This window comes from Myxocyprinus asiaticus, chromosome 42 (assembly GCF_019703515.2).
Source record: "Myxocyprinus asiaticus isolate MX2 ecotype Aquarium Trade chromosome 42, UBuf_Myxa_2, whole genome shotgun sequence".
NCBI classification, from domain to species: Eukaryota; Metazoa; Chordata; class Actinopteri; order Cypriniformes; family Catostomidae; genus Myxocyprinus; species Myxocyprinus asiaticus.
The window spans coordinates 930,214-1,002,302 of record NC_059385.1 but is presented as its reverse complement, the minus strand read 5'-3'; positions in this window follow the sequence as shown (position 1 = coordinate 1,002,302).

Below are 72,089 nucleotides of genomic sequence, written 5' to 3'. Positions count from 1 at the left end.
TACTCTGCCTCTTAGAATTCAATGACATTTTTCTTTCCCCAAATCCGTCACTCAGCATTTCTTAACGATGAAAGACTGTCAGTCATTCCTGTGACAGCTCTTCTCCTCTGTTAACAAAGGCATTAACAGTCTGTGTGAATGATGGGCGTCCTTGAAAAAAAACTCCATCAATCTTCAGTCTGGTGTTATGAAGTGAAACAGAAGTCAGGGAAACCTTCTTTGACACACTGTGGTAAAATCACATTTAAATTGGAAATTTATTCTGCCCATAAACCTTGACGCAATCCCTTTTTAGAGCGCCCACCTCCCCGGTCTCTGTGAGATTACGGCTGTGGAATATGCAGAACAGCAGGGGTTAAATCCGGCATGGGCACAACAGAGGAAGCGACAAAATAAAAGGGCGTTTTTCATGGCCACAGGCCGACTTTAGTGCCGTTCTTGATATCGGCGTTAAAAGTGATTTGTGGCACCGTATGTGGCAAAGAATCAAAACTTCATTTAGGCAGATAAAGATGCCATTTCACAACGAGATAAACTGCTGCATCACGGGCGGATGGTTTTCGGGCCTCCACACACGGATCTTCACGGACAGCCAGTCAGATTTACAGGCCTGTTTTTTCTGCCCCATAAACGGCGAGTCTCCTTGCCAGGCGACACAGAGAAATGTTAATGGATTCATTTGTCAAAAAGCCCTTCCACTTATTTACAGTCCACCTCCATTACCGCCATTTTTCCTGTAAGACAAAACTCCACCGGCGAAAGTCAAAATATCGATTTACCTGCTCATCACGGCAGTGACACATCCCATGAAAAACGGACAAAGCACAGAAGCATTAGTGCGAAAAATACACTTGCTGTCTCACCTCGCCATTACCGTAATCATGATAAGTAATCTTCGTGTCATTTACATACTGTAATTGGAGCATTTTAAAGTGGCTAAATAACTCAGCAGAGGCGTGTTTGGAGAGAACAGCAGTGGGGAACTAGGACAAAATGAGACGCGCAGAAGATTCTTTACAATAGATAAAACATTCCTTCATATTCCTTCTTTATGTTTTGTTCTAATGGCAGAATGTTTTCCTTATTTAGACTAAATGTAGTGAGGTTTACGCTTTAAACAAAGTGAGAAAAAATGTGAGACTGAACACACTTATATTTAAGATTTAAATAGAAAGAATGCTCATAGGTATAAATATAATTTCTCCATCTGGCCAAACAAAATGGCAAAGGACTAGTTTGACAAAAGGTTTTCCGAGGTGCTAAAAATTAGAAATATTTTTAAAATCTAGTTTAAAGCACATGTCAAGTGTGTAGAAATGTAATCTTTATGTACATGTTCATTCCACAATTTTTTGAAAAACATAACATTTTCCAAAAAAATAAATAAAAAAATCTACAAATAAAACTTTAAAAATGTCATGTGTTGTAATCAAGTAAATGGTATTTTAGTTTTCTCCAATGTCCTTTTGTGGCAGGGAGGAGGGCTAATCAAGCCCTGGAGAGGTATAAAGGCAGTTCGAGAGAGAGAGAGAGAGAGAGAGAGAGAGAGAGAGTGTTAAGGGCAGCTGCCCTGCATGTGTTTATGTTTGTGTCTTTTTGTTTTATTAAAAGATTATTTATATAGTCAAGCCGGTTCTCGCCGCCTCCTTTCCACTGAACTTTGTTACACTGGTGCTGAAATCCGGGAAGGAGGAGGGATGCGCCATAGTAGAGTCCTCGCCACTACCATCCACCCCAATGGAGCAGCCGCGGCCATCTGCCGGGGGACGGAGTAGCCTGGCCGCCTGAGAGCGGAGGAACGGCCGCTGACCACGAGGAGAGGAGGGCTCCTAGCCGACTGCCTAGGGCGGTCAGGGCCACTGCCAGGGGTGGAGGAGACCCCTACCGGCCGCTAAAACATGGCGGGGTCAAGAGAGGACTACCGACCGCAAGCAGGGAGGGGCTTCTGGCCGACCGCCTGGAGTGGGTGAACTGCTGCCAGGGGCGGGGGAGACCCCTACTGTCCACCGAAAATGCGGCAGGGCATTCCATCCGCCAGGGGCTGGAGGACTGCCTCCAATCCGCCTGGGGAGGCACAGCTGTTGTCCACTAGAGGGTGGAGGAGTGGCCGAGGACCAGGCTACAGTGTATCGGAGAACCGGCGAGTATGTTTTTTTTTTTCTCTCTCTCTCCTCTCTCTCTCCCACTGTCGCTCTGTGTTGGCCTTTCCCTCTCGTTTTTTTTTGTTGTTGTTGTTGTTTTTTCCCTCCCCTTGTCACCCTCCCAGGTCCGAAGAGGCAGGGATGACCTGCCAGCAGGCGGGGCCTGAAGGAAAGGAGGGAGGAGTGTGGCAGGGAGGAGGGCGGGGCCAGGTCGTGATGCTGCACACCTGGCACCTAATCAGGCTAATCAAGCCCTCGAGAGGGATAAAGGCGACCGGAGGCGGCAGTTCGAGAGAGAGAGAGAGTTACAGGCAGCTGCCCAGCATGTGTTTATGTTTGTGTCTTTTTGTTTTATTAAAAGATTATTTATATTGTCAAGCCGGTTCTCGCCGCCTCCTTTCCATTGAACTTTGTTACACCTTTCTTTGCACATTGAATACTTAAGTGTACACAACTTTATCATAAATTTAAAAAATAAATAAATAAAGGTTTTAAAACACATTTCTCAAGGTAAAAAGTCAAGAATATCACAGAGTTTTCTCAGGGTTACTCCAAAATGTACCTTTTCATATGTCAGAATATTGCGATTTAATGGCAAAAAATATTTCTTATATAACAAAATATATTTTTTTTAAACTTCACACAATCATGAGGGTCTAAAGGGTCCTCTCTGTAGTGTTTCTAATTGATTGTTTTTGTCACATGACAACAAGATGGGTACCTTCTACCTAGCACACATGTTGGTTATACCACATGACTTTGATTTGGTGAACGAGAGTTTTTCAGATATTAATGATATTTTAAAACATTTTCCACGCACAACTCACCACGCACCCCACTGAGAGCGAGAACCACTAATCGCGACCACAAGGAGGTTACCCCATGTGACTCTACCCTCCCTAGCAACCGGGCCAATTTGGTTGCTTAGGAGACCTGGCTGGAGTCACTAAGCACACCCTGGATTCAAGCTCGTGACTCCAGGGGTGGCGGCCAGCGCCAATACTCACTAAGATACCCAGGCACCTGACTTTGAACTTTTGAATCGTAGAAGTCGTCATTGTTTTTCGTGAATTATATTTAGATTTTTTTTGTTTTGAATACTTTAATAGATCTGGATTAAAATACACCACTGGTCTGCCATTGGTTGGATGAACAAGTAGATTGTTGTCATGTTTCAGTCAGGCTGCTCAAAACAATTGATTACATTTCTGTATGGTGCTGCTAACAGAGCAAAAATTACTCACTTCATCTTTAAGTCTTTATTATTACATGGCTGTCTGAAATTCTCGAATCAAAATGTCACATTAAATTGTTGTTATTTGTTGTTCTATAGAATCAATGTTCTGTCAGGTCTGTATTCTAAGAAGCACTCTGCAGTCCTTTTTTCCAACAAGGTAATTGAAAAATTCATCTACACTGACATACGGTACAAAAATCCATTTAAAGGCCATGTATGAGATCTGTATGTGAGCACTCATACTCTTTGCAGAGCAATTGTGCAGGGGGATCAAAGTTGTGGCGCACCTGTAAAAATGCTCGTAAAAAGGCCAGTCCTTGTGGAAAAACCAAACACGCTATTGAAGGCATGTTTTCACTTAGGATTAGTTTTCATTGGTTTCATGAAGAAACAGATTGCTGGTAGATAAAAGCATGTTTTGACCCCAAAATGCAAGTGATAAATGCAACAAATCCACATACTATACAATATATGTATTACTGATATTCAGTATCACATTAGTGCCACTACATGACCAGGCCCACTCTCAACACATTTAACCATGTTTCTCCACTGGTTTTCCTTCAGAACAAAATTTTCATTGGACGTATTTAATGTAGTCTGGACCGTGTTTTCTTCAACCTTGCATCATTTTGTTCATGGCTTTCGAGATTGATGGCACATCACAAAACCTGTTTGTTAACTAACGTCAATGTAATGTCTAACTGCAAAGTACTGAGTTTGATTGGAGGTGGTTCTGGAGCATTCAGAATTTTCAGCATTTGACTTTTTGGAAGATAATCAATACTCATGCCAAGCAAGCGCCCACCACAGCCAACACTCAAAACTAAACCCCTCCCCTCTTCCTTCTAAATGATGTCATCAATCATCCTCGTCCTTTCTGCCATTTCCAGGTCACTTGTATGGGCCTGCACACCTGTGGGACACCCGTGAGGTCAAGTGAGGACACGTCTACATCTACAGCTAGTGTGCAATACAGAGAGCAAGGACACACACCAATACTAACCACAGCAGGAGTATTCAGCATTACGCATGTTTGCACGGTTTTGTGTAATAGAAACCTTTTATTACAACAGTAAAATACAGCAAAGTAATCATTTTTGCTATTCCGTTTAGTGATGTGCAGGATATATATACCCTTCACCTTTAACATTTTCCTTATGATGGTAATAGGTGGATGTCCAACATGATCATGTGAGAAATCGTCATGTTGCTACCGAATGTATCCTGAAATCGACACCATTCTGCCGAGATACTGACGAGCCTCCTCCCCCATCAGACATCTTTGCATCAAATCAAATGTGTTTACCTTATCCCGTGGTGCTCCTGAATGCACTTTGTGTGAGCGATCTCTGCGACACGGATTCTGGAAAAACCAGCAAGTAATCCCGTTCACATAATCAGTGATGCGCACGATTCGCCACTGATGGTTAGGTTCGGGGTTTGGGCATATAGTTAATAAAATGTGCATTCCTGTTGGCTGTATTACAATAACAGTCATGTTTCTAGCCAAGTTACAAATTTTGTGTAATTTGTGTAAAATCGGAGTATCGTAAATTTATTTCTATCCCATGTGTTTAAAAGAACCAAACCGGCACTTCTAAGGCAATCGCCGCAACATAGAAATGAAAATGGAAGTCGAAGCCTCTCTGGCTCTTTTAATAAATGTAATGGATTACTTTTGCTTTGGCGCGTGCAGACAAACGCTCTGACGAACTTCATGTTTGTTCGCGTTCAACGGCAGATGTCTGATGTCTGGGAGCAAAAGTGTGTCACAGTTCTGGGAGCTAATAAACAATCATGATAGACTTTGGCATTTCAGAATAATCAGGTATGGTTATGTAAGCGCAGCGTAGTTCTAGCGGGAAGACTAGCAGCTGTACATCATCGCACCATTAGCAAGGTAACTCCTAGCCAATCATATGTAAGTCATTGCTTTATAAGTCTGCTCAACCTATCACATTGCTGTTTCAGTGTGTTAACACGGCAACCTCCACCACCCCACCACCACCAGTTGAGTCCCGTCCTGCACGGGGGTAGGCTCCTCGCCCCTGCCTCCTATCTCCGGCAGGATCTGACGGTTCCGAGTACAACTTCTTTGGACCGCCAGATGGGGCTTACGCCAAAGAGAGACATTACATTCCTGTTTTATATTCATCAAATAAATGTCATCTTAAAATTTCACTCAAGTCTGCGAGTCTTCCTGATAGAAATGATATTCTCTGAGCGAATTATGTATTCACATGGCTGGTGAGGCAAAGTCACGAGACTTTTCTGGTGTGCATCTGTATTTCTATATGTACACTCTAAAGGACTATATTTGGTAAATGTGCTTCCATCAGTTTATAAGCATGTCTTCTTATTGAAAAAAAAAAAAATGTATCCAACTCAAGCAAGCATATAAAGTTTGTGCATTTTGGAGATTTTATTGAGGTTGCCATCCAGAACACTTAACATTAATTCTGTAATAAAAGTACAGATTTTCCTACCATAGGAGCAATTCATGCTTTCTCACAGGACGTGTTCTTGACAGCTGGATGAAGCACAACAGAATTCAGGGATCTCACGATTTTCAAAGTTTCAGCTACTTTTAACCTGACACAGCATCCTAAAAACGCAGTGTTTATGACGCTCAAAACCAGTTAGATGCTTAAAAAGACGTCAATCTGATGTAAAAATAGCACAGTAAGAATACTTCCTTTGAGGACAGATTGATAAACTTAGTTGCAGAATTTAAAGGAATAGTTCATCCAAAAATGTAAATTCTCTCATCATTTATTCACCCTCATGTCATCCCAGATGTGTCTGACTTTCTTTCTTCTGCAGAACACAAATAAAGATTTTTAGAAGAATATTTCAGCTCTGTCCAAAACCTTGAAGCTCCAAACAGCACATAAAGGCAGCATAAAAGTAGTCCATAATCCATGTCTTCTGAAGTGATCTAATCTGTTTTGGGTGAGAACAGACCAAAATGTATCTCCTTTTTCACTGTACATCTTGCAATTGCAGTCTACTGGAACGATCATGATTTCAAGCTCGATTACACATTCTAGTAGAGCTCGCAGAGTGCTAGATGACACTGGGAAATATAATCGAGCCTGAAATCATGATCACCAAGGAGACTGCTGATGTCAAGTTTTACAGTAAAAAAGGACTTAAATATTGATCTGTTTCTCACCCACACCGTTCATATCACTTCAGAAGTCATGGATTAAACCACTGGAGTTTTATGGATTACTTTTATGCTGCCTTTATGTGCTTTTTTGAGCTTCACAGTTCTGGTCACCATTCACTTGCATTGTATGGACCTACAGAGCTGAGATATTCTTCTAAAAATCTTCATTTGTGTTCTGCAGAAGAGAGAAAGTCAAACACATCTAGGATGGCATGAGGGTGAATAAATAATGAGAGAATTTACATTTTTGGGTGAACTATCCCTTCAGTTGTTTACACACCAAAGATTAGTTTAGTAATGATTTATAATCATTTAAAGAAATGCATGTGTTTGAGTTTTGTTTATTTGTGTGTACTAATGATCCTGTGTTTTCTAGACAATCATCCACTACAACACAGAAATAACCGAGCTGCCACATGTCCGTAATGATGATCAGCAGTGGGTTTGTCATTGTAAAATAAGCATATGAAGATGCCAAACAAAATCGCGAAGATGCAAAGTGTTTTCTGAATCGAGAGGTTTTGAACAATGACCTCCTGTGGCCGTGAACACAACAGACGCTCATCTCAGCTCATCAGCTGCAGTCTGTGAAACAAACAGATGAGTCAATATCAAAGAATCTGATTGTGACCTTTTAAGAACATGAAGGCGTTTTGTTTGTTTCTCTATAACCGATGCCCACCTGCACTCACGAGCAACAGTGCTGGCACAGAAGCCCTGCGCAACGCTCACACCCCCTCAATACTGTCAGAATACTTCCCTGTACAGCACACGATCAAACACCCACAACAACACAAACCCACAGATATACACACATGCACACACCTGCCTACAAATGTACTAACCTGAGAGTCAGAGGAAGGGCAAAACACCAATCTCTAGACATCTTAAAACCAGGGGAAAAAATCAAAAACATGATAAAAGAAAGTTTGCTGTATGGACAAAGGCCTCAGGAAACACAAACCGCAAATGACATCTCTTTAACAGTTTAGTTGTTTCTCCAGGACGGCATTGAGATTACATGGAGAGCAAATGCAAAGTCTTGTGTTTCTCCTGAGAAAAAGACTCCAGTGATCTCACACGTGTCTCCTCAAGAGTTTCACAAGACACCTCAACAATGTCTTAAACTGCATGTCTGCAATCAAAATATCTTAATATTCTAGATTCAAACATTTCTCATCACATTCTTCCAAGAGCAAATTATTAAACTGTTATAGGTATGAACTGTATTTTAGGTTGTTGCTATATGTCAACAAATGTTTCATCTGCAACAAAGCTGATATCTCAGTGGCTATGTTTCCATCCAAGTTGCAATTTAATTTATGCGAAAAAGATTGTCAGGACACCGCTATTTTAGAATGACCAGAGCAACAGATGACATGATTGGTCCACTGGTGCGTCCAGTTATAAACGAGTTATCCAGTCACATGACTGTTTTGATGTGCATCTTGTATTCCTAATAAATTCAATAGGAGTTTATTCGGCACATTTCTTCTTATCGAATAAAAGATTTATCTCCCCCTAGCGAGCGATTTTGGAGATTTTATTCGCATCTTAGTGTTTCCATCCAGCTGTTTGGAATATTTAGTGATATCCCTAGATGTGCATAAAAATACGAGGATGGAAACCCAGCTAGTGTCAAACAGCTGAGACATCAATTAAGTCTGCAAAGTCAGAGATTTCAACGTGAACATTTCTCATCACATTCCTCCACAGCCAAATGATCGAATTATTATAGCTCTACATTTTTACTGTATGGTCTCATTTGTTTCCATTTCATCCCTCTTAAGGAGAAACATTTGAAATTAAGTGGATATTTATATAAAACATTACTGAGAATTCAAGTATGCAATAAAAATACCACACCTGGAGTCACGGGTTCGGATCCAGGGCGTGCTGAGTGACTCCAGCCAAGTCTCCTAAGCAACCAAAATGACCCGGTTGCTAGGGAGGGTAGAGTCACATGGGGTAACCTCCTCGTGGTCGTGATTAGTGGTTCTCGCTCTCAATGGGGCGTGTGGTGAGTTGTGCGTGGATCGTGGAGAGTAGTAGATAAAGTGTGTATTTAACTCTTAAATGCATACTTCTTTAGTTACCCAAGACCTCAAATGCCCAAATTGCAAAAACTATATTTTTTCGAACTGCCTTACTACCAAAAGTGTACAGTGTCGTTAGCGAGACATGTTATAGTGTCCCAATTTATATTGGCGCTTTCATACTTTTTTTTATAATTATTTTATATCCATACAAGTTTTCTATAACAAGATATCTATTTCTTTGATGAATACAAGACAAATGAGTAATAGTTTCTTACAAATCACTACTCTATCATGTCTGTGTAACAGTGATGAATAATTAGTATCCCATATGCGAGTACACATACATGCGTTTCTATTATTGTCCAAATGTGCTGAAAATACTTGAACATTTGTACACTCTCTGTGCATTTGGTAGATGTTGATGTTATTGTAGAGTTTCGAGATCTTGGTGAAGTCTTCGTCCTTTAACCTAAAGTGTGGCAGGTTGAAGCTCTGAGTAATTGCACTTTACTTGCACATAATTTCTCCCCTCCTCACACTGAAATGGTTTGACCTGCTGCAGTAAACATGCATTAATCACAGCCGAATGGGGAGTTATCAGGGGGTGAGCTCAAGGCGTTCGAGGGGGACTGAGAGACGCTGGGGCACAAAGATGGATGCAGTCGGGGCGCTGGGCTTTAGTGTCCTCAGGGAGGTGATGGCACCAGCTGATGGGGTCACTGTGTCCACCTTGCAGAAGTGTGTCAAGGACAGTGTGCAGGGTACAGCAGTAGGTGTGAATTTATCATACTGACTTGAAAATGCAACAACGAGTAATGATCACAGCCTGCTTTCGCTGTATAGATGTTCTGTAGCCAACATAAGAGGCAAACACAACAACTGATGACCCACAGGACTGTTGCGTTGTTCAGAGGTTGCACTTTCATAGATCACAAGACTTAATGGAGTTCTCAATTGTGTTTGAACACCTTAGCAGAAATAATATTCATATTGAGATTTCTGACTTTTGATTATAGGCTAGAGTTTGAGAGTTTGTTGAGATCTTTTATAAAACTCTAGAGGAGTTCACATCAGAGAAGCGAGACACTCAATCGACAGCATTTGTGGCATAATATTGATTAGCATAACATTATACAGTCAATGGGGTCAATCTGTAAACATTAAAAAGTATAGATACAAGACATAAACAATATGTGTGTTAACATGATTTTACTGTCATAAAATCACTTACTAACCACATCTGGGTGAAGTTATAGACAATTTTACAACTTCATTGATGTGACAATGTTACACCGTAAATCCTAAATGACTATAAAATTATGATTTAAACAACTTTACAGCTCAATTAATCCATGAGTTTTAACAGAATTAATGTAAGTGCTTTTATCAACTTATAAGCTTCACATTTCTGCCTTTAAACCCTCCAAAAATTTTGCCTCACTGTAGCCCAGATTTTTGATTAAAAAAAAGGAGGAACGAGTCAAAAGATATTTTTGTGGTAATCAACATTATGCCACAAATGCTGTTGATTGAGCTTCACTTGTATTGAACCCGGAATATTATATATATATATATATATATAAAAAATGTGTATCCTTTTTTCTCCCAATTTGGAATGCCCAATTCCCACTACTTAGTAGGTCCTCGTGGTGGCGCGGTTACTCACCTCAATCTGGGTGGTGGAGGACAAGTTTCAGTTGCCTCCGCTTCTGAGACCGTCAATCCGCACATCTTATCACGTGACTCGTTGTGCATGACACCGGAGACTCGCAGCGTGTGGAGGCTCATGCTACTCTCCACGATCCACGCACAACTTACCACACGCCCCATTGAGAGCGAGAACCACTAATCGCGACCACGAGGATTTTACCCCATGTGACTCTACCCTCCCTAGCAACCGGGCCAATTTGGTTGCTTAGGAGACCTGGCTGGAGTCACTCAGCACACCCTGGGATTCGAACTCGCGACTCCAGGGGTGATAGTCAGCGTCTTTAGTCGCTGAGATACCCAGACCCCTCAGAATACTCTTTTAAGCAAAAGTTTGCTCTCCATGTAATCTCATTTGTGTCTAGGAGAATCATCTGATATATTAAGGAGATTCAGTTTGTGATTTTTGCTTTCTGGACTTTCTGGATATAGGGTCATTCCATGCCAACTCAACCAGAGGTCCCAGCTCAAAATTGTGTTACCGCTGAGAGATATACATAAATGATTATTAAAGCCTATATATTAAATGCCATGGATCAATATTTAATGAATAATTCATTATTTTGTAGAAGAGGGTCAAAATGATTTTTGGTGTTAGCGTAATTATTTTATTTTTACACAGAGATAGGTAGATCTATTACTAAAATCGATGACTTAAGCACCTCTTGATGCATTATAAGTCAATGGAGTCTAAAAAAACCCAAAACAAAAATGTTGTTTTGCTGAAGTTTAAGTGCCTATAACTCCAGAAGTACTAAAAATATCTTAATATCCCTTTAGATTCTGCTTCAGAACAAACTTTCCTTTTGATATTCTAATTTTAAGACTCTATATAGTTAAATCCCACACCCCGTTTTCAATGGTCGAAAACCAAATGTGGGTCACATGGTCTGAAGCTTGTATCTCTTGTCCAACGAAACAAAGGTCTGAAGTGCAAATAATGTTGAAACTAAAAATGTACCTTTATCTGTATGAATCTTTACAGAGGTCCAAACACAAGAGCACTTGACACTCTACTGTATTTGCACTGTTTTTCTTATTATGCTGAAAGAAACAAAGAAAGAAAGAGTCAGGTGTGTAATACACAAAGTGTTTGTTTGGTCACAGATAGCGTCTGGCTTCAGTGTCATTACAAGTGTCACAGAACAAAAGCCACCTTCTGTCATCCAGATGTCCGTCTGCATTTAAACACAAGAGGTCACACGTGTCCTTAACCTTCCTGCAGCTCTAAAAGGTACTGATGCTTTAAAAGGTGATCAATATGGACAAGGCTGTCCCTACAGTCACATACAGCTTTTAAAGAACACACTGTAGTGTTATAAGACAGATCACGAGGTATAACAGCATGCTACGGGAACGGAAGCATTTAAGGCCTTTGTTTAAGCTCGGCAGATTACACTGCTGGAGAAGAAGCCGTGTTGATTGCAATCAGGCAAAGATCTGAATAAAAGGTGATTACTTATTTCTTTCTGTGTGTACCGGAGTGCAAAAGCAATTTTTGGAATAGTGCACCATGTCCGAAATATTCATTTCTCCGCTCTGGACAGCAAATGGAATGATCCATAACTGGATGAAAACTATAATTGTTTTTTGTTTTTTCATCTCAGTGACACATGTGTGATGTTTTATTTGAATGGAGAAGAAAATAACACGCATGCGCCGACACGTTAGTCCCGCACAGCTCAAAACAAAAGCAGCATTTGGAGCTTCGTCATGACTGATGAACTAATCGTGTACAAATTGTTCCATTTGTTAATTGTTAATTGTACATGCCTAATTCAGAACTATTTGTGGACGTGATGACCTCACAGTTACTCTGCATCAAATCAAAGGAAGAAATTAAAGAATGAATTCATCGCTAGGACAAAAAGGAACTCTGAGACTCTTAATCATAGAACACTTTCAGCAAAATCAAAGTTCTTAGTCACAAAGTCAAACTTTTAAGTTTTGCAATAAATCCGGTCTAAAATGCAGCTTAGAACTGCCAGAGAGACAGTTCTGCTCATAGATAGTTTACTCTAGTTTACTTGCTAATAAATGCCACAAAACAAAACTGGAATTTATTTAATAATACCAAGGTTCTTTACAATGCAAAAATCATTTTCTTAATCAGTTTTATTTTTATTTTTGTCTTGTTTTCCTATTAAAAATATTAAAACATTCCTACAAGCAGATAAATGCAGTTTACAAGTTACAATTAATTAAGACTTGTTTTTTAGAAAATATATATTTGGTTTATTTTTTGTTACCACACTGACAACTGCTTTTTTGTCGTTGTTAGCAGAGAAATCTAACAACATTCAGTGAGTTTTGTGCTTAAAACAAGAACCAAAAAAATCAACATAAATTCTCTGAAAACAAGTCTCTTTATCTTAAGCTTTGTAATTGATCTTGTTTAAACAGAAAAACCTGAAATACCTGATATATAAATATCAGGTATTTAATTGTGATTTTTTTATATAGATGAATAAAAGTTCATATAATGCCAATATATATATATATATATAATTTTTTTTCCATTACTTTCGTTACTAACTTGCCGTTAGCCAGCACAGTGCAAAAAAAATCATTTTGACTCCATTATTTTTACTGGAAAACAAGACAAAAATACTAAACATGCTAAGCAATATATATTTACTTGACAGGAAAAATTACATTAGATGTTGAAGGGATAGTTCACCCAAAAATATACATTCTCTCATCATATCCTCACCGCAGATGTGAAAGCTTTTCTTTATTCTGCTGAAGACAACATTTTTAGTAGAATATCTCAGCTCTGTTGGTCCATACAATGCAAGTGAATGGCGACCAGAAGTTTCCAAAAATCACATAAAGCCAGCTTAAAAGTAATCTGGGTGAAACAGATCAATATTTAAGTCTTTTTTAAATATAAATCTCCACCTTTATCCAGCCCCAACCAGTAGGTGGCTATATGCACAAAGAATGTGAATCACCAAAAACAAAAGAGTAATGTAAAAGTGAAAGTGCTTTTGCTTTAATTACTGCCTCAATTCGGCGTGGCATGGAGGTGATCAGTTTGTGGCACTGCTGAGGTGGTATGGAAGCCCAGGTTTCTTTGACAGTGGCCTTCAGCTCATCTGCATTTTTTGGTCTCTTGTTTCTCATTTTCCTCTTGACAATACCCCATAGATTCTCTATGGGGTTCAGGTCTGGTGAGTTTGCTGGCCAGTCAAGCACACCAACACCATGGTCATTTAACCACCTTTTGGTGCTTTTGGCAGTGTGGGCAGGTGCCAAATCCTGCAGGAAAATGAAATCAGCATCTTTAAAAAGCTGGTCAGCAGAAGGAAGCATGAAGTGCTCCAAACTTTCTTGGTAAACGGGTGCAGTGACTTTGGTTTTCAAAAAACACAATGGACCAACACCAGCAGATGACATTGCACCCCAAATCATCACAGACTGTGGAAACTTAACACTGGACTTCAAGCAACTTGGGCTATGAGCTTCTCCACCCTTCCTCCAGACTCTAGGACCTTGGTTTCCAAATGAAATACAAAACTTGCTCTCATCTGAAAAGAGGACTTTGGACCACTGGGCAACAGTCCAGTTCTTCTTCTCCTTAGCCCAGGTAAGATGCCTCTGACGTTGTCTGTGGTTCAGGAGTGGCTTAACAAGAGGAATACGACAACTGTAGCCAAATTCCTTGACATGTCTGTGTGTGGTGGCTGTTGATGCCTTGACCCCAGCCTCAGTCCATTCCTTGTGAAGTTCACCCAAATTCTTGAATCGATTTTGCTTGACAATCCTCATAAGGGTGCGGTTCTCTCGGTTGGTTGTGCATCTTTTTCTTCCACACTTTTTCCTTCCACTCAACTGTTAACATGCTTGGATACAGCACTCTGTGAACAGCCAGCTTCTTTGGCAATGAATGTTTGTGGCTTACCCTCCTTGTGAAGGGTGTCAATGATTGTCTTCTGGACAACTGTCAGATCAGCAGTCTTCCCCATGATTGTGTAGCCTAGTGAACCAAACTGAGAGACCATTTTGAAGGCTCAGGAAACCTTTGCAGGTGTTTTGAGTAGATTAGCTGATTGGCATGTCACCATATTCTAATTTGTTGAGATAGTGAATTGGTGGGTTTTTGTTAAATGTGAGCCAAAATCATCACAATTAAAAGAACCAAAGACTTAAACTACTTCAGTCTGTGTGCATTGAATTTATTTAATACACGAGTTTCACAATTTGAGTTGAATTACTGAAATAAATGAACTTTTCCATGACATTCTAATTTATTGAGATGCACCTGTATATATATATATATATACATATATATATATATATATATATATATATATACTGAATAAGGTGAATACATCTTTCTTTCTTTTTTTTTGTTCTTTTTTTTTTTTTTGCACTGTGACTGCAAATAATATCCTGATTGTAAAAGAAAGGCATCCTGGGATACAGCTTTATGGAGCTGGAATTTCTTTAGTCCTACGGGCTTCATATTGCCGGTTCTGCAGGTACTAACACAAACACAGCAGCACAAGGCAGAAAGCAGACACCAACACACTCTTAACAATCAATAAGCAGAGCTTCTAGACACATCTCACTGTTTCCCAGTGTTCCCTCTGTGATCACGTTCTGTTCCTGAAGTAAAGGCAGGATTATTTTCACGTAACTGTAGACATCAGCCGAGATCTGATAAACCGGCCCATTTCACAGGGAGCGTCTCGCATGAGGGGAACTGACCTGAGGGCAGAGGGGGCAAGTGTGCAGACTGATGCATTTCAACACACCCCATCATCAGCATATCTGCCATGCGATCTGCTTCACATACATGCGCATGCAGACGAGGCAACAGCAAGTGTCTAGAAGCTCTTGACTACTAAAATCAAAGAGCTTTTACTGCTTGAAGTGAGCACCACTACTGTGTGTTATTTGCAAAGTAAGCATAAGTATTGGAAGAGTGGCCGAGTGAAATCAATATGATTTACAGCACTGCCTGATGTGAACTGTTTGAAAGAAGATGACCATATATTGTGTTTATGAGAGAAAGTCATGTAAATGTGCACAAATAAGAATTGATGAATTATACTGAAATATGCCCAGGTGAAATATAACCCCAAATATTTTTCATAAAGAAAATGTAGCCTATATTAAGACCATAAATATTGTATTGCTTTGTAACATTATTTTCAAGGCAATAGTATTCTCTAAATTAACTTCATGAGGTGCTTCATCATTAGAGGCTTTTTAAACTTGGAGTTCACATGTGAGCTGGACATGTGTTCACTGCTTTTCCTTATACACTACAACTCACCCATTAAAAAAACAGTGAAATGGGGTCCTGGGTATCTCAGCGAGTATTGACGGTGACTATCACACCTGGAGTCGCGAGTTTGAATCCAGGGTGTGCTGAGTGACTCCAGCCAGGTCTCCTAAGCAACCAAATTAGCCCGGTTGCTAGGGAGGGTAGAGTCACATGGGGTAACCTCCTCATGGTCGCTATTACTGGTTCTCGCTCTCAATGGGGCGTGTGGTGAGTTGTGTGTGGATCGTGGAGAATAGCATGAGCCTCCACATGCTGTGAGTCTCCGCGGTGTCATACACAACAAGTCATGTGATAAGATGCGTGGATTGACGGTCTCAGAAGCGGAGGCAACTGAGACTTGTCCTCCACCACCCGGATTGAGGTGAGTAACCGCACCACCACGAGAATCGGGCATTCCAATTTGGGAGAAAAAGGGATAACATTTTAAAAAATTTGTTTTGTAAATAAATTAATATATAGGCACAACTTATAGTTCTATATCAAAATAATTTCAAGCATTTGAGCATAAGCCTTTTTATATTTAAATAATATACAATATCATTAATTTAATATAAACAAAATATTACCAACTATATTATAAATATTATTACAATGAAATATACATGTGTATATAATTGATTACATGTATGATCATATTAAATAGATAAATATATAATAAAGAGATAGATACAGTACATAACATATATACTGTAAATAAAATATATAAATAAAATAATTACCAAAAAATCTTAACGGTCCTGAAATAGGTTTAATTTTCACATACAGTATTTATTTCTTTAATTTTAGGGTGAAAGATGATGCACAAAGGTTTTTGTGAGATTCACTTGATGAGCTCCTCCCACACCAGTAATGACCAGTTTACCTCATTAACAGATTTGAGCTACAGGGCAAGAAAATGCAAAGCATGCAGGAAAATGTTTAAATCAGAACTACTCTGCCCTTTTAACTGTCTCGAGAGAGTCTTATATCCTCCAGATATCAGTCAATGTGACAACAGCAGGACATTAACAAGCAATATGTGCTTCTGTATGTTAATAACTGGAACATACAAACAAATGTGTAGAAATACTTTGAATGAAGGCTGAATGTCTGGCCTTGAGAAAAGCAAGCAATTTAAACCGCATGTAAACAAGAAAAACAACAAGAGAGAAAAATGGTCCCGTACTGGAAACCTATTTTCACAAAACCGAAAGCACAATGATGCAGATAAAGTACTGCAGTAACTATCTGATCAAATCCACCCAGAGAAGTGCTAATGTAGATTACTGGATGTGTTTTTCACCAACACAAAACACAAGAAATCAATGTGTGACAGTCGCCCAAGGAACTCACACCAGACACAAACGAGACCTTCTCCACAAGAGAAACAAAAGAGTGCTTTTAATTCCACTTTTGTTCTTGGTAAATCCAGACTCTCATGATCACCTCCTGCTGAGAGCGTGTGGGTTCGAGTCGCTCCTCAGACCCGGCGTGGGGTGGGAGATATCAGGGACCCCTGCGCTGTTTCTGCCCGGGGTAACAGCAGTGCTAGCGGGGGTTTCTTAAGTACCCACAGAAACCCTTTCACCCCAGAATGAACTCTATGTTAAAGGCCAACTGCAAATGGCAAATAACATTGTAAAAATCTTGGTAATGTGCTCATTAGAGTTTACATATAAATGTGTCTAAACACACAACTGCTGATGGGGCGCCATTAGTAACACTTATACTAACAAACAACTCACCATTAAAATGTAAGAACTTAAGACCTCATGAAATCTAAATGGGAGTTTTGTGAGTTTTAGTTCAGCCTGATCTCATGAAAAATGCACAACCGTTTTGATTTATTTATTTTTTTCAAAATGATGGTGGTTCATTACATGCATCGCGGCAGTTCCGAGATGAAATGTCCACTGTGTGGCGCTAAAAGCGAGTTCAATGTTCTCCCAAACAAAACCAACCTTCCTACCCTAAACTAACCCAAACCAAGGGGGCCTGTGTAGCTCAGTGGTAAAATACGCTGGCTACCACTCCTGGAGTTCGCTAGTTCGAATCCCAGGGCGTGCTGAGTGACTCCAGCCAGGTCACCTAAGCAACCAAATTGGCCCGGTTGCTAGGGAGGGTATAGTCACATGGGGTAACCTCCTCGTGGTCGCTATAATGTGGTTTGTTCTCAGTGGGGCGCATGGTGAATTGAGCGTGGTTGCCGCGGTGGATGGCGTGAAGCCTCCACACGCGCCATGTCTCCGTGGCGACGCGCTCAACAAGCCACGTGATAAGATGCGGAGGCAACTGGGATTCGTCCTCCGCCACCCGGACTGAGGCGAATCACTACGCGACCACGAGGACTTAGAACGCATTGGGAATTGGGCATTCAAATTGGGAGAAAAAGGGGAAAAATCCCCCCCCCCCCCAAAAAAAAAAAAAAAACTAACCCAAACCAATAGTGTCAGAAAAAGCACATGTGAGATGAAAAACACAACCACGTCATTCTGTGGTGCATCTATGACACTTTCGGCACACGTGTAGACTCGCGTGCTCTTCAGGACTCTGGTCCTTAAACATCACAAGTGCAACGCTCTATCAGTTCAGCGAGTGTTTTGAATACTTTGACCAGAAAGATTTGTTCAGATGTCACCAAATGACCGTCTTTTACGTTTGAATGAGTAAAATGCATTAACTCAATAGCACAGTCATTCACGATCGGAACAAGTCTAATTATCATTTATTAAAATTTGCATGTCAACAATTCTACTAAGAGACTTCAGCACTGTAGAGTGTTTAAGCGTCATAATCGTTTCTCCTCAAATGACAACACAGCATATCTATTGTATTGTGAACTGCTTAGCATGACTTTTTAACAAGCTATACAAAGGTAATCAAAACTAGCATTAAAATATTTATGAGTTTCCATAATGTCTGTATGTCAATGTAATGTGTGGTCATCACTCACTCACTCACTTACATTCATAATTCGAATGAGATTGACGAACTGAATAAACGGCATGATGCAGCTTCACCTCCTCTCGTTCAGTCGTCATCCTGATGATTCATCCTCATTCACGAATGACACTCAGTTCGTTCGTGAACGAGATGACCGACAGGTTCAGTGGGTCCAACCAATGATATGCTCCTTCGCAGCCCACTCTCGAATGCTATTGGCTCACGGCAACTTTCAAAATACAGATTAAACTGTTTCGTAATTCATGTCATTTTAACTGTATGGTCATTTTTACGCATTTATTAATTGGGGATTATGTTTTGTGCATACCTATAAACTTTGTGCATTTCACCCTTTTCTCTCCTTGTTGAACGCGACTGACTCGCCTCCTCTCGTTCACTCAGTCAGTAGATCTTCGTTCATAAATGAGTGTACCATTATATTCAGTTCGTTCATGAACGAGACGTCTCATCTCGTTCAGACTCAAATGACCGACTTGATTGGTTCAGTGAAGAGGCGTATTCGTTCAGCTGGTCAAACCAGTGATATCCTCATTCACAGCCTGCACTCGAAAAGTATTGGCTTGTGCTATAATCAGTCTTTACAGGCATGAAAAGCCACCAAAGCAAAGCAGTCTCGCACTTCAAACTAGAGCTCACTGACTCATATTTCTAGTTCACTGACGTCTTTCCTGTTTGAAGCCAGAGATGAATGATTTGTTCACTTAAAAGATTCATTCAAAAAGACTGATTCGTTCACGAACAAAACATCATTATTATGTAATGCAAAGGTTAAAATAAGTGTTTGGATAGTGCGAAAAGTTAGTTTTTATGAGCTAATAATCTGCCGTTTTACTCGTGATTTGTGTAAAAGTGAATAAAAGTCATTGTTGTTGTAGCACCACATGAAACGCAATACGTGCACCATAAAAACTATTTTGCAAAAATGAAGGTACTGTATACTGTAGTAACTTGATTCTGTGGCAACAGGTTGTTAAGTTTGCTGCTTATAAGTAATGACAAAATAAACCTTTAGCAGATATGCACATTTACAATTTACAGTCTTATTCTTCCTGAGAAATAGACCAAAGACAGTGATGTCATCATCTTGCACTCAGGGGCGTATCTGCTCTCCCATTTCACATGACAGATGATAAAATAAGAAATCCCATAGACTTACACTGAAGGAGGGACCCGAGTCATATCTAGTGCAGAATATCATAGAAACTAAAGGTTGGACCAGTATGCAACTAAATAGCAACCATCCAGAACATATTTGCAACCACATAGCAATGCCCTGGCAACAACACCATAGCGTTGTTCTGGCGAGTTTTTTGCATGGGCACATTTCCTTTAAAAAATGAATAAATCTAGTTTCAGTGCACAGTGTAGTGTGTAGTATGCAGTGTGTAGTGTGCTGTGTGTAATGTGAAGTGTGCAGTGTGCAGTGTGTAGTGTGCAGTGTTTAGTTTGTAGTGTGCTGAGTGAAGTGTGCTGTGTGTAGTGTGTAGTGTGCAGTGTGCTGTGTGTAGTGTGCAGTGTACTGTGTGTAATGTGCAGTGTGTAGTGTGTAGTTTGTAGTGTGCAGTGTGCTGTGTGTAGTGTGCTGTGTGTAGTGTGCAGTGTGCAGTGTGTAGTGTGCAGTGTGCAGTGTGCAGTGTGCAGGCCACTTTCAGCTGTGTGTTTGTCACACTCGTGACTCGTGCCTTGCGGTGAGGTTTGTAATTCCTGCAGATTCACCTAACAACTATGTGAGTTTGTGTATGATTTTAACTGAAAATTTGTGGTAGAATGCAAAATGAAGGAAGACAATGTCTCTAATCTGTGCATACTTACACCAGCAGATGAAAAATGTTGCTCTGATACCTTCAGTTGTGTGCTGTGAAACAGCTAGGTTTCAAAAAACTAGTGAGCTGCCTTGCTGTCTACATAGGTAGCTACCTTCTAATGCAGCATCCTAACTACAAGGAACCTCACAAGTCACTGATCTGGAAAACTCAACCACAAAAAAATAGCACCCTTCACAAACGCATGATTAAATGTTAAGTATTCAGAGGTCACATGACGCCATGCAAGAAGCAGATGTATGAGCAACAAGCTCTGCGCACTTTGCTAAATTTTTTATTATTTTCTGTTATAATCTGGTGAAATTTGATACACCCAGTTACACATTTGCTCTTTGAGGCAAAACATGGCAAAGAAATCAAAATCCTCAGGCTCTGGAGACATTAAAAGACACTTATGTGTTCAGGATGAAAGCCCTGACAGGCCTACAGACCGGAGACTCGATTTGGATGGCGTGGCAGGAGAGGGGATCCAGTGTCAGCTGTCCAACATGTCGGTGATGCTGACGAAGGTTCTTGCTGACTTGAAGGATCTCGCTGTAATACGTCGATCGATTATGGCGATGGAAATAAAATTCTCTGAGTTAGTTACAAGAGTGACTGATGTTGAGAGACGAATCGATTGTGTGGAGTTTTCGGAGAGGGAATTAATCGCTAATCCGCCCATGACCAAAGTTGATTTGGAACATCTCCTTGAAAAGCTTGAGAATAGAAGCCGCAGGAATAACGTTCGAATTGTTGGAATTCCTGAGCTTGAGGAGGGCAGAGATATGGTGAAATTCCTAGACGAGCTTTTCCTGAGTCTGCTCGACATAACAGGCCATAAACTGGAAATCGAGCGAGCTCACAGAGTCCCAGCTCACAGATTTGCTGAGGGAGATAGGCCCCGATCGATTCTGGCCAGATTTCTGAGATCATCCGATAAAGATCTTGTGTTGCGCCAGGCGAGGAGCAAAGGGAAGCTTTCTTGGAAGAATTACAATATTTTCTTGTTCCCGGACTTTGCGAGGTTGACGAGAGAAACTTGATCGGTTCAAGGAATGTAAGAAACATCAGTGAAAGATCACTTTTGCTCTGATGTTTCCGGCTAAACTGAGAATAGAAACGAAGGACAGTCACAAAGTATTTACATGTCCCAATCAGGCAATGTCTTTTATAGAATCAATGAGTGAGTAAACCATTGGGTGTTTCTTATGTGAGTGGGTCGACTCGCTGTACTTACTCTGGCTTTTGAGGAAGCTGGGCATCATTTTGGTTTCTTTTTGCGTAGGCTCCGCCGAGCGGCTGGAGTTTGTTTTGTGAATAACACTTTTCCTTAAAGAAACTTTTTGCATTGATGAAAGATTACTTTTGCATTGAAGTTCCCGGCCAGTTTGAGAGTGGACACTACGGATGACCGCAAAATATCTACATGCTCACACAAAGGATGTCTTTTATAAAGCTGACAGATTGAGTAAGTCATAGTATATACTTTTATGCGGCCTCCGAGTGAATTGACTCGACCATCCGGGGAACCGGGATGCCGGTTTTGTTTATTTTTGTATTTGGTTCCGCCTAGCGGCTGGAGCTTGTTCTATTGAATAACACTCCTTTGGAACAGCTGTGGATTAATCTGTTCATTCTTCGTGCTTATTCCTCCTGCTGGCTGGAGTTTGTTTTGTTGAGTATTTTTACGGAACATTGAAATTATTACGTCATCTGCTGAACTCATAACAGCTGGCTCACTGAACATTCGTTTGTCTGTCCGAGGAATCTGAACGGTTTTATATCAGCTGGAATTTGTCTTGTGGAAGATCACACCTTTGAGACAGTTCTGTGAATTAATCTACACGTTCTTTGTGTCCATTCTTCCTATTGGTTGGGGTTTATTTTACAAAGTATTTCTGTTATGTAATTTTGCCTCACAAATTTGTGAGGCAAAATTGAGCAATCCGATGGCAAATTTGTAGGGGCTCGTGGGCGTTCACGGACCTTTTGAGTTTAAAGTGATTGTCGCCGGTTGGCGCTTTCGTGCACGGGGTTAATGCACACGTTTTTCTTTTTTCTGTTTGTTTTGTTCGGGGGGGAGTTCGGGGTTTGATTGTTTCACTAATGGGGAATGTGGTCTGTATAATTTTGTTTTGACACACAATTAATTTTTTCTACTATATCAAAATGTCAAATGTTAATAATGTTAATATCTCTCACCACATGGAATGTAAATGGTTTGGGGCACCCCATAAAAAGAAGGTAAGTTATTTCTTTTCTTAAGCGTAAGAAATATGATATAGTCTTTCTTCAAGAAACTCATCTTTCCCCGCAGGAAGCTGAAAAATTTAGGAAGATATGGGGTGGACATGTTTTTTTTAGTGCTGGCTCAAGTAAGAGTAGGGGGGTCATTATACTGATAAATAAACATCTACAATTCAAATGTCTCAAACAGATTAAAGATAAAATAGGAAGAGTCATTATTGTTTTAGCAGACATTCAGGGGCAAAGATTGATTTTGGCTAATATTTATGTACCTAACGCTGATGATCAGGGCTTTTTTATAGATCTTGATGGGATGTTGCAAGCCACTGGCACCCCTCATGATATAATATTGGGAGGAGACTTTAATCTATTGATGGATTCAGTCCTTGATAATAGTGAAGCAAAAGTGTGTAAGCCACCTAGAGCAACAGAGACACTTCACAGGATGTGTAAAAATCTTGGTGACTTTTGAACCCATCTGGGAGGGACTATACATTTGTTTCATCAGTTCATAAGATTTATTCTAGAATAGATTTTTATTAAATATCTAAATCCCTCATTTCATCTGTTGTTGACTGCTCTATTGGAAACATCTTAGTCTCAGATCACGCCCTGGTGAATTTAGAGGTGTTGCCACACACAGAGAAAAATAAATCATATAGTTGGCGCTTTAATGTATCCCTTTTGCAAAATCCTGATTTCCAACAAATGTTAAAGACTGAAATCGATATTTTTATGGAGACCAACTGGTCCTCAGTATCCTCTGTGGGCGTGGATTGGGAGGCACTTAAGGCGGTTCTTAGGGGTCGGATCATACAGTATGCCTCATTCATCAAAAAATCTAAAGCACGAGAACTTGTGGAGTTAGAAGGGAATATTAAAAATGCTGAGGCAGAGCTGAAGCGCCGTATGTTATCTGATGGCCTCAGAGAATTGACCCGATTGAAATACAAATATAATACTATTTTGTCGCAGAAAGTGGAGTTTTGGTTATTCAGGGCAAGACAGTCATACTTTGAGTCAGGGGACAAAGCAGGGAAGCTTTTGGCTAGATATATAAAGCAGAGAGAGTCTTTTTCTACCATTGTGAAATTTTTACCTCAGCCATTGATATTAATAATGCTTTTAAAGAAATCTGTATTGATCTTTATAGCTGGGTCTACTCGTCTACTAATGAAGATATAAGAAAATTTGTGGAACCATTAGAACTTCCTAAATTGACGACTGAGCAAAAAAATTATCTTGATTCTGAGATAACCTTGGAGGAGCTTGACGAGGTTATTAAGTCCTTACTTACAGGCAAGGCTCCCAGGCCAGACGGCATTTTTGCAGCTGAATTTTTTAGATCTTATGCTACAGAATTGGCTCCACTTTTGTTAGAAGTTTATACAGAATCATTAAAGAATGGAAAATTTCCCCCAACCATGACGCAAGCCCGGATCAGTCTAATTCTTAAAAAGGACAAAGATCCAAGCAAGTGTAAAGGTTACTGTCCAATTTCCCTGATCCAGCTAGATGTTAAAATTTTGGCAAAAATTCTGGCTAGCCGATTAAGTAAAGTTATGACATCTCTTATACATATAAATCAGGTGGGGTTTATTCGGGGCCACAGCACTTCTGATAACATTAGGCGTCTCATTAATATCATATGGTCAGTGGCGAATGATCAATCTCACTTGACGCCGAAAAAGCGTTTGATATGGTAGAATGGGATTATCTTTTTAAGATTTTGGAAATGTATGGGTTCGGAAATACTTTTATTGGATGGATTAAGTTTCTTTATAGACACCCTGTAGCAGCGGTACAAACAAATGGATTAATTTCAGATTATTTTACTCTGGATAGGGGCACTCGGCAGGGTTGCCCTCTTTCCCCATTATTGTATTGCCCTGGAACCATTAGCAGCCACGATAAGAAGGGAAGATGATTTTCCAGGGGTGGTGGCGGGAGGTATGGCGCATAAGCTTTTACTTTACGCAGATGGTATTTTATTATTCGTCTCCGACCCCACTAGATCCATGCCTTGCCTCCACAGAATTATCAGTTCCTTTTCTAAATTTTCAGTATACAGAGTCAATTGGTCTAAATCCGAAGCTTTAGTTCTAACAGCGTATTGCCCAGTAATGGCTTTCCAGCCGGGCATCTTCCAGTGGCCCAAACAGGGCATTAAGTATTTGGGCATTTTATTTCCAGCAAATTTGTCTGATTTAGTTAGAGTTAATTTTGACCCCTTAATAAAAAGGTTTTTGGGTGATGTGGGCAGGTGGGCTTCATTACATTTATCTATGATTGGGAAGGTTAATCTTATTAAAATGAATTTTATTCCAAAATTCAACTACCTACTACAGTCTCTCCCCATTGAAGTTCCCCTCTTTTATTTTAAACAATTTGGCAGTATTGTTAAATCCTTTATTTGGAATGGTAAACGTCCTCGGATGCATTTTAACAAGTTACACAGACCAGTTGACAAAGGTGGGTTAGGTCTCTCCAAGATTTTGTATTACTATTATGCTTTTGGTCTCAGACATTTGGCACATTGGTCACTTCCACCTGAGAGAGCTCCTCCCTGGCTCTTTTTTTTTTTTCACCCAATTTGGAATGCCCAATTCCCAGTGCGCTTTTAAGTTCTCGTGGTCGCGTAGTAATTTGCCTCAATCCGGGTGGCGGAGGATGAATCCCAGCTGCCTCCGCATCTGAGACCATCAACCCACACATCTTATCACGTGGCTTGTTGAGCGCATTGCCACGGAGACATAGTGTGTGTGGAGGCTTCACGCCACCCCACCGCGGCATCCACGCTCAACTCACCACGCGCCCCACCGAGAACGAACCACATTATAGTGACCACCAAGGGTTACCCCTTGTGGCTCTACCCTCCCTAGCAACCGGGCCAATTTGGTTGCTTAGGAGACCTGGCTCGAGTCACTCAGCACGCCCTGGGATTCGAACTAGCGAACTTCAGGGGTGGTAGCCAGTGTCTTTTACCACTGAGCTACCCAGCACCCCCCTGGCTCTTTATTGAACAGGAGTTCCTTGCCCCTATCTTGCCATTGCAAAGTCTTTCCACCAAGCTGTCCAGAGAAGTAAAGACAAATCTCGTCATCTCCAACATGCATTTAGTGTGGACAAAAGTTGCTCACGTGTTCAGCTCTGACATTTATCTGAATGTTGCCCCAAGTATTTGGTTAAACCAGAAATTGTGCATTAACAAGTCCCCTTTCTGCTGGACAGAATGGATTGAGAAGGGTGTTACTACACTGGGTGACCTGTATGAAAATGGAGCATTGAGATCCTTTGAAAATATTATACAGCAGTTTGGGATTCCCAGATCTAAATTTCTTTAGGTATTTACAGCTGCGCCATCTACTCTGTACCACCTTTGGGTGTAGTACGCAGCCGCCTAAAGAGGCAGACACTCTTGAGATGGTGCTTGCTGCTTTTAGAAAAGGTCATGAAGCTTCAGCGTACTATTCCTGCCTAATTCAGTCTAGGGGATGGAGTTCTAACATCTCTTAAGAAGTTATGGGAGTGTCACCTGCGTGATGATCGGCAGGCAGGTGATACTCAGGGGATGGACGTTGCCGGGTGCACCCTCATTTCATGAGTGGTGCACCAAGTTGGGCAGAGTGGTGGCTTTTGAAGAGTTATCATATAGACTACTGGGCAGGTTGGGTGATTATGGCAGGAAGTACTTGGCAGGAAGGCACTTATTTGGCCTTCCTAGGGGGCTGAGGTGGAGGAGTAGTGGAGAGGGACAATTGGGTAATTTCTGTAATTAATGTGGAATCTTTGTTCTTTATTTATTTATTTATTTATTTATTTATTTATTTTGGTTGGTTGGTTAATTTCTTTATGTCTTTTTATATCATAGAGTATTTTCTATGAACTGCATGTTTATATGTGTGTCTGTTGCTATTTAATGTCTGACCACTGGGATGCATGTTGGGTGATGGGGGGGGGATATATGGTTAAAAGTTGATTCCGAGTTTTCATGTGTTGAATGTGTTAATTAAAATTTTGGAATTTTGTTAATGGCAACAAAAAAAATTAAGTATTCAGATTTCACTCAGCAGTGATTGTGTTGTGTAGTGGTGAAGAAGTTCAGCAGTGAGATGCTTTCACTGCATGTTGAGTGTAAAAGTTTGGTTTGACTTGTTCCTTGTAATGTGTTTCCAAAGATGAGATCCACACAATCCATATGTCATTAAATACATTTTTTAATACCCTTTCTGTTCTTTACAGCCATTAAAGAAACAACAATAACAAAAAAAGGGACATTTAATTCCATACGAGAGCCATTCGTCTCCACTCTCATTAATATGCGCTCACCAAAACACTTCTGCAAGACACTCACTGAACTGACACTATTCTTAAAGAGACAGAACCGTTTTTGCATGTGATTTACATATCAATATAAATACTTGAAAATAGTATGAATCATGCATATAACTACACTTTACAACTATAAACAACAAACATTTAACAAAATATTTAAATCTGTAAATGGGCAATAATGCATAAGGACATATTTTAACTTCAACAAACACAATAAATATTGAAGAATTTAACAAATAGGCTCCAACAGCATCTTTGCAGGGTTTGGTGTAACTTGCTTCTTTAATCTAATGTTCTGTTATGTTTTGTACATGGTACTTTTAACATAGAAGCACTTTAAATGTTAAATGTGGAATTCACATTTCATTTTCTGGCTCTAACCTTGTGAATATTTTGTTAAAAATGTGTAGTGGACATGAAATTTCAAACAGTGACAGCTGTTATTATTGATGCAATTTAATAACATCAAATTAACTGGTAAAATTTTATATAAAAATGTTCAATTTTTTAACACCTGTAAATGCATTAGGTATCATGAACCAATTAAAAATCTATTTTTAAAGCATTTATTAATTCCATGAAGGATACATGAGGTGCTGCCTTATTATATGATACCTTGTTTAGGCTAAATTCCAAGACAACAAAACGTTGCCGCCTACTGTTCGGAACAGTGTTCATGTTGAGAGCGCGCCGATGATGCCTGAAAATCCGCTCTCTCTTTCTCATTTTCAGTGATGTGTATTGTGAGTAAGCTTTTTAATGTTTTTCTGTGACTGTAGAACAAAGACCTTTGCTAAGCCTGAAAAAGGCAAATCTACTTGAGCGATTGAATGTGGGTGCAAAAGAACAGCGGGTTGATTATGTCTTGAAAAATTTATTTCACCCATGCATCATTAAATGCGACCACAAACAACACAGTGAATTTTATCCATAACTCAGATGGAAACAACCGGATACAGTAGTATAAAGTACGATGGTGGTCTCTGTCAATAAACACACACAGACTGGCACCCCTGCTGTTCTGAGACCATAATTATTACTCTGTTGAGATGGAAAAAAAAAAAAATGTACAAAAGATGTTTTCCTGTATAACTACACAGTGACCCAGTTTCCACCAAAATGAGAAATTCTCAAAGTAAACCCAGGAAGTAAGCTCTGACGAAGAGCATTCCACAATATATATTTGGAAGAAACTAATTTTTTAGCACAATGCAATTAAAAATGAAGCTTCACAGCTTTAATGGGAAGCACCTCAATCTGGTAATGTTTAACACACACGGAAGAGAGGTCGAGCAACTCGATACCTTCCCACACCTCTCTGTGACAAGCAGCAGAAGTCATCGTGTAACTACAATGCAAATATTGTTCATCTCAGTTTCAGTGACATTGTTGGTGCACTTAAGAGCTGACACTTGATCCCCTGCGACGCAGAAGGTTTCAAACTCATCCAGAGGGCCGGACGGGGGACGGTTTACTGCACTTTCAGTATTTACAGGGCAGCTTTAAGAGCCCAGGGCCCCGGGATGATTTAGAGATTCCCTCACCCAGAGGTGTTAAATTCAAAACCGCATTTATTACAGAGGAAAACGCTTTTCTGTCGACATCTGCTCATTTAACGTTAATTATAGCGTCCCTCCTCTCCACAGCCATTATGAAGCTTAAAATCCACAGTTCCACAAGTTGACAGAAAGCACAGAGCTGTTTCTTTAAGAGGTAAAGTGTGCCGAACACCTATAAAACATGATACCGTTTCAACAGTTGTTTAGAAAATTGTCCTGTGAGAAACTCACGAGAGAACTGCACTTCACAAAACGTAAGCACTTTACACAAAGAAATGTTTTAAGAAAACGACTATAATTACATCACTATTTAGACTGCTCATTGACTGTTCAAGTGTTTGGTGTGTTTTCTTGGACGATTATCATTAGTGGTGTTTGCTAAGGCACTATTTGAAAATAAACCCAGTATTATTAAACTGCAGTACTTGGGTGCTCTTTTGGGCCAGTAGCAACCACTCAGAACACCCTAGCAACCACAAAGCAACAGAGAAAAACACACTCAGAACACCCTAGCAACTCTGCAGCCAACCATCCAGAACTCCCTAGCAACCACCCGGAACACCCTAGCAACCACACAAAATACCCTATCAACCACTTAGGACACCCTAGCAACAACAAAAGCAACAGAGCAAAACACACTCAGAACATTATAGCAACTGTGTAGCCAACCATCCAGAACTCCCTAGCAACCACCCAGAACACCCTAGCAACCACACAAAATACCCTAACAACCACTTAGAAAACTCTAGCAACCATTTAAAACACCCTAGCAATCACTAAGAACCCCCTAGCAACCACAAAGTAACACAGTAAAATACTTAGAACACCATATTAACTGCATAGCAATGCCCTAACAACCACCTTCAACAGCAATAACATACCAACATGCTAAAAACAACCACTCACTCAGAACACCATAGCAACAACCAAGGATACCCTAGTAATCACAAAGAACACCCTAGCAACTGTGCAGCCAACCATCCAGAACTCCCTAGCAACCACCCGGAACACTCTAGCAACCACACAAAATACCCTAACAACCACTTAGAACACCCTAGCAACCACAAAGCAACAGAGTAAAACACACTCAGAACACTATAGCAATTGTGTAGCCAATCCATCCAGAACTCCCTAGCAACCACCCAGAACACCCTAGCAACCACACAAAATACCCTAACAACCACTCAGAAAACCCTAGCAACCATTTAGAACACTCTAGCAATCAATAAGAACCCCCTGGCAACCACAAATCAACACAGTAAAACACTCAGAACACCATATTAACTGCATAGCAATGCCCTAACAACAACCTACAACAGCAACAACACACCAACATGCTAAAAACCACCATTCACTCAGAACACCCAAGCAACAACCAAGAATACCCTAGTAATCACAAAGAACACCCTAGCAACTGTGCAGCCAACCATCCAGAACTCTCTAGCAGCCACCCGGAACACCCTAACAACTATTTAGAACACCCTAGCAACCATTTAGAACACCCTAGCAACCACACAGAACACCCTAGCAACTTCGTAGCAATGCCCTGACAACCACCCAAAACCCAGTGGCAAATTCTCAGGCCCAGCAAAGCATTTTCAATTGCATTCCATTCCTAATTTGTCAACAAATGAATAGCAAAAAACAAAAAGTTTATCCTTGATGCTAACAAGCAAAGCGTGACGGCTGTTTCACAAATCGCATGCCTGAAGCCGAGCTCGTTAGATGAAGCAGCATGTGAGTCTGAGCTCCAGCCCATAAGGCCTTCAGAATTTCCACAGAATCCCTCAATAGTGCAAGTGAATGGGCATCTAATGTCAGATTGTCAGATCGTGTGATTATTTCATTTATTAACAGGAAATGAGGACTGATTTTCACTTCAAGTAAATTGGTAAGTGCTTTTTACATTGTTACAGCAACATCAGGAGTTTTCTAAGTGTGAATGAGTCTGCTTGAGCATTCAGTGTCAGATCAAGTTTTGAAAAGGAACCGAAACAAAATTTATTGCAAACCTCATTTAAATCACAAATATTATTAGATAGATTTTCCCAGGTATTATAGAGCTGCTTGGTAGATTCATACGGAAATATATGATTTTTGAATGTCAGTTTAGGAGAAATTAATTTCACAAAACAATCATGCTGCAGTTAAAATTAGGCTTGCTTGAGCATTCAGCGTTTAAAGTTTTGGCTTTCGTGCGTGGACGTGTTTTCAAAATGTCATTTGGTATTATTAGTTGGCTGTGGCGTAATGTATGATGCCCATTGGCATAGAGTGTCTTATTAATAAATGCACTTAAAATGCATTATGGTGATGAGTTTTGCACAGGCAAACACCACTCACATTTTCTTTAGAAAGTTAAATATTCTTATTTTAGTTTTAGTTTTTCTCACTGAACTCCTCACACTCTAGCTGGAAGAGACCTGATGAGATTATTGTGACTTTTAGTGTCTCTGAATTAAAAACTGCTGATATACTGTCACAGAGAGTTTATAACCCGTCCAGTGTCATGTCTTTGGAATTGCTCAATATAGTCTTTTCTTGATTTTATTTATTTTTTTGTCCTCAGGGGAAGAGAATTCATGGGCTTTGGGTTGAAGTCTGGTTTTAGAGAGGACTTATGAAGTAGAGGAGGGGGTTTGGAAACTAACCCTCAGGTGAGCTCTATGGGGGGCTGTTTTCAGGCTTGGGGCAACCAAAGGTTCAGACTCAGAAGAAAAGGAAACATACTGTATGTTGTACGTGTGCATGCGGCCCCAATCTACCCAGCGCCATGAATTATCTCACAAGACTACAGTAGCTGCAGTTCACCTGCCGAACACTGTAATTATGCTGCACGTCAAGCAGTGATGATTGTAGGTTGGATGGGAATCGGTTGATGATTCATTAGCTTGCAAAAAAAAACCAGCCTAAACCTGCACGTCCACCTCGTTCTGTCAACATCGCCGCTGTGACTTGCCCTGTAAAGTCATTGAGTAATTTTGTGGTAATCCTAGAAGGCTGAACGGAGCATTTTTCTCTTGCGGTTAAAGGTGTGATGGTTCCATCAAACTGAAAGCTCTCAATTTTCATTCCATCTTTGAACACCTGGAGTATGTCTCTTTTTGCAAAGGGCTTCGCTTATATGAACAAAGGGGATTATGTCAACAATCCTTACAAAGATGACACATTTTTATCTCTTTCAGACCAACAGAGAGATTTGGTGGTTTTGTTCTGGACGTTCTTGAGCTAAAGAACATTATCACTTGTTGGGACGTCATTATGAAAGATTCACATCTGGCACCTCTTATTCGCTCAAGGATGTGTTCACAGCTAGAAGAAACAAAATCATCTCAGTTCAGAGGATGAAAGATATTATGTTAAGACATTATATATTTGTTGTTTTTCCAATCACGAAGCTCTTAAAGTCAACATAAAATGGCATTCGCAACCCATTTTACTTCCATAACAGGATATTCAATGAGAGAAAAGAAAAAAGCAATGCAGGGTGGGACTTTTTAGGCAGGAACTGATTGAATTATTGGCTTTTGAATGATATCCCAAATAGATTAGTATTTTTAATTATTGCTGTAATCTTTACTAAAATAATTGCCATTAAATTACTACACTTTACAAAAGCTACATTACCTACTGTAGGGTCATTCCACGTCAACTCATGATGATGAAAGCCGAAATATTAATTGCCATGGATTTACTGAGTAATCCATCATTTTGAAGAGGTGGGTCAATATCAATTTTCGCCTATTATTTTGGAGCAAAACTACAGGTAAAAAAATAACCTTAAGAAGGTGTGAGCGTCCTTGTTTTATTTATACACAGAGACGGGTAGATCTATTGCTAAAATCAATTGACTTCAGCACCTTTTGTTGCATTATATGTCAACGGCGTGAGTCCAGAAATGGGAAAAAACACTTTTTTTGTGTTGTTTTTCCAAAGTTGGAGTGCCTGTAACTCCAGAAGTATTAAAGAGATCTTGATATCCTTTTAGATTCTGCTTCAGAACAAACTTTCATTTTTGTATGTTCATTTTTAAGGCCCTATATGGTTAAAGACCAGAGATATTGGGCTCTTAATGTGGCTCCATGTGTCAAATTTTAGATTTTACCCATATTTAATGGTCAAAAACCGAATGTGGGTCACATGGTATGAGGCTAGTTTTTCTTACCAAACAAAACAAGGGTCTGAAGAACAAATAATGTTGAAACTAGAAATGGACCTTTATGTAATCAAATAAAAGCATGACCAAAATCTCAATTTTCAAGAGTCCAAAATATACTTTTTAAAGGGATAGTTCACACAAAAATGAAAATTCTCTCATCATTTATTCACCCTCATGCCATCCCAGATGTGTATGACTTTCTTTCTTCTGCAGAACACAAATGAAGATTTTTAGAAGAATGTCTGAGCTCAGTAGGTCCTCACAATGCAAGTGAATGGTGACCAGAACTTTGAATCTTCAAAAAGCACATAAAGGCACCTTTGACCGGCCATGACCAGCAGGTGGGGATATGAATGAAGAATGTGAATTGCCAAAAAACAAATGAAGAAGAATGTGGAAGTGAAAGTGGAGTCGTATGGATTACTTTCCTGACTTTTTATTTTTGGAGCTTCAAAGTTCTGGTCACCATTCACTTGCATTGTATGGATCTACAGACCTGAGATATTCTTCTAGAAATCTTAATTTGTGTTCAGCAGAAGAAAGAAAGTCATACACATCTGGGATGACATGAGGGTGAGTAAATGATGAGAGAATTCCTTTAAGAATAAGCGACACATGTGGCTCTTCAGTTAGTACAATAACTACAGTATATCTACTGTAGTTGGTGTTAGAGACTGTAAATCGTAAAGATTCCAAACTTGGGATGACCCCAAATGCCGCACAAACATCTGGCACTAGGTGGTGCTATAATGAGCACATTTATGTTTCTATAACTGTAGAAACATATGGGCTAAGGTCAGTTTAGGTTTTCCCCCTCTGAATCCTTCAGTTCCCCCAAATGAAATGCTCATAGAGGTTAAATATTTCTATTTCCACAAGATTAAATCATTTATGCAACTTTGAATTTTAACACATTTTCTAAATCATTATATGCCAAAATTTGGTATGTCATCTATAGATGCTCCTCACAAAAAATTACGAAGACAAAAACTTATCATAAGACCTTGAACGTATTAAAAAGTAAATGGGGTGAATTTTGATTTCATGTTAACTTTAAGGGTGTATTACAGCTGTTGAACTTTAGGTTAGTACAGTATTCCATGCAGCAAATGTGTCGCTGTTTCACCACAGTGCAATTCTCTCTCAGATAGAGAGCAGAGGATGATGGGGAAACTATTAAGCGGCTTTAACTGATGGATTCTGGCTGCGCGGGAGCCGGAGAGAGAACATTATGATGTTCACTGTTAAGCCTGCCACCGTTCATATTCCATATCAGCACGAGCAGAGACTATCAGACGGATTTTGGAGCACATCAAAGCATGTGTGATGAGCACGGAGAGTTGAGGAGGGGCGACTGCAAGCATTCAGGACACAAATGTCACTCAAGACACTGTACAACCCTTCTGTAAACAACTGCAGGAGACAAACCATGGTTCTGGCACCATTAAAATGTAATTATTTCCGGAGGAACACACACAAATGTCAGTTCGCAAATGGCAATGGAAATAAAGAATGAAAATATGTTTGATCAAAGAATATATTAGCTCTGTTCCAAAACAGAGTCTCCCTACATAGGCAGCTACCTTTTAAGGCAGCATCTTAAATGGAATGGAACTTCATAAGTTACTGGTTTGTAATGCACTCAGTACAAAATAGCATATGCAAGACTCGACATCTGATTACAATAGAGACTGACATTTACATGATGCTATACAAATGACTCCATACTCTAAAAACCATAAAAATTAGGTCTGTAATCAGATAATTGTTTTTTTGTTAATCAAATTACATGCTGATTAAATAACTGCATTCATCACAATTACTCACATATCAATATTTGCTAAGAAAGGCCCACAAGTGTAATAAATAATGTACATAATTTAGTTTTATACTTAATTATAAAGATAATATATGACAAATTTAAACTTAAAAATAAATAAATAAATATATAAATAAATAAAACAAAATAGAAAACCACTTTAGACCCTCATGACAGTGAATAATAATAAAAAAAATTAATATATATATATATATATATATATATATATATATAATGTGCCTTTTCATAAAAATGTCAAAATATTGATATTCATTTAATTAAATATCAATATTTTGAAATTTTAATGAAATGGCACTTTTTTTTTTTAGGTCATATGGTGTAACCCTGAGAAAATATCTTAATTCTTCACTCAAATGTTGTTGTTTTTTTTTTTTACCTTGACAAATATGTTTAAAAAACTGATTTTGAAATGAATGATTAAGCTGTGTACGCTCTCATGTATTCAAGGTGCACGGAAAGTATTTTACTACCCTTTAATTGATGGTTACACCACATTATTATTTTGTACAAAATGCTATAAATGTTTGACAAAACATTGTGAAACTAACATGGACACAATGATTATATCTCTACAAACTTGACACGTGTGCTTTAAACTAGATATTTAATAGATTTCTATTTTTTTATCTCCTCTGACAACCTTATTTGTCAATGACCCATTTAATAAATATAATAAAATTGTTAAAATACTTTGCACTATTGCAAAAGACGAATAAAGCATTGATTAGACAATAAAAAAACGTGGCTTTAGAAGTCAGTAAATTCAAGCTTGAGTTGCTCCGATGGTACGGAGCATGATTCATTGCGTTATTTTTCCATACAATTAATTGCATTGCATTCACAGTGCATTCTAGAAAATGTTTAGAAAACATACGAGCTGTGTTGCCTTTGAATCTGTCCAAAAGAAGGTAACTTACAGGGCAACAATAATGTTTTTTAACAGAGTGATTTTGACTAAACAGCTAAAAGCAATCGTGTTGTATTATTCATTGCAATGTTTTAAACACATCTGATCTTCCTGGGCAGTTTCGAGCATTAAATCTACCGTTTCCATGCTATCCAAGTTCTTTAGAAAAATTATCTCTAATATAAGCAATATTTGCATTGGAGCATCACTGTATGCTGGCGTGATCGCAGCTGCAGGCCTTGGCGTACTGTCAGCGTGATTGACGACTCAGACGGCACATGAATTTCAAATCCACTGTGAACATGAGGGCCAGGCAACGCGAACAGGTACAGAAGTCATGTAATTGGATTCAAGATCAAGCAATAAGAACTTACTGCATGCAAAGCAGCTGTGCAGTTTTAGGTGAACGTGTTGCTCCTCACTGGAGCGTGGCGTTGGCTGTTCCTCCGAGCGTGCCTGGATCGACCCTTAAACTCCAAACCCATGAGTCTCCTCAAGTCAATTACATGCTGAATGTAAATCCACCGGCGCTCGAGCCAATACAGTCACAACAATGCAGCGGCTGGTGCTCAAGTGAACTCGGGCATGTCAGACTCTCCTAAACACTGCATCTATATTAGAAACCCTTCTGTTTTCATTGTCTGTTTGTTCTGAAACCTCTCCAGACTGAATGAATAAGCATGACTGTCTCCACTTTAAATCAACAACATCAACACATGCACGATACATTCATATTCTGGGCAAAGAAGCTTGTTAAGCTTTAAATACAAATATAGAAAAATACAAACATATATATATATACACTACTGGTCAAAAGTTTCACATATTTATATGTGTGTAAATATACAATTGTGCTCAAAAGTTTGCATACCCTGGCAGAAATTGTGAAATTTTGGCATTGATTTTGAAAATATGACTGATCATGCAAAAAAACTGTCTTTTATTTAAGGATAGTGATCATATGAAGCCATTTATCACATAGTTGTTTGGCTCCTTTTTAAATCATAATGATAACAGAAATCACCCAAATGGCCCTGATCAAAAGTTTACACACCCTTGAATGTTTGGCCTTGTTACAGACACACAAGGTGACACACACAAGTTTAAATGGCAATTAAAGGTTAATTTCCCACACCTGTGGCTTTTTAAATTGCAGTTAGTGTCTGTGTATAAATAGTCAATGAGTTTGTTAGCTCTCATGTGGATGCACTGAGCAGGCTAGATACTGAGCCATGGGGAGCAGAAAAGAACTGTCAAAAGACCTGCGTAACAAGATAATGGAACTTTATAAAGATGGAAAAGGATATAAAAAGATATCCAAAGCCTTGAAAATGCCAGTCAGAACTGTTCAATCACTTATTAAGAAGTGGAAAATTCGGGGATCTCTTGATACCAAGCCAAGGTCAGGTAGAACAAGAAAGATTTCAGCCACAACTGCCAGAAGAATTGTTTGGGATACAAAGAAAAACCCACAGGTAACCTCAGGAGAAATACAGGCTGCTCTGGAAAAAGACGGTGTGGTTGTTTCAAGGAGCACAATACGACGATACTTGAACAAAAATGAGCTGCATGGTTGAGTTGCCAGAAAGAAGCCTTTACTGCGCCAATGCCACAAAAAAGTCCGGTTACAATATGCCTGACAACACCTTGACACGCCTCACAGCTTCTGGCACACTGTAATTTGGAGTGACGAGACCAAAATAGAGATTTATGGTCACAACCATAAGCGCTATGTTTGGAGAGGGGTCAACAAGGCCTATAGTGAAAAGAATACCATCCCCACTGTGAAGCATGGTGGTGGCTCACTGATGTTTTGGGGGGGGGGGGGTGAGCTCTAAAGGCACGGGGAATCTTGTGAAAATTGATGGCAAGATGAATGCAGCATGTTATCAGAAAATACTGGCAGACAATTTGCATTCTTCTGCACGAAAGCTGCGCATGGGACGCTCTTGGATTTTCCAGCAGGACAATGACCCTAAACACAAGGCCAAGTTGACCCTCCAGTGGTTACAGCAGAAAAAGGTGAAGGTTCTGGAGTGGCCATCACAGTCTCCTGACCTTAATATCATCGAGCCACTCTAACGTGCGGTTCATGCAAGACGACCAAAGACTTTGCATGACCTGGAGGCATTTTGCCAAGACGAATGGGCAGCTATACCACCTGCAAGAATTTGGGGCCTCATAGACAACTATTACAAAAGACTGCACGCTGTCATTGATGCTAAAGGGGGCAATACACAGTATTAAGAACTAAGGGTATGCAGACTTTTGAACAGAGGTCATTTCATTTTTTTCTTTGTTGCCATGTTTTGTTTTATGATTGTACCATTCTGTTATAACCTACAGTTGAATATGAATCCCAGAAGAAATAAAAGAAATGTGTTTTGCCTGCGCACTCATGTTTTCTTTAAAAATGGTACATATATTACCAATTCTCCAAGGGTATGCAAACTTTTGAGCAAAACTGTGTGTATATATATATATATATATATATATATATATATATATATATATATATATATATATATATATATATATATATACACACACACACACACACACACACACACACTGTATTGTACAGAGCTGTTATCCGAGTTACCGTAGACTTTGTCAGTTTGAACCAGTCTGGCCATTCTCTGTTGACCTCTCTCATCAACAAGGTCAGAGATGCAAAAACCATATATGCAAGGTATGCAATGCAATGCATAGGGGCACCATGTAAATGGGGGTGCCAACGGCTCACTAAAGGTGGTGCAATCGGCCTCCTCGACCCCTCCAACATCACCCCCCCCCCCCTGCTTGACAGATACATGGGGCACAAAATTTAGTTTTGCATACCCGCTCGGAAATGTGTAGTTGCACCCCTGAACAAGGTGTTTCCATCTACAGAACTGCCGTTCACTGGATGTTTTTTGTTTTTGGCACCATTCTGAGTAAATTCTAGAGACTGTTATGTGTGAAAATCCCAGGAGATCATGCCACGCTCCAAATCACTGAGATCAAATTTTTTTCCCCATTCTGATGGTTGATGTGAACATTACCTGAAGCTCCTGACCAGTATCTGCATGATTTTATGCACTGCACTGCTGTTACACGATTGGCTGATTAGATAATCACATGGATGATTGTTGGTGCCAGCGTGGACCTCAGAATTTGAAGGATCTGGAGAGATACTGTATGGAGGAATGGTCTCAGATCACTTGCCATGTGTTCTCCAGCCTCATTAGGCATTATAGGAGAAGACCTAGAGCTGTTATCTTGGCAAAGGGAGGTTGCAAAGTACTGAATACAAGGGTGCCAATAATTGTGCCACACATATATTTGACAAAAATATTAATATTTTGATCAAACTTGTGTTGTGTTTGGAATTGTTTGATATCTATTTGAGGATAGATTTTTGTGAATATTTTGAATATTTTGAATGAAAGACCAAAAGGATAAACAATAAGGATATATTTTTCACAGCCTTCTTTTCTCATATTTACCAAGGGTGCCAATATTTTTGGCCACCACTGTATATAATATACACTTAAAAGATCAACAGTGAAGTTTCACATGGTTAAACTAACCAACATTAAAGGGGTCATGACATCTTTTAGTTTATTTGTATCACAAATAACCTGAAGATAAACTGCTTAAACTTGTCTTTATGCTGATGTAACTGATGTATTAGGTGGGTCTTTGTAACTATGTTTCTGTAACAGCTGAGGTCTGTTTGTGTGGGTGGGAGAGGGCGAGCAAGCTGTCAGTATTTGTGTATTTGTAGTGTATATTATGTAATGCTGTTTTGTTTGAATGTGTTTTATAATTTGGTATCTTTTGTCTTTAGGACCCCTTCGAAAATGAGATGCTACATCTCAAGGGGCTTATATAATAAATTCCTATAAGAGGTCATTGTACTATAAAAACATACTGTAAGTTTCAGAACTGAAAACATCCTTCTTAATGGAAAAAGAGCAATTATTTAAACCAGGCTCTAGAAACGGGACGTTTGGAATTTGTGAAACTGGTGATGTCACAAGGCCCAAAATACATCTGCCTCTTCAGCAAGACATCAATGGCTATTTTTCGTCATTGCACCCTTGGCCCCGCCCACTGGTGCACACAGACAGTCACACAGGTGAAGAGGAGAGAGATGGGCCTGTCATGGGAGATTCATCTACAGCAAAGTGGACTCAGGACACCTTCATGTGCCTAAAAATGTTTTAAATGTTCATGCATCTCGCGCCGCTTTTAAAAGACGCAATGTCAAGTTATAACTCTAAAAAGGAGACATCCATTCTGTTTCATTCAGCTGCACTGTCTTGCTGATTTGAAGGCATCTTGGACCGTTTTTGCACCCCTCTGTGCTATAAATAATTGTTAGTCTTTTGTAAACATGCACTATATGGACGTCTTTGATCATTTTGATGCGTTTCCGGTGATGTGCGGTGCATTTAAAGAGCGGACTTTTTCAAGCGCAACTTTAAAAATGCGTCTCGATCTGCTGCTGCCACTGACTAGGAGAAACACATGCTGTTCTGTGTGTAAACAAACAGAAGATGTGAGATGTGAAGACCAGCGTATCTGCTTTGGCCTGTTGAAGCACCCATCATCACCGTGAATTGTATTACGTTTGCACATTCAGAACATTTCAGCATGGATTGCTTGTGAACCAGTCACAATATGATTCAAGCTTTGCAAAGGAACTGTTATTGAATAAGCATTATTAAAGATGGGGCAGTTAAAATCTCTGTTGGACCTGACACAAAACCGTAAGTAAACAGTTTAATTCACAAATATTACAAATGTCATGACTGTTTTATAGTTAAGGTGACGCTGTGCTTAATGTATTCGGATGCAATGTATTGGGTATACGTTATGTGTACACCCTGAAATTTAATTTGATAATTTTGTGGAGCTTGTTCATTTTTTTCCGATTGAGTTTCAAATATGGCTGTATAAGAGGGGCTGCATGATGTTAGCCAATCAGAACAGTGGTCTTTTTTAATTGAAGTCTTAAAGGGCCAGAGAGCTTAAAACTGAGACAGAGGGCCAGAGACAGAATGGAAAATTATTATATATTATTAAAATGATGATGGTTTTGGTGCAAAAAAAAATTAAAACATTACTACCATTATAAGTGGACCGGGGGAAAGATAATACAATTATAAAAAAGAGCATGTCATGACCCCTTTAAACCTGGGTAAGCATGGAAATTCATACTGGCTGATGCTGGTCTTTTCGGCAGGAAAAGCACATGAGGTCATTATCATATGTAGATTCAACCTACACAGAAAAGCAATAACACAGAATTTAAGATTACAAAAGCATTAATATTTGCAGAAACAATTTAAACGCAGAATGAGCAACATATCGAAAAACAACGTGTTTTGGAGCAACTGTTAAAGGATGTGTTTCACAGGAGCATGACACTAGCTTTCATTCATTAACACTGCTGTATCTATGTGCGTGTGCATGTGCGTGCGTGTGTGTATACTGCGCATATGTTTTCTCTAAATGATGGTAGCGCTGATATCAATTACAGTGTTTGCCCTCTGGTAAAAATCTCTCCTGTACAAATTCTTTGAAAGCTCCAGATTGCTTGAGGATGATGAATGTACTGAATTAACAGATGACAATTATATGACACTGCTTTCTGTTAGTTTAAACTTTATGAACATTAAAATGCACACAACATGTATCCCGTATACATATGACTGCATACCTGTATGTGTATAAACATTACACACAGATATCTACATTGAGACACATAATACACTCAATACACACAGTGAAGTGTTTGTAGAAGCAAAACTCACAGGTGGGATAAAATGATAAATAAATAGACTAGACCATTTTATAAAAAAAAAACCTGCTTGCCTGTGAAAACCACAACATGTAGAGTGTTGATGGTGGTTGCCAGGGCATTGCTATGCAGTTGCTAAGGTGTTCCGAGTGTTTATTAGTGCATTGCTACATGGTTGCTATTGGTATTGTATGGTAAAACGCCATACTGTAGACTCCCAGTCTGAGTTAACACACATGAAGCACACAGACGCTGCTAATAACACAATAAGATCATGTTAAATCATTCAGCTTTACAGGACACTGTACAAAGAGCCGTAATGCAGCTGCTGCAGCTTTAAGTTGAACCTGTTACAGATGTGCCACCGTGTCACGTCACTGTTACCCAGCAGGCTTTTCCGGCCGCGGCATGTTTGAACAGGATCATGACATGCTCTTTCATCATGGCCAGTGTTCTCTCTGTTCACCTCCATCCGGTGGGCTTCAATTAAAACCAGATGTGAGGTCCAAAATCCAAAGCAACATGAGAGATGCACACTAATAACAGCCCTTAAGCTGAGCATTCTAGAGGGTTCTTTACTCTTTCAGAAAGAAATGGACAAATACTTGAATGAATCTGACGGAAACATGTCCAGCCAGGTCATATTCTACCCCAAAAACATTTCACCCCCACATTTTCATTACTGTAATGTGAAGTCTTATTCTGCTTTTGCTTTAATTCAAATATATTTTAATTCTTACTCTCAATGGTGAATCTCATTAGATTCTCAATACTGTAAAAAATGCCTTTAAACACTCCAAAAATTGGCCCCATTGACTTCCACTGTAAGCTTCTTTTAAAGAAAAGGAGGAGTCGAAATTACATTTTTGTGGTTATTAATATTGACTTGTATTGAAGCCGGAATATTCCTTTAATGTGGTCCTGCAAAGAATAAATGTTATAAATGTACATTAAATAATGAAAATGTAAAAACCATAGGGGGTTTAAAGTGACATCATGTAGATACAGGGGTAATAGTTATAGGGCACAATTGATCAACTAATGCAATATTGTTTTTTTTTTTTTTTTTTTTTTTTTTTTTTTTTGAGTAACAAACGAAAATTACTCAAAATAACCACTTCAGAATAAGTCACCCATTTCCTGTTCATTTCAAACACATTTTGTTACATTTTATTACATCTCAAGTATTCTATAAACAAACTAATCTCTATTATGATTGAATCAGTCAATGTGAGTCCACCTTGAACATTCTTCACAACAAATCTATTATATGTTTAATAGAGGCCTTTAGCACCTGCAACAGGGGGGCTTTTTACCCCAAATACGATTAAATACTCCTTTCACTTATTGGACAGTTATTGAAACATGTTTGACTTAATGACTTTGAACAAAACTGCATGATAAATAAGTATTTTGTCTTAAAAGAAATGTGTTAATTTCAGGGATTTTCATTAGCTACATAAATATTACAAATTAGATCATATTGGGGCCTGGGTATCTCAGCGAGTATTGACGCTATCACCCCTGAGAGCGAGAACCACTAATCGCGACCACAAGGAGGTTACCCCATGTGACTCTACCCTCCCTAGCAACCGGGCCAATTTGGTTGCTTAGGAGACCCGGCTGGAGTCACTCAGCACGTCCTGGATTCAAACTCGCGACTCCAGCCGGGTCTCCTAAGCAACCAAATTGGCCCGGTTGCTAGGGAGGGTAGAGTCACATGGGGTAACCTCCTCATGGTCGCGATTAGTGGTTCTCGCTCTCAATGGGGCGTGTGGTAAGTTGTGTGTGGATCGTGGAGAGTAGCATGAGCCTCCACATGCTGTGAGTCTCCGCGGTGTCATGCACAACGAGTCACGTGATAAGATGCGCGGATGCAACTGAGATTTGTCCTCCGCCACCCTCAAAATTGCCTCAAAATCAAACTTTAGACACCAGACGCAAATATCTCATGGAACAGGAACATTTTCCAGTGTATAGTGACAGCAGGTGTTTAGGAAAGTCCTGTGGTAGTTTTAATGCTATTTAGTGTTTTGGGAGAAAATAAAATCAATGGAGCCTTTTACCCCACGGAGCCTTTAGCACCATTGTACCCTATATATTATGGGATAAATATGATGTTGACGATGTGTTAGGATGACAGGTAATATATTCTTAATCTTAAGAATTTTTATTAACTTGATTAAACGGTCATATTTGACATAACCAAAGGAGACACAGTTTATGGTTTAATGGTTAGACAAAAAAAATAAATAATAATAATAACTATATATATATATATATATATATATATATATATATATATATATATATATATATATAAATGCCCTTGGAAATTAAATATAGCGGGCAAATATAGCTTGTTAATGGAAAAAACGAATGAGAATTTTCTTTATGCAACAAAGAATTTACCCTTTCCTTTTTTTGTTATTTTGGGTAAAAACATGACCCAGATGTGTCCTAACAGGTTTCATGAGATTCACCTCATCACCTTACTCATAAACAAGTTAAAAGCCCATATAATCATGTCTGCTGTCAGTTCTTCCAATGCAGCTTCAATACACATCAGTAAACAGACGGACTGCCACCTGGAGGACTGCCAGAGCATTATCTGCTGTTTCACACTGTTAAAACACTCTTCATTTGTGCACTAATCTATCAACAGCACAACACTGATATATCAGAATGAACACCGTTTATAGTGACCTGATGCATATTCAGAAAAGCTGTGTTTACACTGCTGCTGTCACTCAGAGTAAGACAACCATCCCATAATATGATACTAAATATCAGCCAGATCTAAAATGTCCAGATAGATGAATAATGGATGGCATACAGACAGTTGATGTCCTTCACAGATGAACTTAACAGAGGTTCGGTTTCTTGCGCACTGAATCGATACAGACACGCTGTTTGTATTTCACAGCAATATTTCTCATAGAAAAAAATACAAAAGGTAGTCAAACACATCATGCATTGCTGATGCATCGCTGATAACTCCTTATATGGACACAAATGAAGGGCAAAAGCATTCTAAGCTGATCCGACCGAGAGATCATTGCAAAGCAGGCAGACTAAAGCCAGCCGATCCTCATCTATAATTCAACATATAATTTAATGAGAAAGGCCGAACTCTGCGGAGGAAATAATGCCACACATCCCCGACCCTAACTGAGCTAATAAAGAGCATGCTGGGATACAGAGCGTCTCACCCATCAACAGGTTCAAACGGCTCTCACGGCACACACACACAGACATTCACATGCTGGTTTCCAAAAAAACCCAGAACAAAGACGTTTTAATGAGCAGCTCTTTGGATGTTTGATACTCTTCATACTCTACATTCAACTGTTTTTCCACATGAATATGTTCTTGAATGTTTATAGAGATGTAAAACACTAAATTGTTAATTCTTTAGAAATTTCAGGACAGGATATTGAAAGCTGTATAACAGTATCGCACAGCTCACATGAGGATCAGACGCACCATAATTAAACTGTAAGTGGTAAATTTCAAAGTGCAATTTCCGTGACAGATATGAGACCAAATACGATCGAACAATGATTTTATATCTGTCTTGCCACCACTGCAGTGTGTACTGGCTGTATGTGAAAAGATATGCACATACACAAATGTACTACTTCTAAAATATGTCTTTGCATTTTTTTTTTTTTTTTAATGCTGTGTTAATTTATTTAATCAAAACTGATTGTTATTAAGTTTGAATACTGTATGTCAAATATTTTTATTCACTCTTAATGGACCAATCATTTCAGTAGTAAAGACACATATTGCATATCTCATGGTAGTTTTCATTTTTATTTGACACATTTAAGTGTGGGTTTTTTTGCCTCCTACAATTTGGAATGCCCAATTCCCAACGCGCTCTAAGTCCTCGCGGTGGCGTAGTGACTCGCCTCAATCCGGGTGGCGGAGGACGAATCTCAGTTGCTTCCGCGTCTGAGACCGTCAATCCACGCATCTTATCACGTGGCTTGTTGAGCGCGTTACCGCGGAGACGTAGCACGTGTGGAGGCTTCATGCTATTCTCCGCGGCATCCACGCACAACTCACCACACGCCCCACCGAGAGCGAACCACATTATAGCGACCACGAGGAGGTCACCCCATGTGACTCTACCCTCCCTAGCAACTGGGCCAGTTTGGTTGCTTAGGAGACCTGGCTGGAGTCGCTCAGCACACCCTGGATTCAAACTCGCGAACTAGCGAATAATGTACAGATTTTGCTCTTATGGAAAGAAATTGGTACTTTTATTCACCAAAGTGGCATTCAACTGATCACAATGTATAGTCAGGACATTAATAACGTGAAAAATTACTATTACAATTTGAAAAAATTTTCAGAACTTCTTAAACTACTTCAAAGAGTTCTCATGAAAAAATCCTCCACGTGCAGCAATGACAGCTTTGCAGATCCTTGTTATTCTAGCTGTCAATTTGTCCAGATACTCAGGTGACATTTCACCCCACACTTCCTGTAGCACTTGCCATAGATGTGTCTGTCTTGTCGGGCACTTCTCACACACCTTACAGTCTAGCTGATCCCACAAAAGCTCAATGGGGTTAAGATCCAGAACACTCTTTTCCAATTATCTGTTGTCCAATGTCTGTGTTTCTTTGCCCACTCGAACCTTTTCTTTTTGTTTTTCTGTTTCAAAAGTGTCTTTTTCTTTGCAATTCTTCCCATAAGACCTGCACCCCTGAGTCTTCTCTTTACTGTTGTACATGAAACTGGTGTTGAGCGGGTAGAATTCAATGAAGCTGTCAGCTGAGGACATGTGAGGCGTCTATTTCTCAAACTAGAGACTCTGATGTACTTATCCTCTTGTTTAGTTGTACATCTGGTCTTCCACATCTCTTTCTGTCCTTGTTAGAGCCAGTTGTCCTTTGTCTTTGAAGACTGTAGTGTACACATCTTCAGTTTTTTGGCAGTTTCAAGCATTGTATAGCCTTCATTCCTCAAAACAATGATTGACTGATGAGTTTCTAGAGAAAGCTGTTTCTTTTGTGCCATTTTTGACCTAATATTGAGCTTAAGACATGCCAGTCTATTGCATACTGTGGCAACTCAAAAACAAACACAAAGACAATGTTAAGCTTCATTTAATGAACCAAATATCTTTCAGTAGTGTTTGATATAATGACAAGTGATTTTCTAGTACCAAATGATCAATTTAGCATGATTACTCAAGGATAAGGTGTTGGAGTGATGGCTGCTGTCTAGATTTGATCAAAAATGACTTTTTTCAAATAGTGATGGTGCTGTTACATCAGTAATGTCCTGACTATACTTTGTGATATTCTTATATATTCTTAATTAGTATCTAGTTAGAAATCTCACTAAATTTAGTGAGGTTTATGCTGAAAACAAGAAGAAATTATTTGCCACTGGGGTAAGAAAAATGTACTTAATTCAAAGGGAAAACAAGTTTATTTTTCTTACCGCATGGACAGATTTCTTTTTCTTGTTTTAAGCATAAAGTTTACTTAATTTTGTCAGATTTCTCTGAAAACGAGACAAAATATCCTATGCAACATTGCTTGTCAAGTAAATATATATTGCTCATATTTAAAATCAATAAAAAGCTGCTGCTCTGAAGAACCCTGACACGTGGTTGCCTGCAATGCGATGTTACAGTAATTTCATTGATGTATATGGACAGTGAGGTTGAGGGCACTTTTGAACTTTTGAGCTAATTTATGAAGCACACATTTTACTGAATCAATTCTCTTGTACAGTACGGATGTTATAGTTCATTCTGTGGCAGGAAAGTGTAGAAAAATCCCTCTATTGCATGGTCATTATTTCATAAGATTGCATCAAGGCAGTGTTAGTCAGGCAGAATGTTCAGTACTGACAGCCTCAGTCACTATTCACTTTCATTGTATGGAAAAAAAAAAAAAAGATGCATTGAAAGTGAATAGTGACTGATGCCAACATTCTGCTAAACATCTCTTATTGTGTTCCACAGAAGAAAGAAAGTCATACAGGTTTGGAGCAACATGAGGTTGAGTAGAAACCCTTCATACATTTTAGTTACTCTTATGTTTGCTGGTTTTCCTATTTCATTCACAAACATCTAACAGAATCGTATTTGCATGGAAAATGTGTTTGAAAAGGCAACGATAATAACGTTCAAACATTTCTGCTCTGACAATTCTGATTAAAGTTCAATTTTTGTGGGGAAATACGAGGCCGTGCAGAAACAGAATTTAGAGCGCTTCAAAAGATCAACAAAACACGGTGGATTTAGAGAGCAAGTGCAAAAAGTTTGCAGAAAGAGAGACTTTGTCAGAAATGATGACGGGAATCTTTGATCTTCCTCACTGAGCCCTGGAGGGCGACTATTGATTGTGCAGCAGACGCATGGAACCTGCTGCGGGTGATGAGGAGAGATGGCGTCACAATCGACACTGAGCGACAGACCTGGGATCAGGCCAGAGCTGCTGCGCGCACAGGGAGATACGGTGAGAATGCCACAGACGCACATGCAGGATTCTTCACAATCTCTTTTGAGTGCTCGACTCATGAACGGTACAGTTTGAGAGCACTCAAGGCGGTAATTAAGAGCTTCACTTGGGATGCAACCCACACACCAGCACTAATGCTCTTATCTGTGCAAATCATAAGCCAGATTGATACATAATATTTACATGTTTTCAAGCAAACAATGCATTAATAATAGAAAGCTTTTGCAATCTTTACGTTTAAACTGTGCATCAACTCCACTCAGCCATGCAACACTATGGACTAGGTTCAGAATAGCATACTACCTATTGCAAAAAGATAGTAGTATGTTGTGTAAACTATGCACAGTTTATTAATTTTCTGCATGCATGGAATGCCTGGATGACCAACTACATTTGCCAAAATGTGCAGTATGCAACAGAGCACACTGTGTGGCATACTCAGTATGCTTACATGCACTTCAACAGTTTGATTTCAGACTGTACAAGAACGATAAGTCAGATTTTTGCAAAGTCGGAATAACAGACCTAGATAATGCAATTGTATCTCGACTTCGTCCAGCATGCATCCAGGTGACGTCCAGGTGACGTGTTTCACCAGCACTTCCTCAGCTGATGTCCTTCCTTCAAATATTGGATTATGCATTGTTTACTTGGACAGACAGATAAAGGCTGTTGCTCAACTACGCAAAAACCTGCTGTAGCACGATTATAACACCGCATGTAAACATGCTGACGATATCCAACAATGCATTGTGTTCGACTTGACCTCCTGTTCTAGTGTGATGAATGAGCACATCTTAAGCTAGGGCCGTTTCTAGCTATAAGCAGCCACAAAAGCAAGATTGTTTTTTATGTATTTGTTATTTTTAAATATACAGAAAATGGCAAGTATGACTCAGGCAGCTGTTATGGCTCAATTAGACAGTTATAGGGGGCCCCCTTGTGGCCCGAGAGGGAAGGGAGAATGTGTATAGGGGGGCGATGGGGGGCCTCCAAGTAGGATTTCGTTTAGGGCCCCCATACACCTTTTTCACAGCAGCAACATCTTTGAATTTTGAAGGGGATGACAACGAGGCTTCAATGGGCTGTACTGCAGTTTAAAGTGTTTCTATTTCGTTCCGCAGACAAAACAATGAAAAAATCTCTTCCAAGAACATTTAGTAGACAAAAAACTCCAGACAACATGAGTTGCGGAAAATCACCTGTGATCTAGTAGCTTTATACAGCTTTATACCGTTCGTGCGATTGAAGAGATGGTAAGTCAATCCCTCACAGCCTCATTTTCATTCCCGTTAAAAATCAATGATGGCGCTAGCGTGAATAAGGTCTATATGCTCAGAAACGGCCCTGTCTGAGGCTATGACAAAGTAAGAGGGACCTTTAGTTTTAGTTCCTGAAATATTTAAAGATTTATTTATATGAATGATACTGCACAAAGTAAGATTTAAGCATTCATCATAAAGTGTATTATATTTCAATATTTCATCAAAGGATAGCACCATACATGCACTTATCCACAGAACACTGACTGTTCCTAAAACCGCCCCTGATTCTGTCAATTTCAAGAAATGCTAAAATTTGCTGCAAAATGCTTAAAGTTTTATGTGATAAAGCTAAACAATACTGATAACAGATTGTTCTAGATCATACTGAATTGAATGCATACTCTTGGCTCTGCAATATCTAACCACAGACTCTGGATTGTCCGATCTAGATAACAGGATTCATTATGTTCCTCATCGCTGGATTAAAAATACAGCCGTCTGGTGAGTAACTGCACATGCTGTAAGAGTTTCTGAAACTCCTGAGAGCATTTGAATGCAGAAGTGTCTCTCTGGACGAGCTCCAGACTGATAGCACACTATCAGCAGAAACACGTCGAGAGCTGAGTCGAGCCTTTGAATGTGCAGCAGATGGTTTGGCATAATGACCGGCGTTAGAATAACAACGAATCAGAGGAGTGGCACATTGAACCGCAAGCGCCTTCTGTGGCGTTATAACTTAGCAGGAGAATTGCAAGAGCTTTGCAACTGTCTGCATTTTCTTGCAAAACAGACATGCAGATCTATTCATGCGCTAGAACAGCAGTTCTTAAAGTGGTGAACCAAAAAGGGGTTGCTGGACTGTTCTGATCTGTCGCAGACAGCAGGACCAAACAATGCTAAATGCAAATTACAAAGTGCGATAAACAATCAAACAGATTTCAGAAAACCGCCCATCTTCCATTGGTTGTACAAACATTATTTATCAAATCCAATTTGTACTTAATTACCTCATTTAGCTCTCCTACCCATTACACCTACTGAAGCTGTGGATCAGCACACGTCACATGCTCTCAATCCAAAATGCTAGCATATATGATTTATAAACTCTCAAATGAGACCCTGATGGAGTCAATCAAATAAAACTGAACTGAGCTGGTGAAGTACATACTATACTATATTACTCCATCCATAACCTGTGTTATCTATCAGTTAAACACATTGTAAACACTGATGTTTTCAGGCCTTATTTTGTTATTTTATGATGTTTTTTTTTTTAAGTGATTTTGCTCTATGAAAGGTTCAGAATCAAAGCTTTCAAATGACACCACATATGCCTGACTTTTGCATTCGCGGACTTTATCGGAAAATACGTTTTCGCTTAAAATGGTAAAGCGCCCCCTTATGTATAGTTATCCATAAAATAAAAATTCTGACATCATTTATTCACCCTTGTGTTGTTCCAAACCAACATGAATTTATTTCTTCTGTGGAATACAAAAGGAGAATAAAAAAAAAATTAAAAAAAATATTTAAACATTTCAAAGTTACTACATCTGTCAAGCTCCAAAATAAATAAATAAATAAATAAAAAATATTAACAAAAATAAAATCACCATAAAAGTAGACCATAAGAATCTTGGGCTATATTCCTAGTCTTCTGAAGCAGAAATTTAAGCCGTAATTTGTAGTTTATCAAATCTCATTTGCTCAATGCACGTGCACATCAAGATACAATCGCGCACAAGTTTGACGTCAATGAAGCCAAACACTTTTGCTTCTCGGGTGTCTCTTAATCAAACTTAATGACCAAGTTCGAATGTGCAGAAGCACAAATGAGAATAGAGTCAGTGCTGTATAGTGCGAATTAAAAATAGCAAATGCAATGAGTATTTGTACGAGTATGATATCTGCTTTACTATTACCAAATCTCGAGCGCTTGAACTTAAGCAGGTTGCTATGGACGCTTTGTCAGGGTTGCCATAATATTTCTTCCATGTTGTGCGCTAGTTGCGTACCACAGCGGCAGAAACAGGTGCGGTTAATATTATTGTTTGCTCCCAAAGATTCTTACTGTTTAGCCTCCAAGTCTGGATGCATTCCTCTAATAGGCTATTCGGATTAGTGTTTGATGGAAATTGGTTTTTCAGTGGTCTATTCCTAATCCATTACAATTAATATCTTAATAAAAATTATATTATATATATATATGACATTATCTCTCTCTCTCTCTCTCTCTCTCTCTCTCTCTCTCTATATATATATATATATATATATATATATATATATATATAATTAGGTGATGTTGGCGGGGTCGAGGAGGCCGATTGCACCACCTTTAGTGAGCCGCTGGCGCCGCCCCTTTACAAGCGTGCCCCTATGCATTGCATACCTTGCATATATGGTTTTTGCGCCTCTGCTATTAGGGATGTGCCCGAAGCCGAATACCTTATTCAGAAAGGCATGAATAATGACTTCAAAATGAATAACGTATTCATCCGAATAATATAAAAAATATTCGTTTGACTGATTATCCAAGAGGCACATGTATAAAGTGACATTTCAAATAAACATATACGAAATTACAAAGAATTTATGAATCTGTGCAGCCAATATTTCTAAAGTGTAAACCTTATGAATGAAAATGTTCAGATTGGATGGGCGTGGTCTCGACTCCGTTTGCGATCTCTGTTAACTGCGTGCGTTACAACGCTCCATAAAGGTTTAAATTCTCCATAGAGTTTTCATCTATTAGGAATATTCCTCCTTATGTAACATGAAGAAACTGAAACATGCTCTGTCTTTTTTCTTCTTCTTTAAACTGTTCTATCTCTGGTAAGGCGCTATATAAATTTAACATTATTATTATTATTATTATTATTATTATTATTTAACTAAATAATGGTGTATTATCGTAAAAATCCCTGATAGACTTAAGGGACTTTCACCTGTTTGTAGGCTAAGTTGATTTTATTTTAATTTCTTTTAATGTTTGAATTTGTATTTATTATTCACTGCAAAATATGTGCTTGACATTTCACATCCTGCCTCCAGAATAATGTTGTTATACATGCACAGACAAATGAAAATTCTGTTTCATGCAGATATTAATATCTGAAATACCTGGAGAAACCACAACATATTCCACAGTTAATGTAGCCTATAAATTCAGCTTCATCTGGCAAGAAAAAAAGAATAAATTAATGTTTTTTAAATAATAGTTAATTTAATTAATTAATTAATTATATTTATTTATCACACATTATACATTTGCACATATACAGTGAAATTCTTTTTTTCACATATCCCAGCTAAGCTGGGGTCAGAGTGCAGGGTCAGCCATGATACGGCACCCCTGGAGCAGATAGGGTCAAGGGCCTTGCTCAAGGGCCCAACAGTGGCAACTTGGCAGTGCTGGGGCTTGAACCCCCAACCTTCTGATCAGTAACCCAGAGCCTTAGCCACTGAGCCACCACTGCCCCCTTGGAGTTGTAAAATAATAATAATTATCATTAGGCTATTAATATGCATATATGCATAAAATATGCATATATAATGCATATTTTATTAATAGAAACTATAAATGTAAGAGAAACATTTAAAAATGGGCGTTTCATTTAGTTTTGACGCACTTCTGGTGTAAGCCCCGCCCACACCCGATTCTAACCGAATACACAGACAGCTGCAGATCATTCTGTCATATGAACAGATACAGATACAAATACAGATAATGGCTTTGCTGCACACCCCTAATATATATATATATATATATATATATATATAAAACATACAGTATATACACAGTAAATTCATATACATTATACGTATATACATATTAAAAATACAAAATTGTAGTAGGTCTAGTAAATGATAAAAATGGTAAAATAATTTAAAAATGATCATTTTGACCGCACTCTTACATGCAAATAAATTCTAATTTGTGCTAATGATTTTTTATAAGTTCACGAGGACTTGTGCCAACACTTCTGGGTAGAAGATGGGACGATTTTCAGTAAACAACGACTTAATCTAAATTTCTCCTTTTGTATTCTACAGACATGATTTTGTGTAAAAACAGTACATAATGACAGAATTATTCCTTTAAAACATGCTGCATGCTGTTTTATGCAGTTATAAAACAGTCACAGAAGAGAAGGCGACAAGAACTGTTTAATGGCGTCCAACTCCACCGGCGTTATTCCCTAGACGATATACCAAGTCTTGATACAGGACTGGTAATAATCAGAGGTTTAAGGAAACCGTATGGTTTTCCGCCTGTGAGTAATGAGGATCGTAGTGGTAAAATAGACCAGTGATTTCCTGGTGGTCTTTGGCATTGCACAGCCGATCTCTGTGGAACAGACAGTGATCAATGGAGCAGCACACTAAAGTTTTAACTGATGCCTGCAGTGTGTACTAATGAAGTGCAAACTGCCAGATGAAGTTTTGGGGGGAATGGGTCGTGGGCATTTGTGTGTGATGAATACAGCCCAACAGATGGAGGTTTATCATCAACTCTTTTCTCAAGAACTGTATCCTTGGAAACCGTGTGGGCCGTGTCACATTCAAACATGCCGATGCGGTAAACATTTAGAAAAATAACTCACATGCAGCACATTTAAATGTGTTTCTGAATAATGTTTTGCTGCTGGTGGTGAGGCAACCCAGTGACCTAAACAGCAAATGAACCTAAAGAATGCAGATGTAGTGGGCCTGGGTAGCTACCACACTGGAGTCGAATCCAGGGTGTGCTGAGTGACTCCAGCCAGGTCTCCTAAGCAACCAAATTGGCCCAGTTGCTAGGGAGGGTAGAGTCACATGGGGTAACCTCCTCGTGGTTCTTGATCTCGGTGGGGCGCGTGGTGAATTGTGCTTGGATGCCGCGGAGAATAGCGTGAAGCCTCCACATGCGCTATGTCTCCGCGGTAACGCGCTCAACAAGCCACGTGATAAGATGCGCGGATTGACGGTCTCAGACGCGGAGGCAACTGAAATTCGTCCTCCACCACCCGGATTGAGGCGAGTCACTACGCCACCACGAGGACTTAGAGCGCATTGGGAATTGGGCATTCCACATTGGGGAGAAAAGGGAAAAATGTCACATGCATTCTATTATAGCAATTCTTTTGCAAACTTACGTTTTTATTGTTTTAGTGAACTACGCTTTTACTGTTAGTTTCAGTCTTCATAATTGTTTTTGTAAGCCACTATCACCTTTGTCTGTACAGAAAAATAAATAAAAAAATGTTCGTAACAATTCGGTTTTCATTTCATACCTGTCCAAGTCCCATGGTTTATCTTTGTGACGCATCCCAATGTATAACCCAACGAAATTTAAAGCTAGTTTGCGTTTACTAGGTTGAGATAAATGGAAAAACTCAATCAATATTAGATGATATTCTCTCAGATTTCATTGTGAAATCACACTACAGCTTCAACTGTAGCTGCAGATGTTTTGTTCTCCTGCACTTCTATGGAAATTAGTTTGGCTCTTTGCTACCAGAATCATAAATGTGTTTATTGTGCTTATCAATTAGCTGCATCTCTAGTGAAGAGAGACAGGTGGGAATACAGATGCAGACAGACAGAAAATAATACGTGCCATTATTGAGGCTAATATTCAGGGCAGTGAGAACCGTACTTACAAAACAAGCAAGCACATGCATCTCTCCTCGCTCGACTCTCCAATAATCCAATCGAGCCGCAGTGCACTCAAACAAAGCAGTTCTGGAAAAGCACAAGATAAACGCATTCCATTAAAAAGACGTGTTTTTCTGCATGTCATCTCTGTCAAAACAACTGAAACAGAGCGTTGTAGTGGCCTCGCTATTTATTTTGCTCTGTGTAAGATCGATGGGACTTTTGTTTCTCAGAATTTAGTGAAGCGGCCTTGAGCATCTACATCACAATACAAATGATGTTCCATTACGGTTATGCATTTTCTACCACAATGGGAGTGTACAGTAATTAACCAAACAGAAAAGTTTATAGGATATCTCTCTCATCTATACAGTAGATACAGCACTGTCAAAAAGGCTATCTGTAACTGCATTTTCACTAGTAGAATTTCACAATGATCAGAAATTCACTCCTGTTCAAAGCACAATTTATTTTATTTTTTTTTTATCCCCTTTTCTCCCAATTTGGAATGCCCAATTCCCACTACTTAGGGGTGTCAAACTCAGTTCCTGGAGGGCCCTGCTCAAAAATGCCTCCTTGTAATCTTCAAGCACTCCTGAAGACCTTGATTAGCTGCTTCAGGTGTGTTTAATTAAGGTTGGAGCTAAACTCTGCTGGACTGTGGCCCTCCAGGAACAGAGTTTGACACCCCTGAGTCTTAGTAGGTCCTCGTGGTGGCGCAGTTACTCACCTCAATCCGGGTGGTGGAGGACAAGTCTCAGTTGCCTCCACGTCTGAGACCGTCAATCTGTGCATCTTATCATGTGACTCGTTGTGCATGACACCGCGGAGACTCACAGCATGTGGAGGCTCATGCTACTCTCCACGATCCACACACAACTTACCACACGCCCCATTGAGAGCGAGAACCACTAATCGCGACCACGAGGAGGTTACCCCATGTGACTCTAACCTCCCTAGCAACCGGGCCAATTTGGTTGCTTAGGAGACCTGGCTGGAGTCACTCAGCACACCCTGGATTCAAACTCACGACTTCAGGGGTGGTAGTCAGCATCAATACTCGCTACTCAAGCCCCCGCAGATATCTATTATTAGTTGAAATCCCAAATACACAAATCAGCTATGTACTTCTTAATAGTAAAAATGGTCATTTTTGATATAATCACATTGTTACTAGAATAAATATCTATTCCCGATATCAACAATTGAATTACAACTGTTAAAACTGCATATATCTGTAAATTGATTTTAGCATGTTTGGTTTGGCATTTCGAAAAAGGATTTCAGATATCCATAAACTGAAGAGTAATTAAAGACACTTTAATAGACTTTCTAACTGTAACGCTGGGTTCATGGAGAGGAAGACAGGAGACGCAGGAGTAGATTAACTTTAAAGTCTTTAATAAGGAAATACGCTGGAGTGGAACATCATACAATACATAACAACGTAGCAATTCGTGACCAACTAAATCACACTTTAACAATACAATGTAACAATACAAGAACTGACAAGGAATGGGAAAACTAGAGGATCTTTATACAACAAGGTGCTGATGAGGGAATGGAGAACAGGTGAGGAGGATTGGAAACAGATGGCAGTGATGAGGGCAGTGCATTATGGGAAGTGTAGTCCACACACAAAAACCATATCAAAATAAGAGTCCAAGGAACAGAACGGCGAATAACTGTGACACTAACTAGTTACAATAACATGTGTCAGTAACAATGTCACTACTGAAATAAAAATTAAGATTTTCACTAGTAACTCCATTCCTGATATCAAGAATTGGCATTTTAACTAGTAAATATTAAATTATATATACAGTTTATCTATCGTTTTCTGCATATGATTATATGTCGAAAACGCTTGCCAAGTCGTACGATATCTTACGATTTCGTACAAATTATTTTGAGTTTGTCCAATAAATCGCTCTTGAAAGATATCGTCCCTTCCCCCTAATACCACATCATATGGAACTTACCGGGTTTATCAGATTTACGTGGTCATGACATGAGTTGAAAGATATAATTTTGACATATCTGTGCAAATAATGTTACTAAGCGATTCCACCACTCATTTTTAAGTGTCATGGTTATTGCTATATTCGAAAATTGTAAGGATAAGTGATGAATTGAAATCATTTTTCTGTGGTAATAATAATCAACATATGACAGAGGTTGTATATAGAGAACAGCTTGTATTTAACCAAGAATATTGCTTAAAATTCAATCTTCACTGTAGTTTCAGAAAAGTCTGAAAGAATTTCCCTCCCATTTATTTATGCCTTTGTTTTACTACCTTAATTTCTTCAGGTTTAATAATGGATTACACGGGTAACTCATTTTCCCATTTCATCACACTCTCGGGTGACTTTTGATCATTGAAATGTGAGTGTTTCAATGATCAGCGAGTGAATATTCTCATGTGTGACTTTAAATGGTGCTAGAAATCAAACGTGTGCCTCATTTGATATGTAGAACGATCTGCAGTAATTCTGAGCACTGAACAAATGACTCGATCGCTGCTCTCCATCATAAAGCCATATGCTGTAATATATGAATAAGTACATTGAGAAATTCATCAATATGCATGTGGACCAGCACCTCAGTACCAGACCTTTAATCTATACAGCACTCCCATTAGCTAATAAAACACTGATTTGGATGACTACAAGCTCATTTATCATTGGTCTAGGCCCGTGGATTTGAACTGACTTTGCTTTAGGATGCAGATTTTACATTGGACTGTGGAGACCTAACACAGAACCACAACCAGAATGGACTAAACATAGGCATTGCAATATTAATACTTATGCATATAATAATACATATGCAGAATTAATACTATGACATATATTGAATTGGAAAACTGACAATTTTGTAAACAAAATCTGAGGTTTTTATTTGCAGCCTTTGGGACATGGTCACCAATGGTCCTGGTCATATTAAAAATAAATTTGAAATTATTTCTCGCTTTAAAGGAATATTCCGGGTTCAATATGAGCTGAGCTCAGTCGACAGCATTTGTGTCATAATGTTGATTACCACTCAAATTAATTTCAACTCATCCCTCCTTTTCTTTAAATATGTATTCCAGTGAGACACTTACAATGGAAGTCAATGGGGTCAACCTGTAAACATTAAAATACTCACTGTTTCAAAAGTATAAACACAAGACATAAACAATATGTGTGTTAATATGATTTTACTGTCATAAAATCATTTATGAACCTTCTCTGCCAATTTTACAGCTTCATTGACATGATGATGTAATGTCAACAAACCCTAAAACAACTGTAAAAATGACGATTTAAACAGCTGAAATAATACATGAGTTTTAACAGAAGAATTAATGTGTTTTTATAAAATTATAAGCTTCACATTTCTGACTTTAAACCCTCAAAAAATTACCCCATTGACTTCCATTGTAAGTGTCTCACAGGAACACACATTTGTGCTTTTATTAAGAAAAGGAGGAACGAGGCAATATTAATATTTGTGGTAATCAGAGTGGTGGTGGTGTAGTGGGCTAAAGCACTGAACTGGTAATCAGAAGGTTGCTGGTTCAATCCCCACAGCCACCACCATTGTGTCCTTGAGCAAGACACTTAACTCCAGGTTGCTCCAGGGGGATTGTCCCTGTAATAAGGGCACTGTAAGTCACTTTGGATAAAAGCATCTGCCAAATGCATAAATGTAAATGTAATCAACAGTATGACACAAATGCTGTCGATTAAGCTGAACTTGTATTGAACCCGGAATATTCCTTTAAGAAAATAAGGGCCAACATTTAGGACCATAAAGATCATTTTTGTTTTGTTTTTGTGCATTGTGGCATTATTTTCAGGACACATAAGCACATTTGACCCTCTCATTACCGTAATGTGTCTGGACATTTACTTTGTGTATTCCTATTGTTTTCAATGGTGATTCTCATTATTAAAATAATTAAAATAAGCAGAAATAAAAAGGCTGTACTGTCGTCAATAAATACTTTAAAACTTGAATATATCCTTTTTTTTCCACCTAGAGGTAATGAGAATTTGGGGGTATGATGTGCATAACTATCATGAAAATAATGTCACAATGTAAAAAATCGAATAAGACTTTAAAATAAGGTTGTACTCATTAATATTAAGTCTCTTGAACTAACAATCAGTTCAACAACAAAACTTTTTCAGCACTTAATTGTATTATGAACTAACAATGAACAACTGTATTTTCATAAGTTAACATCGGCTAAGATTAATTAATGCTGTAAATACACTATATTGCCAAAAGTATTCGCTCATCTGCCTTTAGACGCATATGAACTTAAGTGACATCCCATTCTTAATCCATAGGGTTTAATATGAGGTCGGCCCACCCTTTGCAGCTATAATAGCTTCAACTCTTCTGGGAAGGCTTTCCACAAGGTTTAGGAGTGTGTTCATGGGAATTTTTGACCATTCTTCCAGAAGCGCATTTGTGAGGTCAGACACTGATGTTGGACGAGAAGGCCTGGCTCACAGTCTTCTCTCTAATTCATCCCAAAGGTGCTCTATCGGGTTGAGGTCAGGACTCTGTGCAGGCCAGTCAAGTTCTTCCACACCAAACTCGCTCATCCATGTCTTTATGGACCTTGCTTTGTGCACTGGTGCGCAGTCATGTTGGAACAGGAAGGGGCCATCCCCAAACTGTTCCCACAAAGTTGGGAGCATGGAATTGTCCAAAATCTCTTGGTATGCTGAAGCATTCAGAGTTCCTTTCACTGGAACTAAGGGGCCAAGCCCAGCTCCTGAAAAACAACCCCACACCATAATCCCCCCTCCACCAAACTTCACAGTTGGCACAATGCAGTCAGACAAGTACCGTTCTCCTGGCAACCACCAAACCCAGACTCGTCCATCAGATTGCCAGATGGAGAAGCGTGATTCGTCACTCCAGAGAACGCGTCTCCACTGCTCTAGAGTCCAGTGGCGGCGTGCTTTACACCACTGCATCCGACGCTTTGCATTGCACTTGGTGATGTATGGCTTGGATGCAGCTGCTCGGCCATGGAAACCCATTCCATGAAGCTCTCTACGCACTGTTCTTGAACTAATCTGAAGGCCACATGAACTTTGGAGGTCTGTAGCGATTGACTCCGCAGAAAGTTGGCGACCTCTGCGCACTATGCGCTTCAGCATCCGCTGACCCCGCTCTGTCATTTTACGTGGCCTACCACTTCGTGGCTGAGTTGCTGTCATTCCCAATCGCTTCCACTTTGTTATAATACCACTGACAGTTGACTGTGGAATATTTAGTAGCGAGGAAATTTCACGACTGGACTTGTTGCACAGGTGGCATCCTATCACAGTACCACGCTGGAATTCACTGAGCTCCTGAGAGCGGCCCATTCTTTCACAAATGTTTGTAGAAGCAGTCTGCATGCCTAGGTGCTTCATTTTATACACCTGTGGCCCTGGAAGTGATTGGAACACCTGAATTCAATTATTTGGATGCGTGAGCGAATACTTTTGGCAATATAGTGTATATACTGTATTGATGATTATAAGTTCATGACACCTAATGCATTTAGTAATGTCAACAAATAGAACTTAACAGCATCATCAAAAACGTTTATGGCCCTAAAAATAGGCTTAATTGCGAAATACAATTTCTAATTAGTTTCTTTTGATTTTGGAGTAAAATAAGACCAGGGGCTCTATTTTCATGATTGCACAAAGCGCAGTGCTACGCACAGCGGCCGTGTGTAACGTCTTATCCAATTTTCGTGCCAGCACAAAACACAAGTGGGCGTGGTTGGAATAGTTTGCGCTATCTGTGGGTGTATGCACGCAAACTGTGGGTGTATTGCGTGTTAATGAAGTGGCGCAAAGCGCAATTCGCTATATTCCTGAGAAACAGGTTGTTTGAAAACCACGTCTTCAGCGCAACTCAGTTCCTGCATTTGCAGTTTGGAGATTCAACCAGCAGGTGGTGATAAAGTTCATGTCCAAACTCTGAAAATATAGGAGAAGGGTATAGCTGCAGGCATTGCTCCAAAAAGGGCGGTCACTTCAAAATGCCATTGAAGACATAGGGAGCCCCTGACCTAACCCTTTCCCTAACCTTAACCGAGAGTGGAAGTGATGCCCCCTTTTGGAGAAACCGCGCCCTCTTTTAGAGATTCCGCCCCCATTTGGAGGTCTCTGGCCTGCAGCTATACCTACTTGAAATATAGAGGAACATCAAATTATGTCCATGACGATCAGAGTTGTAGCCATCTTATATGAAACTAGTTTTTTTATGTTATTTATTTGTGCCTATAGGTACTATCTATAGGTCATGATTTATTTTTTCAATTATTATTATGTTTAAACTTACAATTGTATTTATGACCTAATTTGCAATGGTATTTTCTTTGAACTTGTGTAGATTTTGAGTTCATGTCACACAACCGGTCCATGTTGATATTGCTCTAATTTGATGAGCTTCTAATAAGTGACGGATGATTTTTGAGATTGATTGACCACACAATATTTTCTCCCCCTGTTTAAATGGTAACAAGTGTACAATTATTTTGCATATCCTAATATGCATGATTATATGGTTAGTTGCATTTTATTATTGGCATTTAGCATAGTTTTTTCCCCCTGCTGTGACCCAATCAGAACACTCCCATCAGTTAAGAATCACTGCTCTAGGGGCCTGGGTAGCTCAGTGGTAAAATACGCTGACTACCACCCCTGGAGTTCGCTAGTTCGCTAGTTCGAATCCCAGGGCGTGCTGAGTGACTCAAGCCAGGTCTCCTAAGCAACCAAATTGGCCCGGTTGCTAGGGAGGGTAGAGTCACATGGGGTAATCTGCTCGTGGTCGCTATAATGTGGTTTGTTCTCGGTGGGGCGCATGGTGAATGCCGTGGTGGATGGCGTGAAGTCTCCACACGTGCTATGTCTCCGTGGCAACGCAACAAGCCATGTGATAAGATGCGCGGGTTGACTGTCTCAGACGCGGAGGCAACTGGGATTTGTCCTCTGCCACCCGGACTGAGGCGAATCACTATGCGACTTAGAGTGCATTGGGAATTGGGCATTCCAAATTGAAAAAAAAAAGAAAGAATCACTGCTCTAGATGACTGTCTCTCGATCATCCCCATTGTTTACAATTCATTCATTCCTTCACATGCTCTTTGGATCGGTGGAAAGATTTTGCTTATTCACTCCCAGCAGAAGTGATTAAGACGGCCAAACCCTCGACGCTCCAGTGCATGCAGAGAAAATCCACAAACTGGCTTTGTGACCAGAGCGGATAATGCTTTGGCCCAGATTATGCGAATTTCACGTGTGCCAGTTGTGTTTCTCTCTCAAGTATGGCCACCGAGAAGTTGTGCCCCCTCTGGTCTTTAGGAGGATCATGAATGTCGACTGGAGACAATACGAGCTCTTCTTGTGCTAAGCTAAGTGTGAGGACACCATATCAGCACTACAGCTGGTGTCCCGCATGAGCTCGGAGTCCAGCACAATGCTCTGATGGCAGTCAGCGTCATTAACGCCCAGTGTGGAGTCTTCACTGTCACTAAAATTGTCTTCGTTCTACAACAGAGATGGCAAGATCATATTAGCTGCTTTTCACTACACAGATAGGCTTATTAGCTGTAGAATAGGATTGGTGTTGAAAAAAGCTTTTCAAGTATTTTCCCATGTCAATGGTTCTCAACTGGTGGGTCGATACTAAATATACTAAATATGCAAATAATAAAATACAACAAATCATATCATTATGCATAGATAAGATAGCAAAATAAATAGACTTATCAACTTTTAATAGAGAGGAAAAAAATATTTCCCATATCTTTTGTTGTTGATGCCAAAGACTGTGTGGTCAATCAAACTCTACAGTATTTTGATGCTCGTTCATCCGTCATTTGGTAGAAGCTCATCAAATTAGACAGATATCAACATGGACAGGTAGTGTGACATGAACTCATCCTCACAAAAGCAGCAACAAAATTGTTAATTTTACAATTCAACTCTACCTACTTTTGAAACTTAAAAAGTCATAAAAATAAAATAAAATAAAATAAAAATAAAATAAAATAAAATAAAATAAAAATTAAATTAAATTAAATTTAGCTTACTTTAAGAAATGTAATAATAAATGCTGGTACTGTGTTGGGTTACCACTTGATGCCCAATGTAAAATCTGTATCCTAAAGCAAAACTAGAACTTAAAAACAGCATGTACTGTAAAAAATACAAAATAAAGAAAAAAAGAAATAAAAATTAAAAATTAACTTTTTATTTTTTTACCTCTTCCTTCTGTCAGATGACGCAGTGTTTCATTGCTGATTGGTAAACATACATATTTTACAGACAATTTTAAGGTCCATTGCACATAGCAGCAAGATATTTAGGAAATATTAATTGTTTTTCAGAATGTTGTAATCTCGTTTTTGGCCCTGGAGTTTCAGCAGAGCTCATAAGTGGCCTAAAGATGATTAGCTGGGTCTTTCTAGTGCTCCGCGGCACAAAGCTGATTAGCTCAGATGATTTTATTAACAGTTATGATGTCTAATAACCTGCAATCTTTCTGTGTGTGTATTTTGCTTAGTGTTGGAAATGCATGTCGCATGAAACTGTGAATGTTCATTGCACTTGAAATAACTGAAATAATTAGTTATGATAGTTATACATAGTGCCTTATCTAGAAAAGAAAGATTATCAGAGACTTAGGGTGAGCTCTTTTGACTTGGGCTAGTAAGCAACCACCAAAATAACCTAGCAACCGTCTAGCAAAGCTCTAGCACCCCATAGCAACAAGCTAAAAGTATTTGACTACTGTAGAACACTGTAGCAACCACTTAGCATCACCCTTGCAACCACCTACAACATCATAGCATTGTTGCGGCAAGTTTTGCACAGACAAACACCAATTACATTTACTTCAGAATATGTAAAAATCTAGTGTTGGTTTAAAAAGATGTTAAAACCTGAAGCTTCACTAAACAATTTCTCGATATTTCTCATAACGATCACATCCCTGATTTTTTGGTTACAATTGTATTTATATATATATATATATATATATATATATATATATATATATATATATATATATATATAAACTCAAATTGATGTCCTGAGTATTTCTATCTCTCTGTAACATTTCTATTCACGTCAGGTAGTTGCAGGCAGAGGCAGTATTAATTTCAGTTGTCTACAGCACTGATGTTATTTAGCAAACACTCTGACGAGGAAACCAGCCAACTTTCCAATTACAGCAAATGAGCTTTACCACAGTAAAAGATCAACTCCAAACAATGGGCAGCGTTCCCTGACACCAGCCGCAGAGAAGCGCTTATTTGTGTTGTCAGTAATGAATAAACTGTTTTGATAAAACAGATGGGCAATGTAAAATTACATTTAGACAGTTTGAATGAGGTTTTGTGTAGACTCGCAATTCTCGCTTTTGTTTGGTGTTCATTATGACCGAATCATTCAGAATTGTCTGAACTGCACGATTAATAACACACTTTTGGCATAAATACAACAACCTTGAGATTAAAGCTAAAAGAGCCATTAAAATATTAAACAGCAGCTCGGGTGGAATCTAACCACTGGGCATTCGGTAATAAATGAAAATCACATTAGAGTTAATAAAATATATATGCAAATTTGAGGAAATTAACAGAGTAACTTGAAAAAGTCGAAACCAAGTATGGAGTTCACTTGAGTTGCTCAAGACAGTTATTAATTTGGCATCACAGTGACACTTTATAATATTACACATATTTAGGGTGAATAAAAAATGCCCAATTTACCCAGAACAACTTAGCAACCACCTAACAATGACCTAGCAACCACCGTGAACAACCTAGAAACCACCCAGAACACCCTAGCAACCACCTACATCACCCTACCAACCACCTAACAATGACCTAGCAACCACTGTGAACAACCTAGCAACCACCAAACAATGCCCTAGCAACCACCGTGAACACTCTAGCAACCACCCAGAACACCGTAGCAACCAACTACATCACCCTACCAACCACCTAACAATAACCTAGCAACCACTGTGAACAACCTAGCAACCACCAAACAATGCCCTAGCAACCACCGTGAACACTCTAGCAACCACCCAGAACACCCTAGCAACCAACTACATCACCCTACCAACCACCTAACAATGACCTAGCAACCACCGTGAACAACCAAGCAACAACCTATCAATGACCTAGCAACCACCATGAACCACCTAGCAACCACCTAACAATGCCCTAGCAATCACAGTGAACAACCTAGCAACCACCTACATATGACCTAGCAACCACCTACATATGACCTAGCAACCACCATGAACAACCTAGCAACCACCTAACAATGCCCTAGTAGCATCCACCGTGAACAACCAAGCAACCACCCAGAACACCCTAGCAATCACCTACATCACCCTACCAACCACCTAACAATGCCCTAGTAGCATCCACCGTGAACAACCTAGCAACCACCCAGAACACCCTAGCAATCACCTACATCACCCTACCAACCACCTAACAATGACCTAGCAACCACTGTGAACAACCTAGCAACAACCTAACAATGACCTAGCAACCACAGTGAACAACCAAGCAACCACCTAACAATGCCCTAGCAACCACTGTGAACAACCTAGCAACCACCCAGAACACCCTAGAAACCACCTACATCACCCTAGCAACCAAAGAGAACGTTCCAAAAACACACAGCAAAACCCCTTACAGCCACCCACAAAACCCTAGAAACAAAGGCAACTTTTAGATAAGCAGCACTCAGATTTTCCTCAGAAAATGTAGAAATCTAGAAAAAGAATGCTTATTTTACAAATGAAAGTCATTACACAGACACCATTTTTGTAAAAGATGACAAGAAAATGACGGTATATTCTAAGACACCCGTTTCAACAGTTGCTAACCCTAAATATTCAAGTATTCAAGCATTCAAATATTCAAGTATCCTAATATACAGTGACCACTTTATTAGGTACACCTGTACATCTACTTATTCATGTGATTATCTAAACAGCCAATCGTGTGGCAGCAGTGCGATACATAAAATCATGCAGACACATGTCAGGAGCTTCAGTTAATGTTCACATCAACCATAAGAATGGGGAAAAAGTGATCTCAATGATTTAGACCGTGGCATGATTGCTGGTGCTGAGTATTGTAGTGAGCAGAACAGCATCTCAGAATGCACAACATGTCGAACCTTTGGTCGGATGGGCTACAACAGCAGAAGACCACGTTGGGTTCCACTTCTGTCAGCCAAGAACAGAAAACTGAGGCTGCAGTGGGTCTACCATTGGGTACCTCAGCAGATATCCAGATTTTTCAGATCAGGTGATGTTTTTCCAATCATCTACTGTCCAGTTTTGGTGAGCCTGTGCCCGCTGAAGCCTCAGTTTCCTGTTCTAAGCTGACAGTAGTGGTACCCGGAGGGGTCTTCTGCTGCTGTAGCCCATCCGCCTCAAGGTTAGACGTGTTGAACATTCAGAAATGCTTTTTCTGCATAGAAGTGTTGTAACGTGGTTATTTGGGTTCCTGTCAGCTTCCTGTCAGCTTGGACCAGTCTGGCCATTCTCCGTTGACCTCTGTCATTAACAAGGTGTTTCCATCCACAGAACTGCCGCTCACTGGATGTTTTTTGTTTTTGGCACCATTCTCTTTACACTCTAGAGACTGTTGTGTGAAATCCCAGGAGATCAGCAGTTACAGAAATACTCAAACCAGCCCGTCTGGCACCAACAATCATGCTACGGTCCAAATCACTGAGATCACATTAACTGAAGCTCCTGACCCGTATCTGCATGATTTCATACACTGCACTGCTGGTACATGATTGGCTGATTAGATAATCGCATGTATAAGTAGATGTACAGGTGTACCTAATAAAGTGCTCAGTGAGTGTATACTGTATATATATATATATATACAGTATATGACACCTGTGATGCCCCTGATGTGGCATTAGAAGGACAAATGTCCGTTGTCATCATCAATTGTATTAATTTGAGACTCTGTCCAAAGATGTCTCCTCTGTATCACTGCAGTCAATAGAAATCATGTTACAATACCCTTGGTGCTTTTCAAGGGGGCTGTAATTGGAAGGAATGGTGATTTTGACTGATGTTTCTGTTGACTGTCCCTGACCTCCGCTGATGATGTGTGGCAACATTCACATTCACAGCTCTTCTCCTGCAGCTCTAGCATGTCACCATCTGCGACATAACAAACAATACTTTTATTAACCCAAAAACTTCTTGTGAAAGCAATTCGATAAATCAAATTAGTCATTTTTGCATTCCAACAGCAAAAATGTGACAATGTAAAGGCTGTCTGCTTCGGTCACATCTTCTAACAGCGACTCTCCAGTGGCTGTTTTATTGGCTGATATTCATTATAAATAAGTGGTCGCCATCACACTAAATTAACCACGGATAATCTTTCTCTTTACTAAGAAGCCTGGCATCTTTTTATTCTTTAATCCATTTCCATTTATATATTCTGACATGCTAATGCAGGGATTTTAATGCGGTGTCATACATCAGTTGACAATTACTCCAAATTCAGTCATTTGTCTTTGCCAAGTCACAAATGCATTACCATTCACTAGAGGTAGACTGCTGTCTAGTCAAATTATATCAATCTGACACAGTGCATACACACTGTACATAATGAAAAACATGAATGTATGTACATACATATATACAGTATATGATTGCAATTAATGCAATACTAACGTCAGACACCGAACTATCTAAGTAGAACAAATAAGTCCAGATGACTATTGAAAGGATCAGTTCATCCATAAATTAAAATTCTGTCATCATTTATTCACTCTCATGTTCTTCCAAACCTGAATGACTTTCTTCAGTGGAGCACAAAAGCAGAATTTTGAAGAATTTTCAAAACACGTTGCTCTTTGTCATACCATGACCCAAAAAAAAAAAAAAAGCAAAATAAAAGTAGTTTATACCTCTCAATATTCACCGAAAATAAACGAAATGGGTTTTAAACGAAAGTCCAAAATGTGAAACATTCATATATAATGTTATTTTAAGTACCATCACATCAGATCTGTAGGTGAAAGTTACTGTAACTAAACTAAACTATAACTAATATGTTTTGTTAGATTTTTCACTTTATTTAGTAGCCTATTATGCCACGAAGTTAAGTAGAATTTAATTAAAATGTACTTGAATGTGTGCAATGAAAAAATCTTGTGAGAGAATTTTAAGGAAATCTTACTAGCTGTTTTTTTTTTTTAAGTGCATGAACTGTTTTTGTAATGCATGTAAAAGAAAGTCATACAGGTTTGGTATGACATCAGGTGAGTAAATGATGACAATTTTAAAACTATTCCTTGTAAGAAACAGAGTTTGCCAATACAGTGCGACACAACACTTCTGTGCCAAATTATACTTTTTGCTCGTTTGGCTGTAACCGTTAAGTAACGGCATGTTCACAACTCTCCTAGAGTGCAGTGTTTCAGAGGAAAACGGATATATGGAGTCTGGTATTTAGATATGCAATATGCAAAATAGCCCTCAGAAGTGTGCGGTCGGCGTGTCTTCCTCTCTGCTATTATTCTGTCAGGCCTGCTTTATGATTCTTCACTCTGCAGTGTGTAAAATCATCTTACCCTCCCCTCCGGTGAAGGATTGTGGGAACTGGCTTTGGGGGTGTCAGCTCTGTCATTGAAAGAACCGTTCCTCTGGCGTTCGGTCAATTATTCACCGTGAGGGAAGCACACCTGAGTCCCGAGAGAGTCTGGCTGATGTGTCGTCAAAGAGCGTGAAAAACCCGTCGTATTTCCATGGCGATGCGGATGATGGATTCAGTTGTGCCATGGAGGTTCAGGTACATCTTGAAGCAGCATCAGAGGTCACCTTCAGACAGATGCTCTCCAAACCATTCCCTCCCAACTGATGGAAGAAGTGTGTTAACTTCTGTTTGATCAGAGAGATGTAAGAATTCCACTAGAAAGATAGTATCACTATTCCATGCTCACTACAAAGGGTAGAGCCCTTTATCAGTGCAGGGATTCACTCTGTACACAAAAACATACATTACTGCTTTATTTTAAATCGTAATGTTACCTTGACAGCAAGGCAGATAAAATTATGTCTACAGCTGCTGTGACAAATTGTTTGTATTAAATTATCTCCTCTTTGTGCCTTTTATTCACATTTACTTCAATTCACATTATGTCTCTGAGTTGGTAAAAACAAACAATGAAAATCCAGGCAAAATTTTATTGCTCAGAGGTTGCTCTTTAATTGCTGAATGAAGTTCTCACTAAAGTCTTAAGTATCAATTTGGTCTTATATGTTTTTCCTAAAATTAGTTCAAATTCCTTGACAAAATGGATGTGGAATTGTAGTGGCTTTTTAGTTATAGTGCCCCCTATGGGCAGAATTGGTGAAATTTGGTGCGTATCCTCAAAATGGATTAATGTTACAGTTTACCAAGTTTCGTTAAGTTTGGACCTTGCGTTTAGAAGATATAGGCCGACAAGCGAATGTGGGCCACGCCCAAACATTTTATTTGCTTGTAACTTTGAAGCGCTTTGATGAATCAACAGTCTTTTGATAATTATTTGTCAGGAGGGTCTGTAGATTATGTTTATCAAATTTCCTGCAAATCAGACAAATGGCCTAGGAGTTCGAAGAAGTGGGTTTTTCAGAAAATGTAAAGTGGTGTAAAAGAATTTGATAAATGTGCTTATAGCGCCACCTAGAGTCGGATAGGTGTGTGCACACCCCAGTGGTTGGGATTTGGCATCACCCTGCCAATTTTGGGGTCTCTATGACTTACGGTGTCTGATGTACAGATGCCTTTAGGGCAGAAATAGAACACCTTTGGGTGCTTGGACCTTTACAGTACTTGTTGTTTATGGTCCTTCATGAAGTGATTCTATTGCTCACTTGTGATTGGAACGATCCTACAAACACAGTCCCCTCCCCATAGTGTCCTTCAAGGGCACAAAAAAAATGGCATTTGGAATTTGCATCTAATGCTCAGAAAGCAGCAGAACTCAGCAATGATATGGTTTCTCAGAGATGCATCAGAAGAAAGAGATTTGATTGAGAACTTAACACTAGGATGCTTGGCACTGTATGCAAGTGTGACACATGCTCTCTGATCACTGCATCAAACACTTGATTGATCATATTAACGCCCCTGTTTTCTAGATTTATGCTTTTTAATTATGCTAATGTTGGAGACAATGCTGTCGGACTCCCAAACCTATCTTGACTCTAAGCTTATCTTCATTTCACCTCATTATAAATTCAATAAAAGCAGTTGTTTATGCGCAAGATAATTTATGCCAGCAATAGACTCGAGAGGGGAAACAGCAGCTTACTTCATAAGCATCATTTTCAGCTTTGATTGCATCTCCCATAACACTGGCATCTGTTTGCTCAGACAACGTGTTAACAAAACATTTTGACTTTGGAATCATTTCAAACTAATAACAAGATAATCTGCTGACCAGACGGTGGCTAAAGTGATGACTGGTGCAAAAGTTATCGGACAATAAAATCAAAACTCAAATGTTTGAGTTTCTGCTGGTTTTTTTAGGGTGGTATGCGAGAATCAGCATCTCTAGTATGCCAACGTGCAGCTCCTCCCTGCTGGTGACAAGGCATGTGGCGCGCTCTAGGTGGGATGGTGCGCGGGCAGGGCGAGGAGAGATGAGCTGCCGGTCCTGCTGTCTCCAACCCCGTTCCAGAGTTGCACCTCAGTGCTTCAGCCATGCTCACTGGAACATAGCAGAGCCGGTGGGCTTCAGGATGCGCGCGGGCCACCGCACATGCTCTTTGGCCCCACACCAGAGAGACAGTGAAGTCAAGTCAACCTTTATTTATAGAGCACATTTAAAAACAACAGAAGTTGACCCAAAGTGCTTTACAGATCAAACAAATAAATACACAATGAAATTTATATATAAGGCACGATCGCCCTTAGATCTATAGCGACAACAAGGAACCCTCAAAAGAAGTTGATCAGAAGACCTAAGCGCCCTGGTGGGGGAGTAAGTCACTGATATATTGGGGCGCAAAACCAGACAGTGCCTTTTAGACAAAGCAGAATTTTAAAATTGACCCCTGAATTTCACGGGAAGCCACTGTAGAGACGCTAATAAACAGGTGAGCGATTCGACAGGGCCGGACGCTACACCCCCTCAGCATGTCACCTGAGACTGCAACTGTTGATGTGTCTTAATAACAGCATGCGTCAGCTGGCATCAGAGCCCTGAATCACTCAAGTGTGCAGCTCCAGTCTGCCACGGCCCGGCCTAGAATGCGAAGAGCCGAAGCGTGGAGTGAAAGGCACCAAATGACTGTTTTTGCCATCCTGCTCTCGGTTTTGTTCAAAAATCAGGCCGCCTCGCTGGCCTTTGTGTTTGTGGACAGATGAGCAGATGGAGAAAGTTGGCGTGACGGAGGCTGTGCCAATTTTATGCCACAGATGCAAAAATACACACAATGGACTCTTTCAGCAAGTATGTATCTGAAGATTTTGGTCCCAACAAAACATCAGTTTCAAGAGGGCCTATTGGTAAAAGGGTGAATCTCTTAAAAAATATGTAGGTCACATTTCACCCCAACATCCCAAGAAATAAAAATATTTTGGAGGAGAGAATGAGAGAAGAGAAATTATGCCTATTTTATGAAAAGCCTATTTTTAGGACTATTAAGATTTATTGTGACATAATTTTAAGACAATATTCACGCTAGCGCCATCTTTGATTATTAACTGTAGCACGATTATAACACCGCATGTAAACATGCTGACGATATCCAACAATGCATTGTGTTCGATTTGACCTCCTGTTTCTAGTGTGATGAATGAGCACATCTTAAGCTAGGGCCGTTTCTAGCTATAAGCGGTATAAGCGGCCACAAAAGCAAGATCGTTTTTTATGTATTTGTTATTTTTAAATATACAGAAAATGGCGAGTATGACTCAGGCAGCTGTTATGGCTCAATTAGACAGTTATGGGGGCTCCCTTGTGGCCCGAGAGGGAAGGGAGAATGTGTAAAGGGGAGCAATGGGGGGCCTCCAAGTAGGATTTTGCTTAGGGCCCCCATACTTTGAATTTTGACGGGAATGACAACGAGGCTGTGAGGGATAGACTTACAGTTTCTTCAATGGGCTGTTCTGCAGTTTAAAGGGTTTTTGGATCATTCAGCGGACAAAACATTGATGAAATGTCAGTCCAAGAACATTCTGTATACAAAGAACTCCAGAAAACATGAGTTGTGGCAGATCAGATGTGATCTAGGAGCTTTATACCATTTGTACTATTGAAGAGATTATTTAGAGAATTTTGCCACAATGCAAACATTTTTAATGGTTCTAAAATCGGCTTAATTTCCTTCCTGCATTTTTTGGGGGTAAAATATGACATTTTCTTGACAGGTTGGCTGAGATTCACCCATAAACGCTAAAACATTGTGAGTAACAGTATGTAATAATGGAAAAAATATGCACAGTGTCTTT